Below are 68,773 nucleotides of genomic sequence, written 5' to 3' on the forward strand. Positions count from 1 at the left end.
CTGACTTTCCTGCTAGAAAATGAGCCTCGAACCTTCAGGGAAGCAATGTCTTCCTCAGAAGCACAATATCGGAAAGAGGTTGTCAATAGTGAAATAGAATCCATATTGAGCAACCACACCTGGGAATTGGTTGATCTTCCTCCAAGTAACAAAACTTTGGGTTCTAAATGGATTTTCAAGAAGAAAATGAAAGACGATGGTACTATTGACAAATACAAGGCAAGACTTGTTGTCAAAGGATTTAGACAACGAGAAGGTCTTGACTATTTTGACACATACTCGCCGGTAACAAGAATTACATCCATTCGGATGCTAATAGCGTTAGCCGCCTTGTATGGTCTTCAAATCCATCAAATGGATATAAAAACAGCCTTCTTAAATGGTGATCTAGAGGAAGAAATTTACATGAACCAACCTGAAGGGTTTGTGGTTCCGGGAAAAAGAAAAGAAGGTGTGCCGACTTGTTAAGTCCCTTTATGGACTAAAACAAGCACCCAAGCAATGACATGCGAAATTTGACCAAACAATATTGTCAAATGGCTTTAAGATTAGTGAATGTGATAAATTTGTTTACATTAAGAATGTTCCAAATCATATAGTCATTGTTTGCTTATATGTTGATGATATGCTAATAATGAGCAAAGACATTGCCGACATTCAAGCTACTAAGCATATGCTTTCTAGTAAGTTTGATATGAAAGACTTAGGAGTTACCGATGTAATTCTAGGAATTCAAATCCAGAGGACTCCTCAGGGTCTGGCTTTGTCTCAATCACATTACGTGAAAATGGTATTTGAAAAATTCAAACACTTGGAATTTAGAAGTGCAAGAACTCCAATTGACTTAAACCATTATCTTGTAAAGAATAAAGGTGAAAGCACGTCTCAATTGGATTATGCTCGTGTGTTAGGAAGCTTAATGTATATCATGAACTGTACACGTCCAGATATAGCTTGTGCAATAAGTAAACTTAGTCGATTCACAAGTAATCCCAACAAACATCACTGGGTGGCAATGAAACGAGTTCTGGGATATTTGAAATATACCCAAGACTGCGCTTTCCACTACAATAAATATCATGTGGTTATCGAAGGATATAGTGATGCAAATTGGATAACCGGCTCAACAGAAACAAAGTCCACAAGTGGATATGTTTTTACTTTTGGCGGAGGAGCAGTATCTTGGAAGTCTTCCAAACAGACGTGCATCGCTCGCTCTACAATGGAATCAGAGTTTATAGCTTTGGATAAGGCCGGCGAAGAAGCTGAATGGCTTCGAAATTTCTTAGAAGAAATTCCGTTCTGGCCAAAACCTTTGGCTCCTATATGCATACATTGCGATAGTAAGGCCGCAATAGGACGGGCAGGGAGCGTTATGTATAACGGAAAGTCTCGTCATATACGACGAAGACATAAAACCGTTAGAAAACTACTCTCTAGTGGAATTATCACTATTGATTATGTAAGATCAAAGGATAATGTGGCAGATCCGCTTACAAAAGGCCTAACTAGAGAGGGAGTTGAGAAATCATCTAAGGGAATGGGACTATGGCCGAGGACAAGTCATCATGGCGGTAACTCTACCTAGAATTTTGGATATTCCGTGATCTAGGTTCAAGGAGCTTAAACAAAGTTGTGATTGGCCGGTTCAACATTGTCAAAGTAAAATCTTTGGTCCCTTCTCGTGATGAAGACAATGTTCGGTAACAAGGATAGAACTTTACACGTTCTTTAATGATTACCTAAGTTTGATGTGGTGTTTATCAAATAGTGTCAATCTAAAGGATTACACGTTTAGGAATCACCTATATAAGTGTAAAGTGGAAGCCGCTTCAATGAGAATTTTGTAAGGCCAATTCTCTATGCACTTATAAAACCAGGCGGTGTTCATGGCTGAAACGAACACAACAATGAGAACCAAAAGGCGGTTAAGGGTTGGTTGTGTGACATATGGTTGTCTAGGTATACACTAAAGTTCGACGGTTCAAAGATATAAAATCTACCGATTGACCGAGTATATCCGACATATGCTCACTACGGAAAGTTCAAAGGGAAACCTACTTATCCAGATGCAATTAATCCTTACTTGCAAATCACACAGCTTTGATCTTTGTTCATTCTTATTACAGTCATTCCCATTCATGTGGGGGATTGTTGGACTTTAAGCCATTGGGCTTTAAAGACTAGAAGTGTGAATTGGAATAATAGTGGGAAATAAAATGGAGGAAAATGAAAAATTTGAATCAAGTGAGCTTCGTCATTTATGACAAATGAACTTTGTCCCACATTGGTGTGGGACAACTACACTTGTGTGTATAAATATAGGATCACTTCTTAGAGCTCTTAAAGGAGTCGAAGAGAATGAAGCCTCACGCCGTCGTCGTCTCTCGGCTCGACTTCGGCTTCGGCTTCGTCTTTGGATTTGGATTTGTCGAATGATCGATCGATGAGATTAATTTTTTGGATAAAGTTTATTTAATTAATTATTTAAGAATTAATTAAGTGCCAGTCAGTTCATTAACGGAATTAACTGGAATGTATAATCCAAAACGCTGGACGCTGCCTTTTCCTTCTGTTCACATTATGAACAGACACCTCTTCCTTTCAAATATCTGTTCACATTATGAACAGATATCACACCTCTTCCGACAATTGCCTATAAATTCCGAGGCATGGCTTCCTTTTCACATACTGGAAAAATATAGAACTTCCTTCTGAAAATCCTGCATTCTACTTCGCAGTTTCTCTTATAAATTCGTAAGTGTGATTTTGCTCCGTTCTTTGATTTCGTTGGTATCCTGCAGTTTGTATTGCCACTGTTGCAGGAAGGTTTATTCCTTTTCATCCTGGGAGGATTTAATCCATTACCTTGGCAACTTGTGAGGGGTTTAAAATTCTTTAAGGACGCACAAGAAAATTGTGGACTCGGAATATTTCTTATCGTTTACAGTTTTTCCAATTTCTTCTAATAGTTTTCTGATTTCTGTTTTAACACAGTAGCGATAACAAACTTAAGGAATTGTATCATTCAGAACTGCTAGTGTCATGTAAACCTTTTGTCAAAGAGATGTGATCCTTTTTTTTTTCGGTTTTTCACCCGGTGTTCCGTACTCGCATTGGATATCGATTATATCCGAATTCGTGCGGAATATGGCTCCATTCGGGGAGAAACGCTCCCTACAAAGGATTTTTCCATACCCAGAGCTCGAACCCGAGACCTTTGATTAAGGGAGGAGCAGCCCCATCCGCTGCACCACATCCTTTGATGGTGAAATGTGATCTTTCTTCCAATCATGAAGCGATTGAACTTTTTTTTTTCCTTAAAATTTTCTTTTTCTTTTAGTGATTCTTATTTTCACTAGTAGTCATCTAGTACTTGTACGCTAAGAAACTTAAAAGATTATCTTAATTACAGTTAAATCAATCCCTTCCTTTTAAAAATATCAATGATGCCGAATCTTTTCTTTTTGTGGAATGAACAGTACTCACATATTGTTATAAGTTAGTCACTATAGTGAATTGAGATAATCTATTAAGAAAATAGGAAGGGATTGATTGAACTGCTTGGATATTATTGGGATAAAGATAACTTAAAAACAAAAACAGGAAAAAAAGAAACTAATGTCAAATAGAAACGGGAAAACAATTAGAAAAGCACAAATTAATTCCATTATTTCTTGAAAGAAGAATATCAACAAGAAATGATTTACGATTAATGCGGGTGCTATGTATGATTCATGATTGGATTAGACTTTAGGCTTCTGTTGCCTTATTTGGATGGTGTGCTTCCTATAACTCATGTTTAAATCTGTTGAGAATGAGATTACTTGAAGTTAAATGAGCTAGAGTTGAATCTTAACTAGAGTTAGTGTAGATTAGTCATTAGTTAATTATGATTGGGTTAATTAGTCGGTTAGAAGCAATTATACTGTATATATTGTAGCTACCTTGTTCAATAGAGAGAGAGCTCATATTTTTCATTTCATCATTTCTGCAACACCACTGTCTCCACCGACTATCTCTCTTTCAAAGCTTCATTAGAATAAACCTAGAGCTCAATCCATGGAAATTAATATGGTATCAGTGCTTAGCGATCACTAGCTTGATCTTCGTAACTTGATCCTATGTCATCTCCCTCATCTCCTTCTTCAAGCTCATCAATGGCAACTGCAACGATCGACAACACAGAGCAGGAAAAGTTAAGCCACAATCACCCGCTGTACATGCATGCCACTGTTACTTCAGGTATTGCCCTAATTTCTCTCCAATTAACCATATCGAAAAATTACTCTGTATGGAGCCGTGTAATGAGAATTGCAATCCTAGGAAGAAACAAACTAGGAATTATTGACGGCACATGCAAAAGAGAGAATTACGGTCCTAATTTTGTTGATTTGTGGGAGCGATGCAACGTAGTTGTCCTTTCAAGGATTATGAATTGTGTATCGAAGGAATTATACAGTGGAATTGCATATTCCTCAAGTGCATTGACAGTTTGGCTAGATCTGAAAGTGCGATTTGACAAAATTGATTGTTCTAGGATATTCCAGATCCATAAGGAAATTTCTACTATTAGTTAGGGAACCAATTCTATATCAGCTTATTTTTCAAAATTGCGTCTGTTGTGGGCTGAATTTGACAACTTAGCACCTATTCCAGGATGTGATTGTGCTATGTCTGGGAAGTTTGTTATCTTCCTGGAATGGTTGAAACTTTTGTAGTTTCTTATGGAACTGAATGAATCGTATGAACAAACAAGGAGTTAGTTGCTCATGATGGTTCCAGTTCCTACAATTAACAAAGCCTATTCCATATTGATGGAAAGAGAAAGTCAACGCAGTATGTCAAACAATTTGTGCGCAAGTAAAGGAGAAGAATTGACAGCGTTGATGACAATGAAGGGTAGATCAGGGCAAAGGCCAAAGAGAAACTTCAATTCGTATTGTGACTATTGCAAAATGAAAGGTCACACTCGTGTAGGATGTTATAAACTGATAGGTTATCCTACAGACTTCGCGTTTAAGAAGAAAACTGGAGTCAATGATGCAGCTCACAATGGTACAATTGAAGATCATAAAAGGCATGACATAGGAGCAGGGGATATCAATGAAGCAGATAAGTGTTCCACTGATGATGCTGTTCGATGTCCATATTTCACACCAGAGAAGTATAATCAGATCCTCAAGTTGTTGAGCAAGGACAGTGTGGGTGAGACTTCAGCTAATATGGCAGGTAACATCAAAGCATTTCTGGTAAACTCAAATAAAATGTAATGGATAATTGACTCTAGAGCTATAAATCATATGGTTTCTGATATGACTATGCTGGATAACAAACTTGAAGTAGAAAATTCTGACAGGAGAAAGGTACATTTACCGAATGGAGGAACAACTAACATATCACATATTGGTACTTGTAGAATACTCGACAAGGAATTCTTAGATAATGTGTTATACATACCAGATTTTAAGTACAACTTGTTATCCATATCTAGAGTCATAAAAGCTCTATGTTGCTCAATATGTTTCTTTCCATATTTTTATGTATTCCAGGACCTTTACAGTGAGAATATCAATGGGACTGGCGGAGAAAGAGATGGACTCTACTGGCTTTCACAAACACCTGCTGAGAAGAATGATATTAGATCTAAATTGATGAATGCAGTAAAAGAAAAAATAGACATTGAGCTTTGGCAGAAGAGACTAGGCCATGCCTTAGTCAAAACAATAAAGCAGTTGTTGTGTTATACCCCGTAAGTTTAACAACCTTGATAACGTTATATACATTTGATATGATATTTTGAGTGGAATATTTTTGTAAAAGAGTTTGAAAATTATGATTTTATATAGTTATTAATATTACTACTTTCAATTATACACATAACATGAGAAAGTTTACGAGATTTTCTTTATTGTAAAGAAAGAAATTATTTTATCACTTGAAAAGAAGGTTACCTTTTTACCATTTTAAGAAATAAGCATACGGAAATTTGTACTCTTTTTATGAGATTAGAAAAATTATAAGTTGAGAAAATTTGTGCATTTTTTTTACATGGCTATTTTAATAAAATAATAGTGTAGTATTAATTTTATATGGTTCCACATGACCATGATAGTAAAGTATATTATAGGAAGTTATATAAAGTGTATTAAAAATAAGTAGAATTCTAAGTAAGTTGAGATAATTCTTAATTATACAGATAATTGGTTAATTACCGGGTAACGGGACATTACCTAATTAACTAATAAATTGAATGGATTAAAATTTTTCCCCACCCACGTGGCAGCCACATGCAAATGCATTATGTGACTCATATGCATACACTACGTGACTCATATACCTTAATGGTTAACTTGTCATCATATTGACAGTAGAAGTTAGTGTTTTTATTACTACTGGCTTAGAGTGATTTTGTTTTTGAGAGTTGGGAGTTCCACTCTATTTCTGATTTTGGGGTTCATTCAAAAGTGTTGGTGAAAGAATAAGAAAAGAAAAAGAGAAGGAGAAAGAGAGCTGGCCACTTGCATAGAGGTTAACTTCACTAAACTTGAACGTCAAATCAATTTTCATACCACTTGTCACTACACGATACACTAGCTTGACTATGTTCCAAGGCCAACTTTGTTGATCTTGTTTGCAGTCTAATATACAGAGCTTTGTTTAAGATTCACCTTATAAGCAGCATAGATTGCGATAGAATCCTTCAATCATCATTCATCAAGCTTATAAAATGAATGGAGTAGCACTTTTGGATTATCGAGAGTGAGTTACTAGATTTTAAGCTTCTTTTGAACTTAAAAATAAACTCACCTGAAAATTAAGAACGAAGAACCAAAGTACATTTCGCTGTAAAAATATAGCACTGTTGCTAAAGGGAACACAAAACTGACGAGATTATGAGTTCAAATTCTATCTACTTTCCAAGTTAGACACTTCCTATAGGATTGAACTAGTTAGGATCAGGACATTGGATTGGAATTCAAGCAACTACACTTGAAGGACTTTTAGGACTCAGTTTATTTCTTCAAGGAGTTTATATCCTTTTTGTCCTTTGGCCAAGTTACAAATGGTAGTAGACTTGCTAATAAAGCACAATCACTAGATCAACGTTAAAACTCAACTTTTTAAATTCCACAAATATTCTTTAGTTTGAACAACAATTGTAGCAATCGTTGGGAGGTTTTCTCAACCAAATTAAGGTAAGTTGTACAAGGTGTACTTGAAAACCTATTTGAATTCTAGTTGTTGTTGCCTAAGAACATGTCGGAAGTCACCAGAGAAGTTTTGCAATTACAATCATGTCAGAATGCACTAATAATCGGAATTTTGCCAAGAGAATCGATTCAGATATGTTAAGGCTATCCCTTCTTTTTTTTGGCATGATCCAAGTAATGATACGTAAATGTAATGCTATTCCATAAGTGGTTGTACTCTTAGCAGTTAAGGATATCTACGTTATTCATTCCTATAAAATGATATTCTAGCATGTCTAAGTATGTATCTAGTCCCTATTGAGGGATATGATAGAAATGTTAATGTTTATAATATAGTGATACATGTACATGCATCTTCATTTATTTACCACCGAGCTACGGCCGGTCGGGCAGTTACCACCGGTTGGGCAGTCATGCATATTCATTTACCACCGAGCTACGGCCGGTTGGGCAGTTACATATTTACCATCGTGCTACGGCCGGTTGGGTAGTCATACATATTGATTTACCATCAAGCTACGGCCGGTCGGGCAGACATGCAACTACCACCGGGCTACGGCCGGTTGGGCAGTTATCACCGGTTGGGCAGTTATGTATCGTTATTTACCACCGGTTGGACAGTCATACATTTACCACCGTGCGACGACCAGTCGGACAGTTACCACTGATCAGTTGGGCAGTCATGCATCATAAGACCTGGATAATAGTCTCAAAGAGAAGCATTATATATATGTAAGTATAATAAGTATGAATATACAGTGGCACTTCAGAGATTCAGGTTGATTCTTATATGTCCTTAATTAATGTTGACTTACTGTTATGTTTCAGTTCTGCCTTACATACTCAGTACATTATTCGTACTAACGTCCTTTGGTTAGGGACGCTGCATTCATGCCTGCAGGTATAGACAATCAGTTTGACGAGCCCTCATAGTATACGAGGTTAGCATTCAGTGAAGGATCGGCAAGACTCCACCTCATTCGGAGTGCAGCCGTGTCTATATGTCATCGTGTCAGAGTTTTGCTACAGACTTATGGGTAGGCCGGTACCCTGTCCCACTTTATGTCAAATAATCTTAGAGGCTTTGTAGACACAGATTTATTATGTACAGTATGTCAGAGGCCTTGACGGCCCGTATGTATTCATGTTTTATGAACGATGCTTCATTGATATAACATTTGCCCACTTACAATTGTACATTACGAGTTGTGGCCATGTTGGCGCATGATAGTTACAAAAGGAATGAATGAGTTATAAGAGTGGTTCGCTTGGGCCAGAGCGGCACCGGGTGCCAGCCACGCCTCCCAAGGTTGGGGCGTGACATGTTGTGCTTGCCAAGAAGAGTGTAAAAATGTAGTTGACAAATCCATGATTTGTCATCTAGCAATGCATACTAGGTTACCTTTCAATATCAGTAATAGTAGAACTAATGAATTCTTTAATCTGTTGCATATTGATGTATGAGGGCCCTACCATGTACATAATTTCAATGGAAATAAACTCTTCTTGACAATTGTTGATGACCATTCTAGAATGACTTGGTTATATTTGCTTAAACATAAGAGTGATGTTATTGTGGCACTGAAAATTTTTCTTAGAATGGTTCATACTCAAATTGGTAAGAATGTCAAAATAATAAGGTCTGATAATGGTACAGAATTTTTCAATTCAGACTGTTCTCAATTGTTCCAATCTTTGGGAATTATACATCAAAAGTCTTGTGTTTATACTCCTCAGCAAAATGAAGTAGCTGAGAGAAAACACAGACACATTCTAGAAGTGGGAAGAGCTGTAAGGTTTTAAAAAGGAATTCCTTTGAAGTTTTGGGGTCATTGTGTGTTAGCGCCAGTGTACCTAATCAATAAAATGCCTTCTGTAGCACTGCAAGGAAGGACACCTTATGAGTGTTTCATCATAAAAAGCCTAGCTTGGACAACTTAAGAATACTTGGGTGCCTATGTTTTTCAAAGATGCCAAATGTTGATGATAAGTTTTAAGCCAGAGCTATTGCAGCAGTCATGATGGGATATTCAGAAGTAATCAAAGGATATATTTTGTTTGACTTAACTAATTATTTCTTCTTTGTGAACAGGGACGTAAGCTTTAGGGAAACTATGTTTCCTTTTTAACATCAGAAGGATAATCAGTGTCCTTTATTTTCTCAAAATGGCTTAGCTTCTTCTCATCTTCCTGATTTGGCATCTTATGATGCTGAAATAGAAGACATTCCTTCAGTATACACTGATGTAGAAGTTCCACCAGATGCAGCAAGTGATCCCACACAAGCTATTGAACCTCAGCCAGACGCCACTCATGAGTTTGATCTACAACATGATGTGAGTCCAGATAGTTCAATTCCCTCAATCCTGCTGACTCAGAACCTTTGAGAAGATCAACTAGGGATAAAAAGACTCCTAGTTGGATGACTGATTATGCGACAGCTACTGCCAACTGTGATCATGCATTGCCTTATCCTATCACCATTCAATCAGTTATGTTAACGTGTAGCCTCATTACGAACAGTTCCTAGCTGCCTTTACCTCTATTATGGAACCTAAAAATTTTCAGGAGGCTTGCAAGGATCTGCTTTGGGTAGAAGCAATGAAAGCAGAAATTCAGGCCCTAGAAGATAACAGAACATGGAAGCTGGTCATCTACCACCAGGAAAGATGCCCATTGGATGTAAATGGGTGTTCAAAATCAAGTACAAGGCAGATGGATCAATAGAGAGATATAAGACAAGTCTTGTTGCTAAAGGATACAATCAATAAGAGGGTATTGATTATAATGAAACATTCTCTACGGTTGTGAATATTGTGACTGTGAGATCTGTGCTTTCAGTTGCTGCAACAGAAGGATGTCATGTACATCAGATGGATGTATACAATGCCTTTCTTCAAGGTGATCTACCAGATTAGGTTTACATACAATTGCTAGAGGGTTTTGTATGCCAGGGGGAAAATGCAGTATGTAGGCTTGTCAAATACCTTTATGGATTGAAACAAGCAAGTCGACAATGGAATGTAAAATGAACAGAAGCCTTACAAGCACAAGGATTTGTTAGGTTTTAGTTTTAATGATGAAAAATAATATAACTGCTTTTGGTATAGGAACTCAAGGAAAACATCCAAGATTGAAGAAATTAAAAAGAAAGAATCAATCAACCAACAAGAGATTCGGAAAGGGAATCAATGAGAGATTGATTGAAGTGGAAAAGAAGCATCGAAGATCTTGCAAGATGATCAATCAAACTGCTATTTTCGGAAGAACCAACAATCAAGAAGTAAACCTGCGTTATCAAAATCTATAGAAGGAAAGCTACCAATGTTATCTCATCAAGGAAGAGCAACGACAAGCTGCTATTTTTGGAAGGATCAACAATCAAAGAGTAAACCCGTGTTATCAAGATCTGTAGAAGAAAAGCTATCAATGCCCTCTCATCAAGGAAGAGCAACGGCGAATAACCTTATTCTTTGAAAGAATCAATTTCTTTCCAAGGATCAAATCTCTTGGGTTGTCAAATCTCTTCAGCAAACGGCCTCCTACAAAGTATTTATACACATCATTAAGCCTTAGACAAATATACTTTGATCGAACCAAATATCCTCTCTTTGTTCTACTGCAAACAAATATTGTAGTTCTACTAGATCTACTGTGTAACAAGTTAGAGAAGAATGAGAGAAAAATACTGGTGAGGCATTGTATCAAAAAGAAACGAGTGATATAGGAACTGAGCCATTGGTGTAAACCACACCATTCACTTTGTACTCGAGAAACTCATTCACTAAAAGAGAACTCCCTATCAACCCAAGGGGACTGGACTAGGATTCACATTGAATCCGAACTAGTATAAAAATTCCGGTATTTTTAATTCCTGCACTTTATTTCTGCATCTTAAATTCTACTCTTACTATTATCACGTTATTACATATAGTCGACTAATTAGAAAATAAGTCAACTTGTAGTGATTAAAATATAAAAATAAACAATTTACCTCCCCCCCCCCTTGTACTTTCAATTGGTATCAGAGCGAGGCTCACATTTTTCTTTTGCTTAACAGCTTGTGAGAAAAGATCATGGCAAATCAAGTCATTATTGGAGCACTCTTCCAAGAAGGAACATCGCAAGTGAGGCCACCGTACTTCAATGGACAACATTCTCTAACTAGAAAGTGCGTATGGAAATATACGCAAAGGCATATAATGTTAAAGTCTGGAGAGTTATCAAAAAGGAGAACTGTCCTCTGCCGGCAGTCGCTTAACCACTTGCTGATCCTGAAGATATAGATTCATATACAGATGAGCAAATGGAAGTTGTGCAAGTTAACAATAAGGCAAGGAATCTGCTCTATTATGCTATAAGTGGTGAGGAGTATGGAAAAATCTCTAGTTGCGATACATCCAAAGAGATGTGGGATAAAGTTGAAGTTACGTATGAAGGAACCAGTAAAGTAAAGGAAACACATATCAACATGTTGGTTCATGACTATGAATTCTTTCAGATGAAAGAAGGAGATCTATTGAAGAGATGTTTGCCAGATTCAACAAAATCATTAGTAATCTAAACGCTTTTGACAAACCATACTCAAGTGGTGATCAAGTTACGAAGATTCTTAGAAGTCTACCCACTACTTGGTAGACAAAAGTGGTTACACTTGTTAATACCCAATTTTTCCCTATATATTTTTAATATGCATAAATACCTTCAAACTAACATATATATGCATATATAAGCATGCACAAGGTTTTTGTAATTTTTCTATAATTTAAAAGATTTTAAATTGATTTATTTCCTCCCCCTTTACTCATAAATTACTCAATAATTATCCCTCCAATCATTGTTGTGGTAATTTAGTCATCTGAATTCTATATTTATGCCAAAATATTGTTAAAATATTTTCAGTGCATTTTTATAATTGAATTTTACATTTTTAAAGCTAATTTGCATATAATTGCAATATTAGCCCTGTTAATGTATAATTACATTTATATGCATAAAATTGATATTCTATATTTTTAAAATGTTAAATATCTATTTAAAATTATTTTAGTACACGAAATTATTTTTTAGAAATTATCTATTATTTATTATAAATTATATGGGGAAAAATTGGCTATTTAAAACTTAGCCAAATTGCATTTCAATTCTAGCCTCAATTAAATCCAACACCCAGCCCAATTTCATACCCGACCCAGGCCCTAATTACACCTACCCGACCCAAGGCCCCATCAGATCCTGGCCGTTGATCTAAAAGATCAACAGCCCTCGTTCGTTTTTTCCTTTTTTAATCCTAAACGACCCCTAACCCTAATCATTCTCTACACACCGCTGCCCTAATATCCTCTCTACTCTCAATACACTCTCAACCTAACCCTAGCCCTTCAACCGCCGACCTCCCATCTCCGGCCATCTGCGGTGATCTCTCATCGTCTCTTAAGCCTCCAATGGCCTCTCTCATGCCATGCCTGCCTTCTCTAAGGTCTTCAAGGGCCCAGGGCCATAGCGACTTGCATCTAGGGTTCATCACTTGTCTGTTCTTGGCTACTCCAGTGTGATTTCAAGCAAAATCATGCTATATTTGCTACGATCCTTGGGTTTCTAAGCAGGTTTCTTCATCTTTATGTGGATTTCTCTCGAAACCCTAACTTCTTTTCTATACCTCCTAGATCTGTACAGAATTAGGACGATTTGAGTTTGTTTCTTTAATGTTTTACACTGTCCTTGAAGATTCTTTACAAGAATCGTTGATTTCAAGTGTTTTTCATCTTCTTCTAAAATAGGGTTTCGGAACTTCTTTTTAAAACCTTGTTTAACTGATTCTTTGTGTTTAAACTTCTATTTCTTGCATTATTTTAACTGATTCTATGATTTTACTACATCTTTAACTCGTCTATGTTGAAAGCCCTAAATTTCTAGGTTTCTTCGTTTGATTTTTGTGACTGGCCGGTTCTCGTTCGAGTTTCTGTGACTATCTCGCCTCGAATATGTTTCTACTGAGTTTCTTAGCCTGGCTTACACCAACCCTATGTGTTTGTGTTCATCTTGACTGTTCAAGACTTGCCTCTTTGCTTGCTATGTCTGGTTATTCTTATCTTACTCTATTTATATGCTAAACACTGACTCATGACTTTCTCTTTGATTGATTCCGGATCCCCTGTTTCATGGTTTGATTGGAAGACCTTCCTTTAAACCTTCGATTCCTACCCTTTCTATTCAATTTGATTGATTCGCCTACCTTGTCTGCATTGGTACTTTATTCTTACTGACTATCTCCTTTGTTAGAGTATTTCTGAACTTAGCCCTAATTGTTTACCCTATACTTACTATATTTGAAATCTTTCCTTATTGGTCGTACATTGATTTCTTTCCTTATTTGTTACTTGTTCTTACCGTTTGAACTGATTCCCTTAAATTAAGTGAGTACTTGCATTGATTTGATTCTAATTAGTACATGGTTCCATAATTATTGCTGAACTTTGATTCTTGCCCTATTTTTTGCCTATATTCAAACTATAAATACTATGCTCTTTCACTAACAAAACACGAACACATTGGCTCAAAGAAAAAAAAGAAGCTCTCTCACACTCAAAACTTTTCTGCTCCCTCTTTGGTTACTTGCTATCATTCTGAGTTAGCCGGCTACAAGCCAAGGCTAACTATTGTGCTTTCCTATTCCTCACTTTGTGTTTACCATCTCTCTACTGGTATGTTCTGATTTCAATTCAAGTCTCAAAACCAATATGTTTCTTTTACTAATGCAGTTTATCATATTTCTAGTTTGTTTCTATCTATGGTTTTGTTGTTCAACATGCAATTGACATGTTTACATTACTGCTTCATCTAGCATGCTAGTCTAACCTTCTTAGGACTTTTCAGAACATGTGCTACCCCCTCCCCTAGTAGTCTGTCTCAACATGACTCTACCTTACTTTGAAATCTTGTCTACTTGTTATCCAGTTTTGATGTGCAAGCTGATCTATCACTTTAAAAGGCTGATTCTATGATTGTTTCTGAACTCTTACTGTATTGTTGCCAATAGCTATCCCCTAATCCCTTAAACCCCACAAGAACTGCTATGTTCCTGATACTATGTGCTCTATGTATCCCCAATTCCCATTCTCCTGTATGAAGGACTGTTATTTGAGTATTGCTGAACTTGTTTGACTTACCTGCTGTTTGTTTAATTACACCACTGTTTTTCAAAAGCTGTTTTCCCAACAACTCCCTTGCTTACAAAGTTATTTCAACTAAGTCTCTTTTTTATAACACTATTTTTCCTACTGAAACCCTTTCAAACTATGTCAAGCACTGTCACTCTATTCCTAAGTCCCTAGGCTCTGCCCCCTCCAGTGTGTGTACTGCCTTGTGATCCTTTTGAGAACCCTCTGAACTCTGGCACACTGAGGTTGGCCCTTCCACACTGCACTTACTCAAATTGGTTACAAAGTCTAGGTGTGAGCACTGCCCGGGATCCTTGAGATCCTTAGGGAACTCTGACGCACCTAGACAATGATATTGTCTTTGAAATTGGCATTTGAGGCTATTGGAGGTTTGGGGAAATCACTTGGGCCTGCTTCAGGCTCCCTATAGTGTAACTTCTTCTTTTTCTTTATCTATGTAATTCATTCATCTGGTTTGTAATTATTAATAAACGAATATTGGGGTGATTAGTAAAAGGGGTGGGTAGTTACATATTTTAGGGGTAATATATGGGTAGAAACCATGCCTATAGGATCTCATATTTGCAATGTCTGCCCTACTATGTTAGAAACCATGCCTATAGGATTTCATATAATTGCTATGTTTGCCTCACTATGCTAGACACATGCCCATAGGTTTTATAATCAACTTCACAAATAGATATCATACTTAAGCTTGTAATCAAGTTCAAGTTTCTGTTCCAATGGTTGTTTACATTTATTTCCTCTAGAAATCATGCCTATAAGATTATAAACAACTAGATATCATAGGGAACAACATCAGAAATTCTGCATATAGATCTAAAAATTAGTTTAGTTTAAATAAGTCACTCCAGTTCATGATTAGTTTACTTCGAAACTGGTCTAATTAGTGGTTTGTTTTCCCTGAAATGAATTCTTTCGAGTACTGCTCTAATTTACTATTATAAAGCATGCCTATAGGAACTCAAGAGTCTGTTTTAAAATCTGCCCACTGTTTTACTATATCAAACGTAGTTATCATGCTCTTAGGACACCACTATTAAGCGTGTAGGCAAGCCTATAGGACGTTTTCAAATCCTGCAACTCTGAAACTGTTTCTACTACTTAATGTTGTTCTGATTTAACAGGCTTAAAATCAGTACGCAAACTGATAGGGCCATTACTTCTGAGTTTATAAAACAAACCGCCTATCTTCTATGTCTTGATATTCACTTAGACATCATGTCTTAGGATACCGTTTAACAATACGGCCCTTATTTGTGTTTGAGTCGTGCTGCTTATGTGCGTTGTTTGTGGAGGTAAACTTGAGCCTCTAATTGCTTCTTTCTGCCTTATGTGCAAAGGTCCTATTTGTTCTTGCTTGTCGCCTTAGTATTTTCTCCTTTAAACCTTAGGGGTCTGTCTAGAACTGCCTATAGGTAGGGGTCCTAAATTTCCTCCAGGACCATTAAGAAGGGACGGGTAACAGCACGCAATAGAGATTGCTAACCAATACTCGCTTTAATAACCACTAAAGGGGTGGGAAGGGTAGATATGGGATATGATGACTACGCGCTAATGTTACGTGTAGCCCCTCATTGAGGAGTGTTTACCGGACATTGTGTGGGGTGATCCTGTAGGCTAACAAACCAAGGACCCTCCTTTCCCAAATCCCTTCTGTTTAAAACCTTGTTTTATATGTATACCACTTGTTCAAATCATTGTCTATTGTACAATATCCAACCTGCTCTTATTTGCAATTATGTGTTTAAAAACTATTTGTCTGACTAATTCATGAGTTAAGTTCGGCCGGGACCCACCGTTGTGGACCGCGAGGGGTGCCTAACACCTTCCCCTCAAGGTTATTTCGAGCCCTTACCCTAAATCTCTAGTAATGCAAACCAATCCAAGAGTTAATCGCTCTAGGTTCCCTAACGCACCGTAATCCGTTAGGTGGCGACTCTTCAAATACCCAATTCCAAAAAGGAAACGAGTTGTTCCCCCATGAATGTCGAAACCCGGACTCTCTCCGCGAGGAGGGAAAAAGGGGGCGCGACAACACTTGAATCACAGGATCTGAATAAGCTATCATATGATGAACTTCGAGGAGAACTCATAGCTTTCGAGAAAACTCTTCTCAAGAAAACAAACCAGGAAGAAAAGAAGAAAATAGTTGCATTCAAGGCCACAACTGAAAAAGCAAAAAATGATATCGATGATGACCCTGAAGCTCTTCAAGAAGAGATTACCATGGCTTCAAGGAACATGGATGGCTTAATGAGAAGATACAGGAATGCGAGAAGAGGAAGGATGCCACCCAGGCGATCCAGGCAATATAATGAACAAGACAAAAATGATGGCAAATGCTATGAGTGTGGAAGATTCGGACATGTTCAAGCTGAATGTCCTGATCTAAAAAGAAAAATTTCCAGAGGCTTCAGCAAGAATAAATCATTTGGAAGCTGTAGTGATGAAGATAGTTCAGAACACGAAGAGATAGCAAATCTTTTCTTCGTGACAATTCTGGAAAATGACATGAACAAACTCTCAGGGTGATGGACAAATGAGGACCCTTTAGACGATGAATGCAAAGATGACAATGAGACTGTTTCGTGGCACGAGGTGTAACAAGCGAGGTAAGATCTTATAACTATGAAAGGTGTAATGAATTGCAGGATATTCTTGACCTTAAAGAGTCTCAAAAAATGATGAATGAACTAAGGAGACTCAACAAAGAAGTAAAAGACTAGAAACTCAAACATGAAGTATGTGAAATTGAAAAAGAAGTGCTTCAAGAAGAGTTTGAGGAATTGCAAATGCAACTCATTGGCACGCACAAATCCACCAGTCATAGTTCTGTCAGGTCAAACCAGGCGACTTACAAGTCAACTAAAGAAGGACCAGCCAGAACAGAGTCCACTAGTACTAACACTAATGAAAGATCCAAAAATGGATCAGGAGTTACGTGTCACTACTATAACAAAAGTGGACATAAATATTCCTTTTGTCGATTTCGTAAATCAAATTTTTCAGGATGGATTTGGAAACCCAAAAACAATCATGAGTCGAGTAATACTAACCAACCAGGACCCAAGCAAGCTTGGGTACCTAAAAGGAAGTAATCACTATGTTTTGCAAGAACACCACAGGAGGAGTCGCAAAGGGAAATGGTACATAGATAGTGCGTGTTCCAGTCACATGACAGGTGACAAAAACCTATTTAAAGAAGTTACAAAAATAGATGGAGGAAGTGTTAAGTTTGGTGATGATTCAAAAGGAAAAATAGTCGGTACCGAAACGGTCCCTTTCAATAATAATTGTGATATCACTTAGGTTTATCTTGTTGAAGGACTTAACTACAATCTTCTGAGTATAAGTCAGCTATGCGACTTAGGGTATGAAGTAAAGTTCAAGAAAACAGGTTGTGCTATTGAAGATGAGACAGGTAAAATAATCCTCCCAGGTAAAAGGTATGGAAATGTTTATATTCTTGATGCATTTGAAAATATAGATAGCCATATCAGTTTAAGATCCATATCTGATGATCCATGGTTATGGAATAAGAAACTTGGTCATGCAAGCATGTATTTTGATAGAAAAACTTTCCAAGCATGATATAGTTATTGGTTTGCCTAAACTAAATTTCTCTAGAAATCATATATGTGATGCTTGTCAAATTGGAAAACAAACTAGAAACTCTTTCAAAAATATGGATATTGTATCTACTTCTAAGCCTTTGCAACTGCTTCATATAGACTTATTTGGACCTACTAGAACTGCTAGCATAGGAGGGAAACGATATGCTTTTGTTATTATTGATGATTACTCACATTTTACTTGGGTGATCTTTTTATCTCATAAAGATGAAGCATTGAAAATTTTTGAGATTTTCTGTAAGAAGGTTGAAAGAGAAATGGGTATCTGATTACAACAATCCAAAGTGATCATGGAGGAGAATTTGAAAGCAGAGCATTTGAATATTTATGTAATGATCAAGGATATACTCATAACTTCTGTGCACCAAGATCACCCCAATAGAATGGAGTCGTTGAGTGGAAAAATAGGACACTACAAGATATGGCAAGAACTATGATACTAGAATATTCACTGCCAAATCACTTCTGGGTAGAAAGAGTAAGTACTGCATGTCATATTCTCAACCGATGTCTCATAAGACCCATTTTGAAGAAAACACCTTATGAATTGTGTAAAGGTAAACGACAGAATATTAGTTACTTTCATCCATTTGGAAGCAAGTGTTTCATTCACAATAATGGTAAGGACAATCTTGGAAAATTCGATCCAAGAAGTGACGAAGGTATTTTTCTAGGTTATTCATTAAATAGTAGATCTTTTAGAGACAGTAATAAATGCACACTGTGTGTGGAAGAATCAGTACATGTTATACTTGATGAGAATAACACTTCGGCCGAGAAAGGAATTATTGCATGTGATGAAGATCAAACTCAAGAATTTCAGGAGACAAGCAAATCTTAAGAGTCGACTAATAAATCTGATGGTGTGATAGAGTCAACTAATGAAACCAACAACAGTCAACCAGAATCTCCGAATGAGTCAACTACTCATATAGTTCGTCAAAATGAATGGAGAAATGAACCTGAATATCCTAAAAAATTCATCATAGGAGATCCAAGCGAAGGAATGAATACCAGGGGAACTCTCAAGAAGAAAGCAAACATAGCACTAATTTCTCAGATTGAGCCAAAGAAAATAGAGTAAGCTTTGAAAGACTCAAGCTGGTTGCAAGCAATGCAGGAAGAGCTAGACCAATGCGACAAAAATCAAGTATGGAAACTGATGCCCAAACCTGAAAATGCTCCTGTAATTGGAACAAAATGGGTCTTTAGAAATAAGCTGAATGAGGATGGAAAAGTTGAGAGAAATAAAGCCAGATTAGTTGCTCAAGGATACTCACAACAAGAAGGCATTGACTATGACGAAACCTTTGCCCCAGTAGCTCGACTAGAATCTATACGAATTCTTCTTGCATATGCATCCTTTAAGAGATTCAGGCTATTTCAAATGGATGTTAAAAGTGCTTTTTTGAATGGTTTAATTGAAGAGGAAGCATACGGGAAACAACCTCCTGGGTTTATAGATTCACAGTTTTCCTATCATGTGTATAAACTGACCAAAGCGTTGTACAGACTAAAACAAGCTCCACGGGCACGGTACGAAAGACCCAGCTCATTTCTTATTGATCACAGATTTACAAGAGGTAAAGTAGACACTGCTCTATTTATTAAAACATCATCAGAAGGTAATCTCATTATTCAAATTTACGTTGATGATATTATCTTTGGTAGTGCTAATCCTCTTTTGTGCAAGGAATTTTCAAATCTTATGCAAAGTGAGTTCGAAATGAGTATGATGGGAGAGCCAACGTTCTTTCTTGGAATTCAAATTCAACAATCTGAAGAAGGAACGTTCATATGTCAGACAAAATATACAAAGGAGTTGATTCAAAAATTTGGTATGAGCAATGCTAAAGCTATTGGCACACCAATGAGTCTTTCAACAAGTCTTTACAAAGTTGAACAGGGAATTCCTATTGATGAAACTAAGTATCGTGGAATGATTGGCTCACTTCTTTATCTAACTGCTAGTCGACCGGATATTATGTTTAGTCTCTGTAAATGTACCAGGTTTCAGTCAGCTCGAAAGGAATCACATCCGACTGCAGTAAAAAAGAATTATTCGATATCTCATTGGAACCGTCTCTCACGGATTATGGTATCCATGATCTAACAACTTTAAATTAGAAGGTTTTTCAGATGCTGATCTTGCGGGTGATAACGAAGACAGGAAAAGCACCAGTGGAACATGCCAATTACTTGGAAAGGCACTAATATCTTGGAACAGTAAAAAGCAAGGATCAGTCGCCTTATCCACGACTGAGGCTGAGTATATCGCCATTGGACAATGTTGTGCACAATTACTATGGATTTCTCATCAATTGGGTGACTATGAATTATTCTTTAAACCTATTCCAATTTTCTGTGATATATCTAGTGCTATATGTCTATCTAAAAATCTTGTGCATCATTCTAGGGCAAAGCATATAGATATCAAGCATCATTTTATTAGAGATCATGTTCTTAAGGGAAATATAGAACTATCTTTTGTTGGAACTACTGATCAATTAGAGGATATCTTTACTAAGCCATTACTAGAGAACATATTTTGCTTCTTAAGAGAATTACTTGGTATTGTTTGCATTAATCATTAATATTAGGACCTATTTGTTACTATTTTTTTTTGTATGCCTAATGTTCAGACTTTGTTGTTTTCTGATCATTAACTGCGCCTCCAAATTCCCTCTTTTTTCCTCTATTTTCACATTAGTTACAAAGTTCAAAGAAGGAAACCCAACCATCACGTTTGATCAACTGACACCCTTTCCTTTTCTGTACTCAACCGTCAGAAACCCTTCTTTTAATACCTGAAAATCCTTCTCAGTCTCCATCGTCCCCATCGCCTAGAAATCCTCTCCAAAACTTTCTCTCACCAAAAGCTCTTCCATGGCCAAACACTCAAAAAATCTCTCCACTTCTACCAGGAAGAGTACTCGCTCCAGAACAAAACCCCCATCTCAACCTCCAGAACAAGTAGACTTAGGGTCCGAGCACTTTGAAGGTTTTGCCTCCTCTCAGGCGGACCTCTCAGATCATTCTCATACTTTAGGAGAAAAAGCCCTGGGAAAAAGGACTATGGAAGAACCCCCTGACTCTTTTACTCCAAAGAAGCCGAAAATAGATCTCTCTAGTTCTTTAGAGTCTGACCTAAATTTCTGGGACTCTCCAAATAGGGATTTTTTCATTTCTTTGAAAGACAAGACAATTGCTCATGGGAGGGTAGTCAACCTTGATGACATGGAAGCCATAAATTGTAAGGTAAAAGATCTATTTGTGTCATGACCCATATCAGAGGGCCACGACTGGCACCCGGTGCCTACTCAACCGAGCGCCACGTACCTTATTCCTTTTTTCTCTATAAAACTCGTCACGGACCATGATAGGCCACATCTATATATGTAATTAACAATATTAGAACTTAACTAACATAACTAATTCAAAAAGATTTACATAGATATATAGGGGCCGACAAGGCCGTTGACATGTCATACCTAAAGCTATACACAGGAAACTGTCTGCAAAACCTCTAAGAAAACATGACCATAACATATAAGTCGGGACAAGGTCCCTGACATCCTTATAAACACAACGCAACATATATAGAACGTGACTCGGCTATACTCCAGGAAGATGTGGAGCTCACCAACTAAAAGCTCATATCTGGAGGTAGCCTACAGTGGATGGTCCTCACCTCGCCTATCAACACCTGCGTGGCATGAAACACAATATCCCAGAAAAAGGGGCGTCAGTACGAAGAATGTACCGAGTATGTAAGGCGGCAATGAAACGTAATAATAATAATAAGATATTATCTCGGGGAGAGATAAGAGTCAACTTATAACTTCTGACTTGCCGCTGAGGGCCGTAACATATAGAATAAAATCCATATCGTATATATTTATAAAACTACAATACAATAGTTCTAGTTACCTCATTTTCGTGACGTTAACTGCCCAACTGATCAGTGGTAATTGCCCGACCGGCCGTAGCTCGGTGGTAAATGCATAACTGCCTAACCGATGGTAAATAATAATACATAACTGCCCAACCGGTGGTAACTGCCCAACCGGCCGTAGCTCGGTGGTAGATGTATAACTGCCAAACCGGCCGTAGCTCGGTGGTAAGTATGTAACTGTCCAACCGGCCGTAGCTCGATGGTAAATATGTACAACGTCACCACTAGTTACATATACAAACACAATATCTGAAGAGTCTTTTAGGATAATTAGAATATCTTTCAAAGTGACCTATAGTCATTTACTCCCGACCACCACTAATTATGAATAATAGTAAATACCCGATAAAATAATCGCAAGTTAACCCTAACATAACCATTTAAAAATAAATATGGCAGTATTGTTGCATCATTTGGTTTGCAACATTTGGTGTAGGATTCTATTTGGACATAAATATATTCCTCAATTGAAAACTAACTACCAGATCATTTATTTTGATTACTTGTTAAGGAAAGCACAACGTATTTGGAAATAGATGTTATCCGATCCTTTAACCAAAAATTAAGAAACCAACATTCTTGCATCTATAATAGAAACTAATGGATTAAGAATATCTTAGCAGTTAGCACCAGGCATATATACTCGACTATATATATATATATATATATATATATATATATATATATATTTACGGATCGGGCTGCACGCCGCAGCGGTTATCACTATGAGATATCTATTGAGCGGGAGTGTTGAGTGTGAGTACTGATTGACGAGAGCTGAGTCACGAGTGACTGAGAGGCTTGCCCGAGGGGCTATACTTATGAGTGATACTTTGACCGAGGGGCTTGTTTATGAGATTTCTGTTTTCACTCTTCTTTTATACTGAGCCTTTCATTGAAAAATGTTGAATAAATGCTTTAAAAGATTTTCATTGAGACTGGAGTTTTTACGAGATATTTGGTTATTGAACTACATATTTTGACTTTGATATTTCTGTTGAGATAAAGTATGTATATGATTTTAAATGCTCGTCACTGCACTTAGCCTTTATTTACTTTGGTTACTTACTGAGTTGGCGTACTCACGTTACTCCCTGCACCTTATGTGCAGATCCAGGGGCCAGAGCCTCCGAGTGAGAGCTGTTCGTTGCCTTCAGAGTACTATCCGGAGATTGCAAGGTAGCTGTACGGCGTCCGCAGCTCTGCCTTTCTCCTTCCTATCCTTAGTATTTTATATTTCAGACTTATCTTGTTGAGTTGTATTTAGTGGCTCATGGCTAGTGACACCAGGATCGGGCTGGGTTGATGTACTTACATATTTGTCTTTTTTCATATATTTGATATATATTAAAATGAAAGATTTGAGATTTTACCTGATTAGAAACTGAATATACAAAAGACCTCTATATTGTTCGTGTTATTTCGGCTGGCCTAGTACTGTGATAGGTGCCATTACGACTGGGGTGTTTGGGGTCGTGACATTTAGACACGTTGCAAAAAATAGGCAAAAAGATTGTTGCACCCGTGTTTTCGTACGCGAGAGTACGGCGTAAGTCAATTGATGTAAGCTGAGAAATAAGATTATATTTGGAAGCATAAAAAATAAGTTAATCATATTACCTTGGAGGTTACAAATATTTAAGATCATGAATAATGAGTACCAAGAGGTTGGAAAGCTTAGAAGCTAAACCAATTGAAGAAAATAAGTTCCGTCGAAAGTCGATAAGTTTGGAGTGTTATAACATGTACTTTGGGGTGAGACTAGGATTCTTAACATGATAAAGAGGTTATGCTATGAGTTTTTTTAGTCGTATGATATTCATTTGCTACGTTTTGAAGGCAAGCAAGTTGTGAAATAAAAGTTGGCAAAATTCATCACAATTTACATTCATAATTATGCTGAAAATTAGGTCAAATCTAGATGAAATTTTCTCCCAATTTACTTTGAGTTATGGGGTGATCTACCTACCAAATTGAAGATCTACGAGTCTAGTTTTTAATGAATTAAACCATTTGTCAATATGATATCGGAGTAAAGATATATTCGCATTTTTGCAAGACTACAAGCAACTCTCTATGGGATCCACAATGGCGGTTGAGATATATTGATATATAAGACGCCTCAACCCCGTTTTAACTCATTCTTTTTCAGTATCTTCAGAGCCTAGACACCTAAAACACTCTCTCAAGGTTTTCTCGTGATCCAAGATCCAAACAAAGGGCAAACAACACAAATCAAGTGTCGGGAATCCTGTCGCGCTAGGAAGTTTCTTGTTCTTTTTGTTGTTGCTGATTTTTGGGTGGTCCCAGCTCGTGTGGGAGGTTATTTTAAGTGGTTTAAGTTCTATAAAATATTCTCCCAAGGATTTCATATCAACCCTGGGTTATATCAAGTCTTGCAAATGGATTACACTATATTTCAATATCAAAAGTTAGTTCTAGTGAAGAATAACACCTCTTTGAGGTTGTGTTGTCATTGAGGATAGTTGTGGGTTGTGTTTGGATGAAATTTCAAGTTTTTGCTACTGTCTAAGGTGATTATAACAGCCTACTAATTGTGCTTAAGCTTTCTTGTATGTTGTTTGAGTTGTTAGGATGATAAACTACAATATACTACTTGGATTAGCTTAAGTCACTTCTATGGTGTTGTATTTCCATTGAGGGCTGTTGTAAGCTAATTATAACTTGGATTTTGACTTGAAGTTACTGTGAGAGGTATGTGTATTGTGTTCTTGCATGTGCTTAAGGTTATGTTGATGTTGATTAAGTTAAATGGATGGACTAGACATGAACTAGTGAATAAAGTTGCTAATTGAAGATAGTTGGAGTTGTGGATTATTTTCTTTGTTATAAATATATGGTATAAGGATGGAATTATTGATGAATGACTTCATTATCATGTTAATGCTATTGTTAAGTTAATTTAAGAAGTCTATAATGGGTGATATGGATTATACGAATTCCAATCGGAGCTTACCGCACGTCGTGAAATAGTTGTGACATGTTGTTGTTATATGGTGTCTTGTTATTCTTTAAATTCATTTTTTTTGTTAATTATATGTGTTAAGTTTTAGTTACAAATTACACGTGTCGTTCGTTGATTGGCTCATTTGAAACGTCATTGGCAAGTGTAACTCACGCATTTGGTATGCTGCATTCGGGTGTCTATTTAATTTACTCAACAGTCACTTGAAGTGTCTAAATGATAAAGGGGTCAATTGAGGTGTATGTCTGATCGTTGAGGACAACTTAAAGGGGCGCTTTATGTATTTCGCCTATTGATATTTATATGTTGCTAGATTTCTCTGGTTGTTGTTGTTGGTATATGGTATTGGAGGAGGCCCTTGTTACAGGGGAGATGCTGCCCTAATTTACGTAAATGAGCTATTAGCTTAAGATACAGACTTAGCCTTTGCTCAACACTAATTTTGAATCTCCATATGCTATGATAGATTGAGTTGACTTGTTTGAAGAGTTGCTTGGAAGGTATTAAGGACTCAACGGGGTTAAGGTATGTTTAGGCACTTCCTTCTTTCTTTTGGCATGATCTAGTGTGAAATGGACGTAAACGATATGCTATTTCATAACGAATCTACTCCTAGTAACTAAGGTTGTCCATGTTGTTCTTTCCTTATAAAATTATTCTAAGCATGTATGTATTATGCTTGAATTCTATTAAGGTTCATACTGATGGTATGATGTCCATAACGTTAATAGAAGGTGCAACGACCATACGTCACTCCGAAAGGTTTAGAACGTGATTCCATGAATCCATCATGCATTATATATGTATCTACTTTAATCTACCGAGCCACGCTATAGTCGGCCGGGTACGATACCTATTGTGCAACCACGGATCAGTTGGGTTTTACCGAGCTTCACGTGGCCGGGTACGATTCTACCGAGCCTTATGGTGGTCGGGTACATTTTTATCGAGTCCTCTTCGAGATCGGGTACGATATGATGATGATAATTCCCACAGAGGCATATGTTTTTAAAAGTTTATGTATATATATGTATCGTGCATTTCATGTCAGTAGCCCTCAGAGACACTCAGATGCTACATGATGTATCTCATATATCTTTCTTTACATTACTGTTCTTATTTATGCTTTCCTGCCTTACATACTTGGTACTTTATTCGTAATGACGTCCTTTTTGCCTGGGGACATTGCGTTTGATGCCCGCAGGTGCCGATAGACAGGTTGACAGTCCTTCTAGTAGGTTATCAGCTCAGCGGAAGATGTTGGTGCACTCCACTTGCTCCGGAGTTGCCTATTTGGTCAGTATGATTTGGACATATATTGATTGGTATGGCGGGGCCCTATCCCGACCTTTATGACATTTATGTACTCTTAGAGGCTTGTAGACACATGTCATGTATATGGATACTTGTATGGCATTGGCGGCCAATATTTTGATTGTAGAAATGATCATGTCGGCCTTATAGGCCCGTATGTCACATGTATAAGCTTATATATCATGTTGGGCCGTCCAATGTCTAGTATTCCCTTGTGTTTATTTTGGTTATATAATGACGACCTTTCTGTCCCATTTACCCATAATGGTATGATAAGAAAAATACGCTACATTGTACTCGATTGGGTAAGGAGGGTACCCGTCGCGGCCCATGGGTTTGAGTCGTGAAAATAACCAGAGCCCTGAGGGCAATTTGGGTTAATATCTGTTACAAGAGTTTTTCCGCATTTATGTCTCGATTTAAATAATCTTGTTATAAATAGAATTTTATTTATGGTGAATGTCTATATTTAGAGAGTTTCTAGGGTTTATTACTTGGTGGCTAAGTCACCATCTCCCTATAAATAGAGGGTTTTATTCCATTGTAATTCATCCCAAAATTCAATAAGAATTTCCCCTCTCTCTCTCTCTCTGCAATATTGTTCTTCTTCTTTTATTATTTTATAACACGTTATCAGCACGAGACTCTAACCAATTGAGTAGAAGCTTTGGAATTGATCATAATGATTGTCAATTGTTCTATGAATTTCCTTCATGCTTAAATTCTGGATTTAAGGTAAGTATTTTACTGTATTTTTCTCTTTTATTCTATACTTTGATTTTAAATACAAGCAAATACAACAAAGTTTGATTATAACTCTAATGGAGTTTGTAAGAAATTATAACCACCTGAAGTGGTAAAAATTCTATGCCTCGCGATGATCAAATTCATGTATGATTGTGGGCAAAGAACTGAAAACCCGTCCCATTAAATTTGCTCCATTCTCATTCCCTTAAGAGAATGTGATAGCAGTATGTGATAAGTATGAAAGAAGACAAAATTATTACTATGAATGTATCAATGGATATGGACGTGGCAATAGACGAAATTATAATCGTCATTATTTGTGGTAATGAGAACAATAAGGATTCTCAAAATAATCTTTCACTCTGTGAAAAATATTTGACATGAGATTTTGTAAAGCACATATAGATGATTATGGTCCATTCATGATGTGAATGTGACAACATCTGATTTATGAATACATATTCATTCTTCAAAGAATATGAACGTGCTAGTGGTAGTGAATATACCGCACTCACCTCTAGAAGGAGGTTTGAGATGATATAAGAAAATAATGTCATTATTATGGCATGAATGGTCATTGGTCACGTACTTATTGTATGCCAAAATATTTTGGCAATGTGATTATTAAAGGACAAAAATAATGCAAGAAACATATCTTGCATATAATTTTGACCATGACCATAATGGTATAACTTTCTCCTTGAAAGAGATATTCACCATATGGATGTTAATGAATATGTGGTAGTACCAAATTAATTGAGAGCTCTGGAAGAACCAATTATTACTATTTTGGAGAAACACAATTGATTACCAATAAGGTATTGTGTTATAGTAAGTCTCAAAGAAACTTATTTAGTTTTAAAAGTATACGCGAAAACGGTTGATTATATTGAGACTATAAATGAAGGAAAGAGTTAATATCTTCTATTACTACTACTTGTAGCGGGATAATATGTATTTGAAAAGCTACCCGCTTTATTTTTCAATTTGTACTACACAAATAAAAGAATACCACACTAAAGTGGATGTTTATCGATATAAAAACCCACATCATAATAAACTTGAAGTTTATTGATAATTATTGCACACGTCATGGTGTAAATCTGAAGTTTATCAATATTGATAATTTATTCAGTTGGCATAATTGGTTTAGCCATATCAATTTAAGTATGATGTGCAAAAATAATAGAGAATTCACATGGGTAAATATTAAAGAACGAGAAAGTTCTTTATGAATTCTCTTATGTTGCATGTTCTCATTAATCAATAGACCAATTAAAATTGGGATTGAATCCCATGAATGTTGGAAATATCAAAGGTGAATATGGGCTCATTCACCTGCCATGTACACCACATAAGATGCATCTATGAGATGGTTACATGTGCGATTATTATTAACCCGCAACATGGTGTTTGTGAGGTAACTTGATCAATAATTTGATTTAGAGCATAATTTCCCGACTTTTTATTCAAGACAGTTCATCTTGATAAGTTGGTTTAAATCACAGTTGGTTTAGAAAAATGATTTATTGAGTGCCTCCACTTAATAGCTAAACAATTGCTTATGAGAACAAAATTTTGTATATCAGTTTGATATACGTTATACGAAAGTATATTATTTTCTCCCCTCACATGTGGTTCAGGGTCAGGAACTAAATAATTTTATCTTATTATTATTATTGATGTGCGGTGTATATTTTGATTAACACTATAACGCACAAAGGTGGATTCTCAAAGTTGAAGTAACAAGTTAGTTTTTCTAACATGAGGTGGAGACACGATTAACAGTTGAGAAAACGTTACATGGAATGAATTATCATTTGTACATCTAGATCCTCGAATAAGATAATATGAACTTGAGGTTCATAAAATATAATTCATCTGCAATTTATTGCAAAGCATGCCAGACGCATTTGCTGACCCAAAGAAAGTAACCATATTCTCATTGCAAATGCTCCTATTAGAATAAGTCCTAGAAGGACAAAGTTTATAGTACGCTTAAAGCATATAGACAAATCAGTTTCAAATAAACTTCTTGATAAAGAAGATGAGCAAATGATCAAAATGATCATAATAAAGGAGGCAAGTGATCTAGAAGATCACATAACATAACACTTCATAAAATCTCAAGAGAGATTCAGGTACCTGAAAATATGAATGAAGAGATCTCTATGTTATGTCTTTATGAAAAAATACTGAAACTGATATAAAATGTTTGTCGACGACATCTATGATAGCGCTAAATATATATATGAGGACCTTAAGTCTGAAGAAACAATTCGAATAGAATTGGTTTCATATGAAAGACATGTAGTTTTGAACATGTGGTTCAAACACTTGAAAGTATAAAGTCAATGGTATGTGCAATCAATTTTCGATATCTTATATGTCTAGCATGACATGAAAACTTGATATGCATCTAAAGTCTATTATATGGCTTATATGACTTAACAATTCCTAAAGGATTTAAATTGCTTAAAGCATATAGAATTCACGGTCATGAAGTACTACATCCTCAGTGCAATTTGTGCACAAATGTCTCTTGCTATAACTATATGCATGATAACATGATAGCAAGAGTTTTCACCTCTACGTGAAGATATTGAACTGACGATTCCAACAAGATCATATGAAGACAATTCATCTCTATCAAGAATGATGATTTCAAGGTGCAATATATTCATTCAAGTTAATATGGTTGATTTGTTCATCAAATCTCTACCAAAGATCTTTTGAAGATGGTGCACAAGATTGGAATGCAAATGCTTAAGGATGTGAATTGATGCTCTCATGAGGGGGAGTTAATACGCGTTGTACTCCTTTTCCCTTACAAGGTTTTGTCCCACCGGGTTTTCCTTGCAAGGTTTTTAACGAGACAACCAAAAGGCGTATTGTTGTCAGATATGTGTACTCTTTTTCTTTCTCTAGAATTTTTTTCCCACTGGGTTTTATTTTAGTTAAGATTTTAACGAGGCATATTATCTGTTGAATAGACATTCAAGGGGGAGTGTTATAAATAGAATTTTATTTATGGTGAATGTCTATATTTAGAGAGATTCTAGGGTTTATTACTTGGTGGCTAAGTCACCATCTCCCTATAAATAGAGGGTTCTATTCCATATTAATTCATCCCAAAATTCAATAAGAATTTTCCCCCTCTCTCTCTGCAATATTGTTCTTCTTCTTTTATTATTTTATAACAAATCTAGATTTATTGCCTGCTATCAAATTAAAGGAGCTAGCACATCAACATGATAACAAAATATGCCCGGTTCTTTTTTCCCCTAGAGTTTTACAATTATGGAGCGTGTCATAAGTAAACAAGCAACTGTAATACTCCCTTCGGTCCAAAATAAGTGATTTTTTGGATGTTTTCACACAGATTAAGGAAGCCACCTTTTAGCATTAATTAGCACTGGAATTGATCATATTAACCTTTACTATCTCACATAAACACTCCTAACACATATTCCAACACTATTTACTCTAAGGACAATGTAGGAAAAAAATAATTAATTCATTCTTGAAATCTGAAAAAATCACTTATTTTGGACCACAAGAAAAAGGCCAAAAAATCACTTATTTTGGACCGGAGGGAGTAGTAAATTAGTTTATCACACTAATCAAGGGAAGACTGTTTTCTCATACTAAAGAATTGAAAAATAAGTTGAAGAAGGAACAGTTAAAAGTCTTCCCATTAACAAGTTTCACAACCAAGTGATTTCAACACACAATTACAACTCGAGCAACTCTGATCTTCTTACTGTTATTAAATCCAGGGAGAAAAGACAAAGCAGATTGCTTGTATGGTCCTTTATGTATTTCTATCAAAAATGTTGAATAGTACTTCTAATAAAGTTTTTTTTTTTTTTAAAACTCAGGCACACAAATATGAAGTCTATCTAAAATTTGTTGAAAAGACCAAAGTACCCCCGGACGACCAAGACCTCTTTATTCTCACTTCTAAATAGTAGTAAAAAAATGAAAAATGTTTGAAGAATTAACTCAATTAGACGTTCACTTAATCTCTTAAATAAAAATAGCCGGCGGATGTAAAATATATATAGTTCGTAAATAATATATATATAACTATATATAATCAATGAATAATCTATGTATACTGATTAGATAAAATAAAAGATGAACCTGGTCGACTATTTTTGTAAAAATCCCGGCATTTGTTTTGAAAAACTTATGGAAAAATGTTTTTCAATTAAATACCACTCCTATTAGAAAGAAACTTTTTTATTTTTGCAAAGCTGAAAAGCACCTCTAAAATAGTTAGTTTTTCAGTGTGCTAAAAAATCTGAAAGAAAGAAGTTTCAGAAATAATGTTTGGAAAAAAAAAATCACCTGTTTCTTGAAACAAACGCAATCTAGAGTGGGATCCAATCTCAAACCAGGTAATTAATTCTAGTTGTGTGGCCTAATTAGAGACCAATTGGCCTAATTTTTAGCCAAATGCTGGCTCACAATTTTTCTGGCCAGCTATTTTGGTAACTATAATAACAATTAAATTTAATAATTCTTCGAAAAAATAATATACAAATTAAAATTATCTCAAAAGATACGTGAATCATTTAGGGCCTCACTTCTTTCTTTCTTTTTTTTTTTTTTTGGAGAAAAAGAAAACGTTTGGACTTCATTATAGTTGGTTGGAAAAGTCCACTTAATTTAGTCTTTCTTTTTTTTAATTAATACTACTATTATTTACTCAAATTTATTTCTTTGGCTCCAGCTTTCACTTTCAAGAACAAGCCACGTGGTCATGGTGACTAAACTTTGATAACCATACATAATTCCACCTATTTTTTTCTTCTATTTTTCCTTAAAATGACTGGCAATTGCTTTTAGGAATAAATGGTTCTGTTTGATATTGAACATATAGAGTGTCTTTTGATCAATATTATCGTTAAGAGTTTAAGTTCTATATATTGACCAATATTAACATAATCGGGTCATTCATAATAAAATTATAATAAATATCTATTATAAAGATAAATTTGTAAATTGATATACTCCTGTGATAACTAATTTGCTATTATAGGTTATTAAACTCTGTTGATCGCATCAAATTCTTTTACACTATCGGTGTATATAACTTAAATTATGTTGTTATTTTGCCTCTAAAGACTAAAAAAGCACAAAAGGCAACCCGATGTACGAAGCATTCCCGCGTTCACGCAGGATTCACAGAAAGGTTGCACCCAAAAATGTGTAATATAGGCAGCCTAACCTATATAAGCATCAATAGTTGATTCCACGGCCGGTGAACACTCATTTTTCTCTTTAAGTCATAGAGTTTATTAATCTAATAGATCTAACTCTATGTCGTCATCTATGGAATTATGCAGTATTATTTGTGGATTTTCAGAAGGGACAATGTTACTATCATAGTTTCCACGTCTTCCTTATCATTGAATTAAGTAATTAATTACTAGCTTTTCATTTTCCAGTTCATACTTTCTCCATTTCTTTCTTTTCTTTTCTTAATTACCAGCTCTTTGAAAAGGTCATGTTAAACTTCCATTCTCTCTAAAAGCTCAAAGATTGGTAACTTTGATAGTTTTCTTTTTCCAAATAGCGATGTCTAGATCAGCTTGTACGTCCCTCGACTATTTCAAGGTATACCTGCTAGCTAGCTCATACATGTATCGGCTAAATCTGTCCACCAAAGCTTAAGCTGAAGGGAAGGAATCTCCGGAATTTTCATTCAAATTTAGGGTCGACTATATGAATCTGCACTATTCATATCGCTCCGTTTAAGCTCATCTTAGTCCAATTATGATGAATACTCATTATAATAATAATCTTGGAGCCTTAGAAAGCAAAGATCAATTTTTTGAAGAAATAAGGTATAGTTTTGCTTGTGCATGAAGATAAAAAATTATGGAGTTTTGGGTTGTTGTAGCAGCTGCAGGTGCTGGTTATATAGCACAGTATTTGCAAAGTTCATCAGACAATAAGGACAACTTACTAGAGCAAAAGCAATTTTCTAAAATCTCAACACATGAACAATCAGATAACAAGAATTTGGTGTACCAAATACGTGAAAATCTTTGTCCATTTCGAAGATTAGCTCGAAAAAGAGCTAAAAAAGAAATTGCTGATGAAGGGGTTTTCGGATTCAGACGTCTTAATCTTGATTCGTCAGCAAATTGCGAGTTTGCGGTCCAATGGGAACCAAAAGATTATAATGGAAGAGAGCATACAATTACCAGGAACAAAGTTTCTAGTGGACAATTCAATTCAACAGGTTCTTTCAACTTCAATTATTATACCATTTTACACTGATAATATAAAGAACGTGTATGCTATCAATGTACTTTAACTTAATGAAGGGGAGCCTTGGCGTAACTGGTAAAATTGTTGTCATGTTACCGGGAGGTCACGGATTCGAACCGTGAAAACAACCTCTTGCAGAAATGCAGGGTAAGCCTGCGTGCAATAGACTCTTGTGGTTCGGTCCTTCCCTGGACCCCGCGCATAGCGATAGCTTAGTACACCGGGCTGCCCTTTTTATAACTTATAACGAACTTATACGCTATCAGTGTACTTTAACTTATTGTAGCAGGTAACCTGCCTTATTTTCCAGGTTACTAATCTCACTTTTTATGGATAGTTACTTATAATAATCATATTAGGTGACATGTTAGTATGAAAGTTCTTTTACATTGCCGGTGTATGTGAGTTAAACTCAATTTATCTCGGTTGATCTCACATCTTTCTTGTTTCATTTTCACTTTCTTGAGACATAAGTTTCTACTTAAGGAATCTCTTGAATTTTATGTAAATTTATCCATTTTCACTTCCTTGAGCCGAGGGTCTATCAGAAATAGTCCCTCTGCCTTCACAAGGTAAGGGGTAAGGTCTGCATACACATTACCCTCCCCAGACTCCACCTGTGGAATTAAACTGGGTTTGTTGTTCTTGTATCTATTTTCTATGCATAGTAACTTAGTAATGCTTTATTTATGTTTCTACTTTGACATGAATCAAGCAGGGCTACCAAATGGAATGGATGTATTGTATATGGGAATCATTACTGGTATGATGTCTGCTATTATTGCAAACAGAAGAGAGATAGAAAAGGTAAATGAGAAGTTAAAGTGGACCAAGAATTTAGTTCAAGAATTACAAGAGGAGCTCACTGTGAAAGAGAATGCTAATGATGGCTATGAAAAGCCAAATCTATATAGTCCCTCTATGTCAGCTGTTGAGCCAATGTCATTTTCTTCTGAAGTTCAAGTTAATGAACCAAAAACTAGTGAAAACACAAATCATCAGGTAGCTGAGAATCACGAGTCGATGAGTGAAATCGAGGCAGAGCTTGAAGCTGAGTTGGAAAGGTTGGAAATGAGCTTGAAGGTTGAAAGAATATCTGATTATGTTGAGGTAAGCCTGCATTTTGCTACACTTCTACTGGTATTTTGGAAAATGTCCTTTTTGAGACTTTGACTGAGGCAACCTTAAATGGAACGACATAGACAGTTAGGATTCATATAGTCGACCCCAACTTGCTTGAGATTGAGGCACATTTGTCATAATCCTAGTCACTCTTGTAACTCCACCTTTGTGCAAAAGTATAGTCGGTCCTAATCCCCGAAAAAGGACATTTGCAGAAGGTTAACAGCCAGCATAAATATAACCTAACTTAGACAAATCCTCAAAGAGCGACAAATATAAAGGATTCATATAGCTGACGTCTTCTAGTCTGGAATTGTGGTGTAGTTGATTGATTGATTGAATCATATTCAAGCTCGTAGATGCTGGTTTTCTTAAAAGAAGAGCATAGACTTCATATTTAATGTGGTGTCTATGTTAAAAATTCTTGGAGATCTACTGCTGTTTAACTTGTTATCACAACACTTTCATCTCTTTACTCTTCCTTTTTTGTCTAGTTAGTTCTGATTTATGAGTTTCAATTGTGCAGATAGATCCAGAAGATGAAGTAGATGTGGCCCAAGGAGATTTCAAACCAGATTACCTCAATATGCAGTGTTCTGATTCCTCAGAATCAGAACGGGATACTAGTGAAACTAGGATTTATCATTCTAAACCTGCAAATTATCCTGTTTCCCCGAGGGAACTAAGCTTGCGCCTGCACGAGGTAATAGAATCCAGGCTTGAAGCTCAAATTAAGGATCTTGAAACAGCTCTTCGTCACAGCCAAATCAGAGCTTATTCATTGGAAGCACAACACATTCTATCTCAAATGGACTATGCATCGAGTGAATCGGAGTCTTCTGCATATCCACAAAGTCCATATTGTTATAATGAGGCTAATGAAGATACCATCAGGACCATGCATGGAAGTGAAACTATTTTTGAAATTGATATAAGAAGTCCTCCTCTAGATAGAGCACTGATTGTTAGACAAAACATGGAGGGAAAATGATCTTGTTGATATTATGTCAACATGACATCTGAAGATGGCTTATATCCTGATGTCTTGGAGAAAATGGGCAGGGAGAATGTGAAAAGGACAACAAAAGGAGGTTGTTCTTTACATTTTTTTGAGAACTTGATCAGCATCTGTTTGTATAGGAGAGCCTTGGCGTAACTAGTAAAGTTGCAGCCATGTCACCAGGAGGTCACGGGTTCGAGCTGTGGAAACAGCCTCTTGTAGAAATATAGTGTAAGGCTGCATACAAATAGACCATTATGGTCTGGCCCTTCCCCGGACCTCGTGCATACTAGGGGCTTAGTGCACCGGACTGCCTTTTTTTTTTTTTTTTAATTTTTATTTTATCTATCAGCATCTGTTTGTCTTACCTTATTGTTTATGCTAGATCTGTATCTTCTTATACTCTTGTCACTATAGAGAAAAGATGTACAGTGTACATGTAAAGATTGAGGAAATATGTATAGATCAATAGACATATTGGTTAGAGAGTGTGAATATATTTTGCTTATGATGATGTATAGTTGCTCAAGAAAAGGAAGAATCCCCACCCAACCCTCACAAAGAACAAAAAAAGGAGAATAAAGCTCCAAAACCAACTACAAAGTTTCAAGTTATTTGAATTATTTCTTGCTCCCAAGTTAGCTTTATTATATTACTAGCACAGATCTAAGTTTTAAACTCTATGGGTTCAATTTTAAGATTTTCAGCAGTAAACTCATTAAATCTTTAAAGTTATGGTTCGTATCTACTATTTATTGCAATTTTAGTGATTTTTTACACATAAACTTATACACTGCATAGAAAGTACGGAATGCACCGAATGCAGATGAACCCGCTATCCTAACGCTAAATCCACCCCTGACTACTAGGATAGATGTAGCAGGATCATGTGCTAGGTGACTAGGCATGCCAATAGGAGAGGAGCGACAAAGGTTTATCTGTAGGACCATCACAAAGTAGGAAATGCCAACAAACAAGTCCAAGACAGAGGTGGATGGAGCCTTCGTGATGTGGGTTCGACTGAACCCATTATTTTCAACATAGAACATAGATGTAAACAAGCAAAAAAGATTTCAACAAAATTAGATTCTAAACTCATAATTTCAGAAGCGCAAAGAGTTTAGTGCCAAGAACCATAAATGTTGAACACACTTTGTTTACATCCTAGATTCGCCTTTGGTCCAAGCTGAGAAACTCAATGAGAAAAAACATCAAAAGACCATCACTACATTCTCTGCAAGCAGAAAGGCACATACATATGGAGAAAACTTCATCTCCGGTTAGTCTATTTTTCTGCAGTCAAATGCAGAAAGCGAGAATAGTAGGCTCAGATAAAAGCTAATAAAAATTCGGCACTATCAAGTTACTGCATAAAGGGGCTCCCAAGCAAGATGAGAAAATGAAAAATCAAATGATCGCATGGCAATTTCCACACCACCTTCAATTGAAGTGTTAAGATTTGTTTACAGTGGAAAGAGTTTCTTATGCTTAAAGTAAATCAAGAAAGCAATGTACAAGACCAAACAGAACAATCCAGTAATGATAAGAACCCAGTTAAACCCATCTGGATCGTTAAAAACCGTGGTTTTCAGGTTCATTCCGAATACTCCAGTCACCATAGCAAATATAGCAGCCACAAAAGTTGCAGCTGTTAGAAGCAACTCAAATTGTATTAGCTGATTCTGGACAGTCCCCTGTTACAGAATAAAAACTGGAGTGAGTTTCATGAGCTTTATTAGCATGTGCGTGACACACAGCCACACAGCCCCACACACACACACACACACACACACACACATATATATATATATATATATGCAAAGCTGCATAGAAACAAGTGAGCACTCAAAGATACTATCTGCTTGTTAGTCTTACCAGTTTTATATTGATCAGATCCTCTGTATCGTCAATATATTCTTTAAGCTGCAACACCAGAGACAATGGAAGTGAGAAATACAAACTCCTTGGTTGTAATGCCGAATCAATAATTAGGGGGTCATGCATTAGTCATTGCTCATCAATCCAAATGAACCTCCCCCCCCCCCCCCCCCCCAAGTAAAAAAAAGGAAAGGAAATGAGTTATTGGCTATGTTGCTAAGACTCTCCGAAAATATCATAGGGTGTGTGTTTGATCCTCCAAAAGTAGTGTATTTTTGGAGGACCCAACACGGGTGCGGCAGCACGTAGGTTATTGGGAAAGATCTCGGCCTATGCAATTTGTGACTCTATTGAAGAACTCTCATGTCCAATGTGAGATTTATGAGACTAAGATAAGCGGTTTGACTGAACCCCATGTAGTCCGCAGTATATTTTCCCAGAATTATTCACACATAAAAAGCTAATAACTAGGGGTAGATTAAGTACTTAAACAACTTTAAAGAAAAAATATAAAGAAAGTGAATGAGTCGCCCATGGTTGGAAATAAATGTAGGGGTCAAACAGTAATATAAGGTCATCGGAAACAACATCTCTATCTTCGCAAGGTAGGGGGGTAAGGCAGCGTATACACTATCCTCCACAGACCCCACTTGTGGGATTACACTGGGTTTGTTGTTGTTGTAAATAGTAGTAATATGAGATCTACTTAATTTACCCACTAATATATTAATCAGGTGCTAGATTATTCCCATAATTCTCCCCTTATCCATAAACCAGAACCTGAGGCTATATATAAGGAATAAAATTTAAGATTGTTGAATTTTTTTTGTTGGTCAGAATGGTAATTTAACTCTAAAAGCATCTCTTGAATCTATCAGGAACTATTTAGTTTATTCTAATGTAATTAATGTTGCACTATAAATATAAGATTTTGTGGACAATATTCAAGAAGGAAAGCAAGTAAGTAGCTTAACATAAGAATCTCTTACTGATAACAACTTGTTGAGAGTGTTGTCAATGACAACAAAGTATGCTTCAAGCAACATTTCAAGTTGATCGATATTTTCTTGACCATTAGATGAAGCTGAAAAGCTTCCGTATTTGCTTGAGCTCACATTACTGAATACTCGTTGCAACTTCTGCACCCCCGTAGTTGATGATACAGGTGAGATTGGAGCAGATCTTGCTGCTCCTCTATTTTTGCCAAATATATCTGGTTGATCATATAAATCATTATTAAGAAAATCCTCCTTCCTTTGTTTCTTCTCTGTTAAGTACATCTCAGCCATGTCACCGTCATCATCCATTAGATGTTCTATTTCATCACAGACCTGAACATTTGTTTAAAAAGTTTATAAAGCAGCCTAAGAAGTTACCAAGCGTTGTCAGACTGTGTACTACAATCATACCTTTTGGACTCGCTGAGTCAAGGCAAGCAGCTGACCTTTCAATCTACGGACTCGTTCCAGATTTAGAGTGTTAATAGATGATGCTAGTTCATCAAGCACTGGGTATATTTCCAGTTCTAATTCTTTCACCTGTTAAATTTAGAACAAAATGAAAAATAAGTTTTGATTGAGAACATATATTTAATCATGAGAAATTACTGCAATTCGTTTGAGGTACTGGATACAGAGAAAAGAAAACCATGTAAAAGTGCATTTATATTTTTCGGCCAACACCTCACAGTATGGTAATAATAAAACTGAGTAATAAACAACATGGAGGGGATTTTCTAACATCCAAAAGCAATTGATGCAAAGCATCTTGAACCATTTTTAGTTAACCAACAAAGAACAAATGAAAGCTCTTAACTTAGAATGGATCAAACTGCAATTGAGCTTTAAGATATTCTATAACTCCTCTTTGCAGTTCTTGATGATCCTTATCGCATTATGCATCAATGGCATATATTAGTGCAAGTATATTATTGCCTACTATGGACAGAAATATTGTAGTTTATTACAGAAAAAAAAAGTTTCAATCAGCCACCAAGTGAGTCTGCCGCATACCTGAGCATCAAGAGACAAGCAAGTTAGCTCCAAAGCAAGCTCAAGGGCTCTGAATTCGAAAGGAAGACCATCTGAATTAAAACACCACTAATTGTGAAAATTTTGAAATATATCAAATTTACCATAAATCAAATGACACATCACATTGGAATAAAATGGATATAGAGGATTCATAGAACAGACACGAACAAGTTCGGGATGGTGTATTTGCTGTTGTATCAAACGGCATATGACATTATAGTAAATAAATGAAAAGGAGAGGACATTTCAGAATAATCACCGTAATTACATGCATCACTCAAATAACAAAAACACCATCCATTGCTGAACATGCTCAAGTATCGTATATTTATAATAGAGGGGATAGGCTCAATTGCTTCTAATAGCTATAGATCTGTTTCATTGACAAGTGAAGAGCTATAGATAATAAGTATAGAAGTTTGATCAAATTAAAGTCAAAGATGTAAGCCAAGCTGTCATTCGAGAGCACAGACAAGGAGGAACGAGAAACATTTTAAGGCTAATTTTTCTATTTCTTTCTGCAATAGCAACAATAACAACAACAAACCCAGTGTAATCCCACAAGTGGGGTCTCAGCAGACCTTACCCCTACCTTCAAGAAGGCAGAGAGAAGGCCAAAACTCAAAAGTAGCATTTGTGGAAGATCTTAATAAGTAAAAATCTCCAGAACCTTCTGCCCCTATTCTTGCCTATAAAAGAGAGGCCTAGTGCCTTGATAAAGAAGTTTTTTAGAGGTCTGAAAATTCCAAAATCCCTTCCAGCTTTAATTTCCCTTAAAAGATCCCCTTCCTCAAGTCTGAAACTCAAATTTGAATCTCAACACTCAAGAGGTTCAAATCTGAAATCATATAGCTGTAGAAACCTTCATTTTTAGATAAAAAGTTTCCAGAAAAAAAAAACCAAAAAAAAAACTAGCAAAACTCCAAAAAAAGACCCAAACAATACTGTTCTATTGAAGTACTTAGGTTAATTTCAAGTTATAGTGGTTAATTTGCATCTTTAGCTTGAGGTTTACATGGACAGAAGCAGCTGGATAACATGACTGCGATAACAAACTTGGAGTTCAAGAAAGACTATACTCAATACCTTTAATGTTTATCAGTTTTCTTTTTTCCTATATTTCCTTTTAAATGAGATCTTTATGCCCATGATGCACAGTTAGTGTCATGGAAATATCGCGGTTACACAAGATAAAATTTCCAGAATAAAAAGTCATTTTCCAATAGTGATAAAGCATGCCCAACTTATAGCATTATGCAGGTATTCCATTCTTTTACTTTAATGATTCCCCTAATTTATGCAGACTCACGGACAGCTTCAGATGCTATGAGAAAAAGCTAAAGGAGCCAAGAACTGTTTCCAGGACTTCTTGATCTGTGGGGTGTGCGCGCGCGCGCGCGCGCGCGCGTGTGTGTGTGTGTGTGTGTGTGTGAGANGTATATATATATATATATATATATATATATATATATATATATATATATATTATTCAGAAGTTCTATTATGCTTGTACAAACATATTGATAATCGTTGATCAAATACCAGATACAAATATTAAAAAGAAAAACCAAACAACAAGTGGTTTCACTCCCGACATGGAATGTCACAAGCTTACCCCTTATTCAACTTTTCTCATTGAGGGGGAAGACTAATCGATTTTAATAATTAATCTTGCATTTCTTGTATTAGTGGTACCATATGTCCAATGACTTAGAGTTACATGGATCTGATTCAAACATAAAGACTGCCATTTCCATGATTCCAATGTAGGCGCCTTACAAAAATAGTCTCTCTGTATTCCGCTCTTTACTAATACTATCTAACTCCGGGAAGTACAGCTGTGCGATTTGTTAGTCTTTTTTGCCTTTCCAAGAGTGAGACAGGTTTTTCTATGAGAAGTAGTCTTTCACTTTTCTTTTTAACCATGGAATGCAGAGTCTTAAGTGCTAGTATATCCAAGTAGTTTCTGAAACTGTTAGTTTACTTTTAATACATTAACCATTATCTCACTTTTCAAGTTGGTCTAACGGGTCTTGAAAAGCCACAACTAACAGTTAAACCAGCACGGAGATATAGTAGAGACTTAATGGAGGGGCGGAATAGTTTATTTTTGTCAAAATTATGGTGCAAGACAATTAAAGATTGTCTAAACTCTAAAGCTATGTAGAGACGAAAGGAAGCAGCCTAGCTATAAGCTGCACAGAATAGAATTTACTGGCTTTCAACTCTTCCACAGAAACTAGTATTCACTGGTCTTCATCGCTTTGAGAAAAACTAAGATTTAGTGCAGAAAGACTAAATAGAAATGGGAATTTACCCGGCTGATCTTTATTTGTCTGAAGGCGTTTACACAATTCAGACTCGTATTGCAGTACACAACCATCCAAAGAATTCATCAGTATAACCTCATCAGCTGTGATGACGCATCTGATCTGTTCAAGGTTTACCACAATAGCTTGCTCTCGCCCTAATATCGTGGAAGGATAGATAAACTTAGGGTCCAAAAGACGGAGATCCCGCGCTGGTAAAGCACAATGTCTCATAACAGTAGCCTTATCCAATTCCAGAATCTTTGAATTCCCATGCTCATCAATCTTTATCCAAGAGCGACTCCCGTGACCTTGGCCTCTCCTCTTAAGACCAGGAAGACCTGGCCCGTGAAAATTGTTATTTGCCTGTACATCTGTATTAAATCTAGCAGAAGTAGATTCTTGAAAATCTGTAAAAACAAATTGACCATTTTCTTCTGCCATTTGCTTTCACGTTCTGTGAGTTAGTAACAAATCTCAGAAACAAAGATTTCAGCATTGAACAAAGCCACTAGTACTCTTAAGCCAACTGTAGCACTGTTGCTTTTAGCCGAGCGTTAGTGTAAGCAACAGCAGTAGCTCTTCTTATTATAGTTCCCGTAACCTTTTTATTTTTCATATCTGCCTGCTCCTGCAACACAAATTGTGAACAGAACGGATAAAGAAATAATTGCAACTTATCAAAGAACAAAACAAATAGATGTAATTTTCACTAATAGCTTCATCTAGACACCAAACAACATAAGTACATAAGAGCCTCAGAACAAAATTCATAAGCACGTTAATCCTGAATCACACTTCCCAAATGGTTACTAAAAAATGAGACAAACACGTGGTCATTGGTCCAATCCTAAACGCCCCTTTGATTTCGTCCCTTTTTTTTTTTTTTTTTTTGCAAAATAATTTTCATATTCTCATCAAAATAAGTTCCTTATGTCTAAGCATAGGCCAAAATCAGGGACATGCAAATCCTATTTCTACAGCATTCGTCCGTTGCATTTGCATTCATGGAGATTAAGAATTAGGAATTAACTAAAGGAGTCTGATATCATGGTTTCATAATCTGCAAAATAAGAAATGGAGGATATCTAAAGAGGAGATTTTAACTTGAACTTCGTACAAGCTTATCCAAGCATTTATGTATGTTCCTACGCCAAATCCCAATTCCACAATGAGAAAGTGTATTGCAAGCATAATAAGAAATCCACTCTGAAATGCAAGTCCACTTCTGGCAACCCCAAACTAAGAGTAGCATGGAAACTCAAATTCCAACATCAAAAAAGGTCATTACACACTCGAAAAAAGGAAGAGTTAGAAGATATCCAAATAGGAGGTTATAACTTGCCTAAATATAAATTATTCAAGCACTTAAGCTCCTGATCCAACCCCAATTCCACGATAAAAAGGTACTACAAGCATCAAACAAATGCACGTTTGCATGTATATGAAATGTAGAACTATATATCGAAATCGAGCATTTTTTGGATTCTTTATTTTATTTTTTATTTTCTATTTTTACAACTTAGAAAGAACGACATTGCTGCTATGGTTGATCTGATACTGAATAAACGAGTATCTCCTTTAGATGGAATAAGGTTCTCTTTCAGAAGTAGTTTTGTCCCATCGGCTAGAGCTTGAAAATTTCCTAAAGGGCCAGCAATTAAGGTATTTTATGCCACATTTCCTTATGCCTAGTATACAAATTGACTTTTCTTGTTTGTGAGTAGGTTTAGTTAGTATAGTTATTACGATTGAGTTATACTAAAATTAGATCTCACTCTTAATCATCCATAGAGAGTTTCAAGCTTTTGATCCATCTAATGAAAAATATTGGCATATTTTTTTTCCTCCTTCTTCCTATAAAGAATAAAAAGCTATTGATACATGTTATGGGCTTATGGCATTGGAATCTAGCAATAGTAACATAGTCACACTACTCCCCACTCAGTTTTCACGTAACCAAAGATCAAAAACAGCATGGAAACTCAATTCAATAAATTTCCGCAAACTCAACACTATTCCACAAGAAATCAATAACCGTGTTAAAATCCATAAACCAGTCAAGAAACTTTTTTTCAATCTCAAAGACTCAAACTATCTGGTACATATTCATAGTGAATCCTGGCCGCTACCAGCTCAACTAAATGCCTATTCAACAAATAAATAGCAGCTTTTTTTATAAATATGTATGGTCTTAGATCATCAATAATGATTTTTCTTTAGACTTCGGATACTTGATCGACCCACTTACTTCTATTATGTCAATATTAATCACTACTGTTGGAAATATGGTTCTTATTTATAGTGAAAATTATATGGAAAGAGAAAAATACACTAAAACAGCTATAAAAGAGCAAAAAGTTTGAATCTTGACACTAAAAATTAACAGTACAATGCCCTTAGCCCTACTCACCCAATATTGGACCCCCAAAGATTACAAACTCCTCAACTATAGAGAACCGAGAACTATGAAAATTCAAGCTCAAATAGCCGGCCAGACTCCATGTTTACTTTTCTAGCCGCTATACATATATTATACATTAATTATACACAATTATACATATTATACATAAATTAGACATATGTTATACATCCGCCGGCTTAATTTTAGTTTACGAGATTAGGTGGGCGGGTTGGGTTAATTCTTCAGAGAAGAATACACTAAAATATCTGTGGAGGGAAAAAGCACAAAGTCTGAATCTTTTTCTCAGTTTTTTGATTGGTAACCACAAATTCTGAATCTTGACACTCAAAATTCACAGTATACTGAACCACAAAAGATAACAAAATCTTCAACTATAAAGCACTAATCACTACGAAAATTAAAACCCATCAGCATCTCAAATCATGGAGATGAATTAATAAAACTCAAAACACAAAAGTGGCAACAAAGAGAAAGCTCATACCTTTTTCAAGAAAATGTTTTTTTGGGCTTAAAGGGTCTGCAAACATTCTTGAAGTCAAAGGGAGAAAAGAATACAAAAGGGTGAAATGAATACAAGAAGTGAAAAACAAGTAAATGAGAGCACGTTTTACACACTGAAGATTTGCGGCGAATAATAAAGTAGTAATAACTGGGGAATGGGGAGCGAAGGCCGAAGGGTCCTAGGAATCTGGATGAGAATCAAACGAGGATCTAAGATCAAGTGGACAACGTAGCTACAATCTAAACCGTTTGTTTTTACAAACTGTGAGGAAATGAATACTAGAAAGGAAGGGAAAATAGGATGGAGAGAAAATGAAGGAAAAGAAAGTGAAAATACCTTTTCTAAAATTAGCAAATGACATTGTATAGCCACACTCAAAATAATAATCGAAAATATGAATATCTTTTGTATCTTTATATATTTTTTTGTATGTAATATACAAAAAATATATAAATTTGCTAATCGATGTAAATAGTTTCGGCCGCCGGTTAAAAGTGATATTCGTCCTTTTAAAAGAAGAATTAATCCAAATAGCCGTCCACCTAATCTCTTAAACTAAAAATAGCAGGCAAATATATTATAAATGTGTATAATCAATATATAATCTATATATACTAACTAGAAAAAGTAAGCATTAAATTCGGCTAGCTATTTCTATAACAAAATAATCCCTTTTAAAATCCCTTGTTTGGTTAAGACTCAATAGGGATAAGACAATATGGAAGGAAAATTATTTAGGGGTGAAATAGTCATTTGGTTCACTTGATAGTTATGTCAGGATTATAATATTATATAGCGAATGTTGTTTATGCAGTGATTAATAATAATAAATTATTATACATAAATTACTTATTTTAAAAGATCTTTAAATAGTTTAATTTCACTATTATTAATACACATAATTTTAGCTGAAGCAGGAGATCCAACAAGCATTAGGGTACAGTCAAGGAGTGTTGCCTTTCAAGTACCTGGGCATACCCCTAGATACTAAGAAGCTATCAGTACTGCAGTGGCAACCCCTTATTGCCAAAATTGTGAGCAGGATTTCTTCATGAACAGCAAAGAAATTTTCCTATGCAGGTAGAATACAGTTAGTCCAAACAGTCATCTTTGGCATCCAAGCCTATTGGGCTCAAATCTTTATTATACCGGCTAAAGTCATCAAAGCAATCGAAGCACATTGTAGAAGCTACATATGGTCTGGGGTGAATACAATAATCAAAAAGTCTTTGGTGTCATGGGATAAGATGTGCTCTCCAAAAGCTGTTGGAGGATTGAACTTGATTAACTTGGCTATGTGGAACAAAGTTGCTATTACTAAAACCTGCTGGGAACTGGCCAACAAGAAGGACAAGTTATGGATCAAATAGATCCAAAGCTACTATATCAAAGAGCGGGTTTTTAAGGATATGGGAGTACAAAAGAAAGCCTGTTGGATGGTTCGAAAGGTCTTTGAGGCAAGGGACAGACTACACCTTATAAACAACCTGTAACAAGGCTCAATCACAAAAGCAAGTATACCTACAGCAACTAGGTGTATTACCAAAAGTTCCATGGAAAGGATTCATGTGTCAAAACCAAGCAACACCAAAAGCCATCTTCACTATGTGGCTTCAGGTGCAGCGGAGAATACTAACAGCCGATAGACTGAAGACCTGGGGAATATAATTTTTATAATTATTTTTTATTTTATACTGTCTTAAAATTCTTAAAATTAGTAAAATTCAACGATCCGTGGGACTTACGCCCCATGTCTCAGGGCTTACGCCTCACCTCGTCAAAGGTAAAACGCCTCGCCTCACGCCCCTGCCTTTTAAAATATTGGTTCCAGCAGCAGCAAGCTCGTCAGCGATAGCTTTAGCTTCACGTAGAAATTGAGCCATTGGTTTGTCACCAAGAGTCATGTTTTGCAAGGTGATGTGCAATTGGACTATTCTAGCGCTGTTGCTTATACCAAATGCATTTGAGAAAGCTTCCCAAGCTTCAAAGGCAGTATCTAAACCAGTCACATAAGGAAAAATTTCCTCGGTTAAAGATAATAAGATCCAACTCAGTAAGAGTTGGTCTTCTTGTAACCACTTTAGATAATTAAAATTTGGGACTGATTTGTTGTGGCATTGATGATAGTAGAGGGAGGCGTTGGTGTACCATTGATATGATTGAAAAGATTATAGCATTTGATGATAGGAACAAACTGAGTTTTCCAAGTCAGATAGTTTGTTGGTTTGAGTTTTATTGAAAAAGAGAGTTGAGCATGAGGTAAAGTAGCAAAAAGACTTGGAGTAGTTAAGGTTATTGCAGTAGAGGTGGTGGAATCTGAAAGTTGAGAAGTTGATGCCATGGTAGGCTCTGGTACCATGTTATGAGATATGATGTTGAGAGAATTCGATGATTTTCTATTGAGTACATTGTTGACTATATATACAACAGTTTACAACATACTATAGAAGACTAGGGAGATAAGGTAACTAATAGAACAATCATATATCCTAAAATATAGCTAACATAACATGCTATCCTAACTAATAGAGATTGTCATCCTAACTTATAGAGATTAAACTTTATCTCTAACATGCAGTCATCGATCTTGCTCGCTATCTGTCCCACTTGGCCTTGATCACTACAGGCCTCGATCTCAACAGGCATCTCGAATCCCGAACTCGGTACCCAATCTTCGTGCCTCGGTGCCCAACCGATTTTAGCCGTATACAATAAGAATAGTATTAAATAAAAAATATTATCAAACAAAGAACTAATAATACTAAAGCTAATATATGAATCATGTTCCTAATACTTCCCTCCAAACGATCCCTTACTGCTATACCCTATCAAACTGATTTTCAAAATTTAAATTTTTTGTTGTTTAGCCGCACGAAATTAAAAACTATGAATCACGGAACTCGATGTGAGTAATAAGAAGATTTCTCTATTACCTAAGATTACGTCCGCCGGTTATAAATATTAACGATCATTCTCTACGTTACGCATTTTGGATTGGGAGGTGTTTGTTCTCTCTCAATTGCCTTTTCTTGTATAGGCATAAGTCAGCAACAAGGATTGTAGTGAAGGGATAAATATATTTTTATCTTAATCGGGGATCTTGAGTTCGAGCTTTGAATACAGGGGTGGAGCTAGAAGCCCAAATACGGGTTCGCCAAACACAATCTCAGAAGGTCTATTTAGTATTAAAAATTCATTCAATATGTATAAATATTGAATTTATAATCCAGTTTTTAGTACTTGAAGTCGTCGTTCTAAAATCCAGAACCCATAAAGTTAAAATCCTAGCTCGCCTCTGTTTAGGTATGAAGTCATCCTTATTAAGGAACTAATTAACCAACCCCACGTTCAATCCCCCTTTTTATTGTTAGCAAGAAGTCGTTTCAGTTGTACATTATAGGGAATTCAAACAACTGCCTCAAACATTGTATCCAGAAGTACCGTCTCGCAATGTAGGACTTTTCGGTCAAAAATTTAAATTTATTCAGGTCCCAATAAAAATACTAGACATAACTGGATGGAAAAACAAAAGATTTTTTGAACTGGGTCAATAACCTAATAATTTGTTGATTGAAGTATACCAAAATTACAAAGCCGACAAGGCTAAAGCCTCTGGTCTAGTTTAGGAATCAAACGATTCTAAGCTTCTCTCAAACACTTTGAAAACAACCACATAAACATGTACCATTATTTGCAAACTAACTTAAAATGATAATTTCAGCTTGTAACAGGCATTCACTGTTGTGTCAAATATTATACAAACTTTTTAGAGTAAAAGATATATTATGTAGCTTAAAATAAACAAGTTTATCCCTTATACGTTAATTTTATGTTTTCTTATAAAGAAAAAGGGTCATGTTTTGTCTCTATATTATGCAAAATTGAGCAACTTTGCCCTCCGTTAAATTTTAACATAATACTAAGTTGGTTGTTAGGAAACAATCTCGTTTTTTTTTCACTGGCACTTAATGAATCTCCGGCTTAAGAGCAATTTTAAACTACAATAAAAATTGAGGGGTATATATACACCTTTTTCTCACGAAAAACCTAAATTTCAGTAATTGTAAGGATAAATACGAAACAATTGAGCAAGAGTATCAATGGACCAAAAGTAAAATGGATGACAAAATGAAGCAATATTCAATAGTACAAAGGGTAAATTTGAGCCATTTTCCTTTCTTTTACTTGGTTTTAACATAGCTAGTTTGCATATATACTGCAAATTGGACAAAGCAAGGGTCCCTAGCTCAATGGTAGAGCACTTGACCTCCTCAAGTCAGATTTGAATTTAATTGAGCTCTTTCATTGATAAGTTGACTCCATGGCCCAATGGATAAGGCGCTGGTCTACGAAACCAGAGATTCTGGGTTCGATCCCCAGTGGAGTCGTTTCCTACATCTTTTTTGCCTGACTGTTCTCTTTTCTAGCTCTTTTATCCAGATTATTCTTCCATTAATTAATTCCTCATTCACGTATATTAGCAATGAATTTCATGTCCTATAATTTATTTTTTGTTTACCTCGAAAAATGTAAGTAACAATTAAAGATGATTTGTGGTTTTAAAGATACGTGATATATTCTAATACTAGTGATTATATGAGTAATGTTGAGGTCAAGTAAGAAGAAATAAAGAACCAAATTGATGCTGTTGGAACTGTAGGGGACCTCGATATCGATTATCCAGGAACCTCGAGATCAGCTAAGAGTAATAAAGTATGAACAATAAAGTAAAGGCAATAAAGCTGAAAAGTAATTGCTGAGCACGTTAAACAAGAGAAGAATAAGAATGTTCTATTGCAGTAAATGATATGATGCCCTCACAATAATTATTCGGGTCTCCTTTATGCAGGAGGAGAAAACCCTAACATAGTACCTTGCTAATAAAGGTAAAGAATTCTATTGGTACAGGTGTATAACAGCCTAGTACGGATCCGTACCATTTCGTACAGCCCTTATCCTATAATCAATGCCCAGATCCACGTGTCCTTGAGAAATTCTCGCTCTTTCTTGATTAACTTCGAGACAATGCCGCCCTCGATGCAGCCCGTGCCAGGTATTCGATCAGCTTCCCCGAGGTAGGTGCCCCTTAGTCGGATACGATACCCACTTCGAGTTGCCCGGACTCGGGCCTATAGCCCGATTAAGCCTTCAAAATCATACTCCTCGATTTTGATCGTATACAGATAGTCCCCGCGTTTCTTAGAATAAGATGATAAGAAACGATTTGAACCTCGATTTTCCCGGGACCCTTGCGATGATGTCATGCTCATGACACAAGCATTTGAAGTGATCGATGCGTCCCATCGGTTCATCTCCCAAAAACATTGAACATCCCGCCGGTCCATTTTGCTAAAAGCATTAAATGCGCCGCCAGTTCATTTCCCCAAAAAGCATTGAATGCATGTCAGGATCGGTCGACCACTTGTGCCGCCGAACCGTCACCGACTTTCTATAAATAGGGGGCTACTTGGCTGAACAAAACTACTCACATTCCTTCTTCATCATCTTCTGGCCCTTTCCTCTCTCTATCTCTTCTTCTAATCACCCACTTTTATGGTTCAAATCTGTGACAGCAAGGTCACATGGCAGCAACCTTACCAGTTACGCCAAGGATCCTTCTCTTTTTAAAGCTTTATCCCACCGGGTGGGATTATACTGGGTCGTTGTTGTTGTTGTTGCTGGCATTGCTGGCTCGAAACAACGAGAGAAGGGCACCGAATTCTTCCCGTATAAGAAGATATGTGGACTTTACACTGCTACTCATCTCTCTTAACTTCAACCTGGTGTGACGCTTCATTCCTTTTGCTTTCCATGGAATGAGGTGGAACTATCATCTACTAGCTTTTGCATCCCACGCCGGTACAATGTCTCAAGAAGTGGCTTCACAATAGTTGTGCTGACAAGACCCATACTCGCCAAGTTCTTCACCAGGCCACAATCTTCTCTAAGGATCGAGATGGAGTCCCCGAGGAAGAGGTTCTCGAAGATGTCGCTCTTGAGGGTATACCCCCGAAAGTAGATGAGGTCGTTGGCTGTTGTTTTTGCTTCTTTGTTTCTGTGTAAGGGCCCCTCGTGGGCTTTGTAAACATCTTTGTTAATATAAGAGTTTCTCCATTTTATCTTCGATTCGTGTTGAGTTACATTCTGCCTTCGTTTGTGAAAAATCCGAGTGTATAATTCCAACGATTAGTCCAAATATTGGATCCGGAACATAATAAACCCTTAGGTTTTAATCGACTAATATAACTCCTTTTAAGGTTTTTTGTTAATCCTCAAACTCGGGTTAGATTGATTTGATGCGAGCTCGAGACGCTGGGACTCCTGAGTCCGAGTTGGGTGAGAGCAAGGTCTCGAATTTGAAATAGGGTTAGCTCTTTTGGGCTCCGTAGATAGTCCTCGAGTGAGAATTTTCTCGAACTCGGGTAGCCCTTGGGCTTAGTAGTCGAGTGAGTATTTTCTCGAACTAGAAATAAAGACAGCTCTTAGGCTTTATAAATAGTCCCCGAGCGAGAGTTTGCTTGAACTCGGGTAGCCCTTGGGCTTAATAGTCGAGCGAGTGTCCACTCGAACTCAACTTGTAGACAGTCCTTAATGATTTCTGACAAACTAAATCCCGATGCCTAGGTCCTGATGTGAAAAATATGACATAAGCGGTTGAAGTGACTGAAGGGTTGCTTTTTGTATGATTCCCAAAACCATTAATTGTGGGCGGCTAATGGTCGGGCTTTTGGCTTCCTCACCATGTTTAAACGATCTTTATAAATAGACAAATCCCATAACCTTTCAAACTTTATTCCCTCAGTGCTTCCAAAGTCTCACTTAGCCTTTTTCAATTTCCTTGAACTCTCCCTTTTCTTTACTAACAACATTTTTTTATCTTCTTGGATCTACCGCATAGTGATGGCTAAAACTTCCAAATCTGTTCCTCAAAAGGAAAAAGCTCCTTCATCTTCCCGATCAACCAAGAATAAACCGGTCGTGCCGCCTCGTATCGAGGAATGCATCCCCCCGTCGTGTGAGATAACATCCGATTTCAAAATCAAAAAACCTCTGTCGACACCAGGCCGATGCGAGCCCATGTCCCAATATGTTTGTTTGGTGACCAAGGCCGAGCTCAAGCAAGTAAAGGACGATTGCCAATGGGACAATAAGGAAGTAGTGATTCCCTCCTCTGAGGAAGATATCACCACATATAAAGCGGAGTACTTGAGTTTATACACTTACCCGTTTACACTGGGCCATGCAATTCCGACCTAGGGTCCCATAGACCCGGTTATCCTCGACTTTTGCCGACGGTATCGAGTGACACTTCGCTAGATCTACCCCTCCTTCTGCCGAATTATTTACTTAATCAGGTTCTTTTCGAGCCAAATCGAGGGGATGTCCTTCACCCTCGATCATTTGATTAGACTGTACAGTCCCCGACTTTATCGGGGGGGGGGGGGGGGGTCTTGATATAATTGCAACCCCGATCATTAAAATCTATGTTTGTTAGTATCGACAAGGATAAAGACCGTGGGTGGATGAGCCGGTTTGTCCGAGTCAAGACCTCTGATCTCATTCCTGCTGATTGGATGCCGTTCCCCAAGGAGTGGAACATGAAGCATGAGTATACTTTGCTTCCTTCTCTTTTCTCGACTTTATATCTTCCTTTGATCTAAACTCTTTACGATGGTGTAGCCGCTGCTTGGTTTCCTGGTGGGGTCCCGGACCTCGAGGGCTGGGTCCGAGAGCTGGCTTCCGCCTCCCCTTACTCGGAGCGTTGCTGGTGAGACTTGGCCAAGGGTCGATGGGAGGCAATAAACCATGGTGAGTTCTTCATTTTTTTTCTAGTGTTTCTGTTACAGTGCACTGATCTCGGTGTTTCGCAGGTCTTGGGGACGCCATTGAATTGAGGCCGGCCTCGGCTAGTGAAGTGGAGGCTCTGAAACCTCTAAAAGAAAGAAAAACAAGAAGGGAGACATCTGAAAATCCCCCGAAGCCAAAGAAGAGCGTGGCTCGAAGGCCCAAGGCCGAAACGGCGGCCTTATCTCCGGAAACGGATCAACGCCTTCAGGAACAGGAGGAAGAAGAAGATGATGATTGCTTGTTGGTAAATCGTAAAAGAAAGAATGCTGATACTTCAAAGCCCACCGAACCAGCGGCGGCTGATGAAGCCCACTCCAGAGCTGAAGAAATCTCCGAAGGGAGTTCAAAAAAGGTCCCCGAACCATCGTCTAGAAAGAAGGCGCCTCGTTTATGAAATCATTATGAGGGCGAGGCCGAACATCCTGACCCCGAGCCTCTTCAGATAAAAGAAAATGCCCCCAGCAGATCGCTCGGGGTGATCAACATGGATGATTCTCCCCCTGGCCCCGAGTTCTCCGAGGGGCTGATCTGGGAAGCTGCGAACATGAGATCCTCTGGAATGGGAGTAAACCATGAGGGGCACGAAATCTTTCAAGAATGTCTTGCAGGGCTTGATGATGGTCCCGATCCCGATGTTTTTCTCATTTTTAATGAAGTACGTAGACTCTTTGAATAAGCGAGTTTTCTGCCTATTGCGCCTTTGTTCTAGCTGTTCCAGATCTAACTCTCCTTCTATTTCATGAAGGCTATGGTGCTCCAAAAGAGGGCGTTTTCCAAGTCCCGAGACGATCTTGCTCGGTGCGAGGCCGAGCTTAAGAAAACTTTAGAGGAGAGGGATGCCGTAAAAGCCTTATATATAAGAAAGTGTTGGAGATTCATAATCTTCGAGCTGAGTTTACGCAGGTGTGCCAAGATCGAGCTGAGTATATAGAGAAGGTAAGATAATTCCCGAGAGTTTGTTACGCACTTGTCTTGTTTTAGTGGCTGACATCGTTAATTTTGCAGTTCAGTCAGAAAACCGATGTGGAGGCGCAGCTTCGGGAGGAGCTTAAGATAAAAGAAGCAGATGCCCTAGGGTTGAGGCGATGTATGGACGATCTCACTTCTGAGAAGGAAACTCTAAAAGAGCAGCTAGCTTCGCTTGAACGCCAGCTTCGAGGCGCGAAGGAGGAGAGCCTAGCTCGGGTCCTTGAAATTGAGGAGCTCAAAACCAGATCTGCTGCTGAGTTGGCCAAGGCCAAATCTGATGTTGCGGCCGTTATGTCCTCTTATTGAGCTGATGCAGAAGCTGCTAATGCCGAGCAAGGGAGATTTCTTCTATGGCGGAGGCTAAGTTAACAAGTGCCTTGGACCATTCTAGGCGACAATCCTGGAGGATGACTCTCGAAGAGATACACGCTCGTGGCTTTGATCTTTCAGCCGATATTAAAGCGGAGAAGGTTTTGGAAGAAGAGGCGGCCGCTCTACTTTCCGATGAGCATGATTCAGCCAGTGCCTCCGAGGGTGAAAGAGACGGGGATGAAGCCGCCGAGAATGAGACAACCCGAGATGCGAATCCTGAAGACGCGGCTGCTAAGGATGTGAGCCTGAAGTAGTTTTAGGTTACTCTATTTTGTAGACCTCCCATGTGTAAATATTCCCTGCAATCATCTTTTGGAAATACAAGGGGAACTTTTGTCGTGTCTTTGGTTTGAGCTGGATTTAACATTGTCTTTATTTATGGAAGACTTCGTTTGAATGACCAATTCGAGGATTGATTTTTAGGGCTTGGGGTGTCATAAAACCTTAGATTTTTATCGATAGATATAATAATCTTTGAGCTAAGTTTTAAATCGATCCGAAGTAAGCTCGGGATATTGTGAATCCTTGAGTTTGGATCGAAGCGAGAGCGGAGCCTCAAGCTATAAGTTTTTGGTTCTCAAGCATTTCGAAGTTGGCCCTTGGGCTCTTATATATCGGCCCTTAGGATCTTTTAAGATTGACCCTTAGGCTTTTTAAGTTGGCCCTTAGGCTCTTTAAGTTGGGCCGATTCGGGCTCTTAATATGGCTATATAATTTTTTCCTCATTTTGGCTTAAAAGACTTAGTGAAAATTCAATTATGCCTTCGCAAGTGTTTTTTGTACCCGTAGGTTTTTCGAAGGTCTAACGTATCGGAACCTTATTAGTGATTTGTTTGTGTAAACATAACTGAACACCTGTTGAGGTGTTTCCAAGGGTCGATGTTATCGAAGCCCTTGGAATTTTCGAGGGCTAAATTTATCGAAGCCCTTTGAATTTAGAGGGCTGAATTTATCGAAGCCCTTTGAATTTAGCTTTTGCCGAGGGTAGCCCTGATTTAACCAGTTTTTACAAAGTGTTTGAAGGCCTTTTAATTTATAGCGAAAGTCAGACGTCTCCGAGCCGCTTTATTTGGCCTAGCCTTTATATGACCGTAGTATTTTATTTGGCCGTAGCCTTTGGGTATGTCATTTGGACTTGTTACCCGATAACTTTTCGAACTTGTTCGAGAAGTTAAACCCCAAGAATATCGGCCTTGGCCTTTGTTTCTAAGGGGTGCCTCTTTGAGGTCTTTATAAATTCCAATTATTTATGGTAGTCCCCGAGTATTTGGGGTGCTTCTATGTCTTGGATTTTAAACAGTTTCCGATGGGATTGTAAGTGTAGAGCTTGTATAAGACACAAAGTGTTTTTGATATAACCTGAATGTTCCTATCGAGGCCCATTTAGGCGTGAAATATTTTTTCCAAAAATGTAACCTCCGAGGGTGATGCCCCCCAGTATTCGTGGTTAATTGAAAAGAAGCCTAGAATATTTGTTGGTCGTTCCTCGGGTAGCATAAAGGTGTTGCCTAGTTAAAAACCTTGCCGGTAAAACCCATTTGGGACAAAATCCGAGCTAAGGGACAAAGAGTGCAACATATGCTCTATAACCTACAGTCTTCATGCAGTAAGGGGTGTTCTCGAGAGCACGAGCCTTTGGGAGCCTTCGGGAGGTTTCATTGTGCCGAGCCTGTAAGTTCCTTTACCAACGATTTCGAGGTCTTCCTGTCCGCGACCATGATACTTCGAGGACCTTGGCCTGGTCGGGGATTATTTCGGTGCCCTGATTTGACGCCGAGAAGCTCAGTCACCCCAACTCCGAGGGAACGCCTTTATGGAATGAGCTTCGTGTCGTATTGCCCCGAAATGTTGACTATTTCCTGCAGATGAATTAAATTGGTCCCCTGCGCACAGGGACTTAACCAGTCATCATCAATGTAAGTTTTAATTATTTTACCCGTTTATCCTTCGAGCGAAATCCCTGTCATATTGAAGCAATGCGTTCTATATCATTAACAAGAAACTAAATGAGTTTTTTCCAGAGAGCGGGGACTAGTCCCATTCCCAGGTGTACCTTTATTTTTCAGCGGTTGGCTTGGTAGCATCGGGTTTTCCAGGAACAACGGGGGTTCGAGGGTCTTCGCCTTCGGTTACCTGATTTTTTGTTTTCGTCGACATCGGAATCGTGACCACTACTTAGCCTCCTGCTTGCCTTTGGAATTCGATGTCTTCGAGGTCAAGGGTCTCGGTGCCGGTACCACTTCCTCGATTGCGAACATCTCTCTTGCAGCGTGCTGTTCTCCGTGGACTGTTTTCACTCCTTCCTCTGTCGGGAACTTTACCATCTAATGGAGAGTCGAAGGCACTACCCTCATATTGTGTATCCGCGGCCTCCCGAGGAGTGCGTTATATCTCATGTCACCTTCGATGACATGGAACCTCGTGTCTTGTATGGTCCCGGCTACGTTTACAGGCAAGATAATTTCTCCCCTCGTGGTTTCACTTGCCATGTTGAAGCCATTCAGCACCCGAGACGCAGGTATAACCTGATCTTGTAGGCCGAGTTATTTCACGACCCTCGATCTGAATATGTTCGCCGAGCTACCTAGATCCACTAAAACACGTTTAACATGAATTTTATTTAAAAGGATAGAGATTACCAGGGCGTCGTTGTGAGGCTGGGATACGTCTTCTGCTTCTTTGTCGCAGAATGATAGAGCGTCCTATGGCGTATAGCTTCGACTCCGTTGTTCCTTTGTGATGAATATTTTAGTATGCTTGAATGTAGGTCCATGTGGGACGTCTGCTCCACTGATGATCATGTGAATGGCGTGCTGATGTTCTTCGGGTTCATTCTTCCTGTTTGCATCTCTTTCTCGGAAATCGTTTTTGGCCCGGTCACTGAGAAATTCACAATGGTGCCCCTTGTTGAATATTCGAGCTACCTCCTCTCTAAGTTGTCTGCAATCCTCGGTCTTGTGCCCGTGAGTACCATGGTACCTACACATTACGTTGGGGTTTCTCTTGGAAGGTTCTCTCTGTATGGGCTTGGGCTATCTAGTAGCTTTAATCTTGCCAATGGCTGAGACGATACTTGAGGCGTTGACACTGGAGTTGTATTCTGATAATTTGGGAGCCTCCACTGGTCCCGAGCCTGTCAGACCCGATTTTGTTCATGAATCCCCGGGAGCTTTAGCCTCGATCTACTCTTCGATCATTCCGAAATGCATTACGCCTTGAAATATTTCTTCTGTCTTCGATGTACAGTTGATATCTTTCGTTGTTAGATCTTGATCCCCGGTCTGTGTCCCTCGGGGGCTTGGCTGCAAACCTGTTTGGGTGAACTGAGCCCGAGGGGGCTCCCAACTGGTCATCCTCGACCCTGATTTTTGACTGATAACGATTGTGCACATCCGACCATGTCACAGCTGGGTACTCGATCAAGTTTTGTATTAGCTGTCGAGATGATATCGAGCTACTTTCATTCAAACCTTGCATGAAGGCCTGAACTGCCCAGTCATCGGAGACCGGGGGTAATTCCATCCTTTCTATTTGAAACCGGGACACAAACTCCCTTAGAATTTCGTCGTCCCTTTGTTTTATCTTGAATACGTCCGAATTTTCTCGTGGCCACCTTTATGGCCCCGACGTGTGCTTTCACGAAGGCATCCGCCAGCATAGCAAACGAATCAATGGAGTTAGGAGCTATGTTGTGATACTAGATCATAGCTCCTTTTGATAGTGTTTCCCCAAAAGTTTTTGACAATACAGACTCGATTTTGTCATCATTCAACTCATTTCCTTTAATTGCACAAGTGTAAGAAGTAATGTGTTTGTTAGGGTCAGTTGTCCCGTTGTAATTTGGTATGTCTGGCATGCGGAACTTCTTGGGAATGGGCATCGGAGCCGCACTTGGGGGGAAAGGTTTTTGTCTGAATTTTTTGGCGTCTAAACCCTTCAAAACTGGAGGTGCTCCCGGTATCTGGTCTACTCGGGAGTTGTAAGTTTCCACCTTCTTGTTGTTGTCTTCTATCTTCTTTTCTCCTGACTCGATTCTCTTAGTCAGTTCCTCGAGCATTTTCATAATTGTGGGGTCAGTCCCCGAGCCACTTTTTTCAGGCCTTTCTAGCACTGGTCCATGCTGCATGTTTACTGGCTCGGCGGTGTTATGAGTTCTGTTCTGGCTCTGAAGTTGAGCGATGGCAACTTGCTGAGCTTGCAGCATCTCGAATATCACATGGAGGTTGACTCCTCCTTCTTCCAGTCCTCGTGCTTCAGGCCTCCGGCTCGGGTTTCACTATGTGCGTTCCTTGCGGAGTCTGTGCCTGCGTCTGTGTTTAGTGCATTGTGGGAGCTAATGTCAACTGGCTCCATCTTTGGCACTCCTTCAGGGTTTACGGGTGGTACACCGAGCCCTATGTCGCTGTTTTCTCCAAGTCCTTCACTGTCGTGAGCGGGTGCGTTTTGAGTGCTAGACATGATTAAGCCTGAAATCAAAGAATCTTGGACAAGAAAAAGTGTGAAGAATAACGTGTGTTATATCACTATTATCTTTAGCCCCACGGTGGGCGCCAATCTGTTTACCTCGAAATGAAAGTAACAATTAAAGATGATTTGTGGTTTTAAAGATACGTGATATATTCTAATACTAGTGATTATATGAGTAATATTGAGGTCAAGTAAGAAGAAATAAAGAACCAAATTGATGTTGCTAGAATTGTAGGGGTCCTCGAGCTCGATTATCCAGGGACCTCGAGATCAGCTAAGAGTAATAAAGTATGAACAATAAAGTAAAGGCAATAAAGCTGAAAAGTAATTGCTGAGCACGTTAAACAAGAGAAGAATAAGAATGTTCTATTACAGTGAATGATCTGATGCCCTCACAATAATGATTGGGGTCTCCTTTATGTAGGAGGAGAAAACCCTAACATAGTACCTTGCTAATAAAGGTAAAGAATTCTATTGGCACAGGTGTATAACGGCCTAGTACGGATTCGTACCATTTCGTACAGCCTTATCCTATAATCAATGCCCAGATCCACGTTTCCTTGAGAAATTCCCGCTCTTTCTTGATTGACTTCGAGACAATGCCGCCCTCGATGCAGCCCGTGCCAGGTATTCGATCAGCTTCCCCGAGGTAGGTGCCCCTTAGTAGGATATGATACCCACTTCGAGTCACCCGAAATCAGGCCTATAGCCCGATTAAGCCTTCAAAATCATACTCCTCTATTTTGATCGTATATAGATAGTCCCCGTGTTTCTTAGAATAAGATGATAAGAAACAATTTGAACCTCGATTTTCTCGGGACCCTTGCGATGATGTCATGCTCGTGATGCAAGCATTTGAAGTGATTGACGCGTCCCATCGGTTCATCTCCCAAAAACATTGAATGTCCCGGCGGTCCATTTCGCTAAAAGCATTAAATGCACCGCCGGTCCATTTCCCCAAACCGTCATCGACTTTCTATAAATAGGGGGTTACTTGGCTGAACAAAACTACTCACATTCCTTCTTCATCATCTTCTGGCCCAGTCCTCTCTCTATCTCTTCTTCTAATAACCCACTTTTATAGTTCAAATCTGTGACAGCAAGGTCACATGACAGCAACCTTACCAGCTACGCCAAGGCTCCTTCTCTTATTAAAGCTTTATCCCACTAGGTGGGATTATACTGGGTCGTTATTGTTGTTGTTACTGGCATTGCTGGCTCGAAACAACGAGAGAAGGGCACCGAATTCTTCCCGTATCAGAAGATATGTAGACTTTACACTGCTGCTTATCTCTCTTAACTTCAACCTGGTGTGGCGCTTCATTCCTTTTGCTTTCCATGGAATGAGGTGGCACTATCCTCTACTAACTTTTGCATCCCACACCGGTACAATGTCTCAAGAAGTGGCTTCACAATATTGTGGCTTCACCAGGCCACAATCTTCTCTAAGGATCGAGATGGAGTCCCCAAGGAAGAGGTTCTCGAAGATGTCGCTCTTGAGGATATACCCCTGAAAGTAGATTAGGTCCTTGGCTGTTGTTTTTGCTTCTTTGTTTCTGTGTGAGGTCCCCTCGTTGGATTTGTAAACATCTTTGTTAATATAAGAGTTTCTCCTTTTTATCTTCGATTCGTGTTGAATTACATTCTGCCTTCATTTGTGAAAAATTCCAGTGTATAATTCCAACGATTAGTCCGAATACTGGATCGGAAACATAATAAACCCTTAGGTTTTAATAGACTAATATAACGCCTTTTAAGGTTTTTTGTTAATCCTCGGACTCAGGTTAGATTGATTTGATGTGAGCACGAGACGCTGGGACTCCTGAGTCCGAGTTGGGTGAGAGCAAGGCCTCGAATTTGAAATAGGGTTAGCTCTTTTAGGCTCCATAGATAGTTCTCGAGTGAGAATTTTCTCGAACTCGGGTAGCCCTTGGTCTTAGTAGTCGAGTGAGTGTCGCACCTCCTTTTCTCGCTACTACACCCCGTGAAGGGTATAATAAAAGGAGTTTTTCCAATTAAAGGACAATCGAAACGGGATTCATTTTATTAAGAGATTCAGAGTCGCCACTTGGGAGATTTATGGTGTCCCAAGTCACCGGTTTGAATCCCGAATCGAGGAAAGGGTTTGACTCTGTTTAACAGTCGCGAACCAGAAATCCGGGTAAGGAATTCTGTTAACCCGAGAGAAGGGATTAGGCACTCCCGAGTTCCGTGGTTCTAGCACGGTCGCTCAACTGCTATATTTGGCTAAAGTCTGATTTTAATACATGTTATCCTATTGCAATTTTTAGAATTATTTAACCGCTTTTAATTAGTTTTTATGAAAGTGAACGCCGTTTAAGAGCGTGTTTTTGGATCACGTCACATGAAATGCACCCGGATCCTTGACACCTCTTATTCAACGTTTTGGGATTTGGATTTGGATCGCATGAAATGCACACCCGTAGATAAGAAGGTAAAATTATTCAAAGAACGCGCCTAAAGCAACTAACGTGTTATTAACTTTGCGGGAGGCCATGGAAATTCGCTAAATGGCACGCCCCGAATTCTAAATATTTTTATATAATCGTTTAATGAGGGCCCCGCAATTTATATGTTTTGTGCGGCGAGGCCCGTATCATTTTATTTAAAAGGGCAAGTCCTAAAGTAACTATGATTTTCTATTTTTTATTTGTCTCTAATAATAAAAGGAAAAGTCCTAGCCAATTAATATTTAAAAAATTCGGGCTTCATGTTCAAGTCCGGGTTCAAACAAAAGGTCAAGCCTTTTAGTTTGGACCCGCTACCTAACTCGAAAGCCAAAAATTACCAATTGGCTTTATTCATAACACCCCTTAGCTATTAAAAGGGAATTGAACCAAATGGGCGAGCCGGCTAAAAGAACTAACGTTGAGAGTAGGAAAAATGGGAAATTGGGCCTGTCATGAAGCCCAGCAGCTCAGGCCCTTATTGAATTAGCAGAAAACGGGCCTGGCATCAATTTTTGGCCACGTCGAAATACTTCTTCAGGGCCCAAACAATCCAGGCCTTGAAAATGTCAACTAAAGTTAGAATTTAATTTTATTGTACATGAACATGGTATCAAACATCAGGCTTCAAACTCATGTATCAACTAGAATCTAAACATTCGTTAAGCTACAAATCAATACAAACAATTATAGGAAATGATGATTACACCAGGGTGATTATCAATTAGATGGAATCAAAAAATTGGAACGGATTTAACATGTTGAAGTACACGTTTGTGATTTTAATAGCCATATCACTTGACCTCAAATGCATGATGTACAACATTATTCCAAACGTTCCCTAGACCTGAAGTTGACGAATGCGAATACACATGCTACCTCTGAATCAGTTTCGAGTTCCACAATGATTTTTCAAGGTTTTAAAGTTAAAACAACTCCTAGAATTTAAACTATGCTAGGCTAATATATTTGGAGGAATAGTCACAAATCTAACGACCTACATAGTCCAGTACAGTCCAATTCAATTACAAATATGAAACGAGGCTACAATTACACAAACAACTACATCTGCCAAACTGTTAACACATATGGAACCAAATGAATATAGAGAGGCAAATATCATGCATAATTTTTCATTCCCTTTCCAATTTGAGCTACACTACAACTGGTTCAAGGTATGTACCTGGAATTTGAATCAAATAAGAAGAAGGAAGGAAGTCAGCAGCAGTCAACAATACTCAGCTCAAAGCCAACAGGAAACAGCTCGTAATCAGATTTAGGTCCAACACACAATGTCAAAGAGCCCAGGAGAATGTAACAGAGGTTCAGCATCACAAATGACCCCAAAATAACTCGATTGAAACCAAAAACCCATTCAAAATCAGTCCTAGCAGATCTCTGAAACTTCAGCCACCAGAAACAAACCAAAAAGCTTTGAAATAACTCCTAAACGACTTGAAATTGAATCTAGGACCAAACTAGACTTGCAATTAATCTAAAATCTCAATGTAACAGTAGATTTTTTGGATTTTCTGTTGTTTTTTTTTTTTTTGGTTTTTTGGAGGAAAATAAGATCTAAGAGAAGTTTTTGAATTTGAAAGTCAAAATTTGAGCTGATGAATGCTTGTGAGAGTGGGGGGGGGGGGGGAATTTTCAGAGCCTCTAAACTTTTAGAGATTTTTAGGGATTTTTCAGATTTTCAGATCTTTTGGAATTTTTCTGATCTCCAAAACTTGGAAAAGAAGGAAGGTAGGCTGCCTTTTATAGGCAAACTTCAGGGGGAAGCTTCTAGATCTCACTCACACTTTTTTCCCCTCTTTTATTTCAGATTTTATTCAATAATCCCTAATGTTCTGACTTGCTGCTCAAGTTATGGCCACTAAACTATCGAAATGTACACTACGGCCCTCTTCTAGAAGAGTCTAGGGTATTCTATTTTAACCTACAGCATTTTGTGTCACTCTAAGTACCTAAATTGCCCTTGAACTCATGCTGAAATTACTATCCTTAATACAGCTATATCCAAACAATTATTTAACTAGGGTTACTAAACTAAGACTAAGGGTTATTTTCAACTAGACACCAAACTATGAAATTGTGAAAGATAATTACCAATTAAACTGTCTTAAACTAATTAACCCTAGCTAGCACAATCATAAGGGATTGGAATTCAAACGGGACTTCAAACAGGATCGATTAATGAATCAAAGACAGATAGAAACAAATTCGAAACAAAAATTAAACTAGAATCTAAAATAACGACGCAAGATTAAACAAGAATGAACAGAATTATACTACAAAACGATTATTAGAACATATACGGAATCCAAAACTAAGAATCAAAACAGAAATAAACGAAAAAACTTACTGAGTTAATATTTATATGCATTCAAACAACAACTAACTAATTAACAACAACTACCAAAGCAAGATCAAATCACAGGAAGCAAAAGGAAGAGAGCAGAAGAAGAAAGAAATACAACAAGAGAAGAATAGGGGAAACTCACTGTTAGACTCAAACCCTAGATGTGAAATTGAAGGACTTCGGTTAGGATTCTTGTGCAGTAAACATGAGAATGGAGCTTAGAGCGGCCTGGGGGTTGTGGAGTGTANGATTGGGTGTGATTCGAGCCAGTGGTAAGGTTTGGGGTTTGGAAAGAGGAGGTCAGTGGGGAATCCGTGGTAGTTAAATTTAGGTTCATCGGACTATACGCCGGCCGGCGGAGGTGTACGTTTCCGGCCGGCGGCGTGGTGGTGGTAGGCGGCGGTGAGATGAAGGGTTCTCTGATGTTGATGAGAGAAGCGGAGGGGTAGGGGTCTGAGGGGGTGGGGTTGGGTTCAGACACTTATATAGTTAATGATGGGGGCTTCCCATCCGTTGGATTAATCAACCTCGATGGTTGAGATTGATTTGGGCAATACGACGTCGTTTTGGCGTCTCAGAGCCGGACTGGGCTAAGGCGTTTTGGGCCTGGGTTGTGCGGATTAAAAGGGGTATCTATTGGGCCTGGTTGAATTAAATCTGAACAACCCAAACTTCTATCTTTCAATTTAATTATTCATTTTAATTAATTCCTAAAAATCCAAATTAATTCCTAATATTCAAGTAAAAATCTAAATTAACTCCTAATACTCAACTAATCCTAGACTAATTAACACCAAATAAATTCAAAAGAAACACTACTAAAAATCAAAAATCAAAATTAAAAATGTGAATTGAACTAGTTTTATTATTTTCTTTACTACTAATTAATCCTAAAATGCAAAGTTAAACCCTAAGTGCAAATGTCAAGTATTTTTGTATTTTTTCATTACTCAAATGAAATAAACATGCGCAGACAATATGCAAACAACTAACGATAAATGCCACAAAAATCCACAAAATTGCAAACAATGGAAAAATTATTTTGTTTTGAATTTGTGGGAGTAATTCATATAGGGCAAAAATCACGTGCTCACAGCTGCCCCTCTTTGCTCGGAAACACGAAGAGTTTTCGTGCAAAGATAAGTGAGTGGATACGAGCGATTTTTGCCCATTTGAATACTCCGTGGGAAGCATTTTTGAAAGATTTGACTGCACCCTGCTTCCGAGGCTGCCTACATATCCTTGGCTAAACAAGAATTAGGTCAGTGTAGTTCGGGAAGGTCTAGTAGCTGGGACTACCATGAAGCTGTGGTTTCACTGTTGCTGCTGCTGCTGTTACTGCTTATTGGACCCCCTTATTACACCATGTCAAAAATAAAAGAAACTAGACTAAGCTGTGATCTATGAATTACAAAGGATCTTATCTATATCTTCAAACTTGCTCTTGTGGTTCTTGTTGCTTTGTTAACTTGTATTATTCCGGTGGAATTATTTTGTTGCTGCCTTGAATTGTATTCTGGAGTGTTCTCCCTTTCCCCAAGTGATGCTTTGACCACTAAAACTTGAAATGTAATCCTCTATTCTCCAGGCGGGCTCCTGACTGCTGAAACTTGAAATGTGTGTCTCTGTTCTCATGGTGGATTCCTGATTGCTGAAACTTGAAATGTATGCCTCTGTTCTCCAGGCGGGCTCCTGACCGCTGAAACTTGAAATGTATGTCTCTGTTCTCCAGGCGGGCTCCTGACTGTTGAAACTTGAAATGTATGCCTCTGTTCTCCAGGCGGGCTCCTGACTGCTGAAACTTGAAACGTATGCCTCTGTTCTCCAGGCGAGCTCCTGACTTCAACAAAATAAACAACAAAGGAAATTTTCTGCCCCAGTTTAGTAACTGGTTACAACATGTTATCAAACATTAAAAATTAAAAGTTAAAATTTGAATTGTACTTCCCTTGTTCTCTAGGTGGGCGCCTGATTGCTGAAGCTTGAAAAGTATTCCCTTGTTCTCCAGGTGGGCTCCTGATTGCTGAACTTGAAAAGTATTCCCTTGTTCTCCAGGGGGGCACCTGACTGCTGAAAGTTGAAAAGCATTCCCTTGTTCTCCAGGTGGGCTCCTGATTGCAACAAAATAAACAAACAAAGAAAATTTTCTGCCCCAGTTTGGTGACTGGGTACAAATGTGAGTATTAAACTGAATTATTCTATCAAGAATGTGAAAGCCAAATCCTACTATCCAGAAAGTCCTGTTAACTCCTAACAATTACGAGCCTAAGCTATATCTTCTAAAGGTATTACTCCCACTACATTTGTTGTGTTAGAAGGTCTTAAACTACTTCCCATTATCCAGGCGGGTCCTGACAACTACTAATTAAAAAACAGTGTTAACCTAAGCTATATCTACTGAAGGTACGACTTCCACTGTATTTTGTTACCTAAGGAGATCTTAAAACTGTGTCCCATTATTCAGGAGGATCCTGACAACTCCTAATTGGATCCTATCTTAAACAGGCAACTTTGAAACCAACTTATGTTCCTTGGCATACATTTATGCTAAATTATGCTACTCATGATTGTTTTGAGATTTAAACTAAGTCCCATTTTCCAGGAGGGTCCTGAGAGTTTCTAGTCATACCTGTTTGGGTGCTACCTTCCCTTAAGGAGGGTTTCTCCGAAATGAACGAAATTTCTGCCCCTGTTTCAATCAAAGAAAAATCTTGTCAATTTTAAAAATGGTGGCTAGTTGCTGGCATTCTTGCTAGGTACATCCCTGCTGCTGGGCTTCACTCCGTCCCGCTTTCCTGGCCTTGCCTTGAATCCCCTTGAATTCCTGACCGAATTTCAACCCCTTGACTCTGATGACCCAAGTGTTCTATCCCATATTGTTGTTTTTGTGTTTCCGACCCCTCTTTTGAAACGTCGTTTCTTCCCCACGATTATCCGATTAATCCACCGATGAAACTTCCAGTGGTCCTTTATGCCTTACTTTGCTTTTGACATCTTTGATATATTCTGGCCCTGTCTGTACAACTAGGAAGCTGGTAGTTAGCTTTGACATTCCCTCCTTTGTTTCGAACAGAACTAACACTGAAACATCCTAGAGATAGACCTCAAAAGAATGAAATGCAATGACCTCAAGGGTTAAACATAAAGAGAATCCGAGAACGGATGATTTTTGATGAAGAAAGGAAAGAATGAAACTTATCTGAGTGGAACAGCTGGTACCATTGAGCATGCCATGCATTTTGGATTAATCAACCCAGTCTGTCTACCAATCAACTTTCGATCGCCACATTTGCTGTTCCGGACTTTCACAACCTATTTTTTATCCAAACCCAAACCTTGCTCGTCTTGCAATATCCTGAGCATCTTTTGACCACGGACATGTCTCTTTTACCTGAAAACTCACCTTCTCCTTACGGTGCCCGTGAGGGTTTTCACCAATAATACTGTCTCATTTTGATTTCTCTCAACTCACTTCGCCTTACGGTGCCCGTGAGGGTTTTCACCGATAAGACTCTCTCATTTTGATTTCTCTCAACTCACTTCGCCTTACGGTGCCCGTGAGGGTTTTCACCGATAAGACTCTCTCATTTTTTATTTTTCCCTTGCACCGGAGTGTTGCCCCTGATGTGAATCACTTCGACTTGCTCGTATTGGCACTTCCTGAAGATTGATCGAAAGGTCTTTCTTTGGACCTTAATGCAGGCTTTTGGATAGGGTTAGGAAGAAAGGGTATAAAAGGCTCTAAAACAATTCAATTTGGGTTCGCAACTACAACTTTCGGAATCAACTTCCTTGCACAACCATAACTGCTGCCCCAGTTCCTTTCGTGGGGACTTTTGGGATTTTGTTTTGATGTGACTGAACCCCAAGGAGAGGCTGCCTACGTACCCTTTCGGGATCAAGTCAAACGTAGTTCAGGTCATAGGAATTACTTTGCTGTTGCAATCTTTCCTTTTCTTCCACCTTCTTTTCTTTCTTTTCATTTTTTCTTTCCTTTATTTTTCTTTTCAATTTTTCTTTTCATTTCTTTTTTTCTTTTCTTCATATTTCTTTTCTTCTTTTCTTTTTCTCTTTTTCGTTGGACTGTGTTTTCTTATTTCTTCACGATTTGCTTTGCTCGAGCTTCCGAGTTGCTATTGATTCCGAAAGAGGGGTACGAAAGAAAGTAAATGAGGCTCAAAAGGGGTAACAACGGATAAAGTGTTTGGATAGCAGAACAAAATGCCTTCGTCATTTCAATCTCAAAAACATGCCAAATACAATAAAGTACAATTAAACCAAGAAATCATACATAGTATCGCTTGACTGCGTAAGAGTTGATAGCCATTTCTACACATTTGCCTTCCACATCTGTCAAATACAATATGCCATCGGACAACACTCTGGTGACAACAAATGGCCCCTGCCAGTTTGGGGCGAACTTTCCTTTTGCCTCAGCCCAATGAGGTAGGATACGTCTCAACACCAACTGTCTCTACTTCAAACTTCCGCGGACGCACTTCCTTGTTATATGCTCTTGCCATTCTCTGTTGGTACAACTGACCGTGACACACTGCTGCCAATCTCTTCTCATCAATCAAACTTAGTTGTTCCAAGCGAGCTTTAACCCATTCAACATCATCGATTTCCGCCTCGGCGATGATCCGAAGGGACGGGATTTCAACCTCTGCGGGTATTACTGCTTCAGTTCCATACACCAGTGAATATGGAGTCGCCCCTACTAAAGTGCGGACAGTAGTGCGATAGCCTAAAAGGGCAAAAGGTAACTTCTCATGCCATTGCCTCGACCCCTCTACCATTTTCCGCAGTATTTTCTTGATGTTCTTGTTAGCTGCTTCGACTGCTCCATTCGCCTTAGGACGATAGGGTGTGGAATTGCGGTGCGTGATCTTAAACTCCTGGCATGTCTCGGCCATCAAATGACTGTTGAGATTGGCACCATTGTCTGTGATGATTACCTTCGGGATCCCAAACCGATAGATGATATTCGAATGCACGAAATCAACCACTGCTTTCTTGGTCACAGATTTGAAGGTTTTTGCCTCCACCCATTTAGTGAAATAATCAATAGCTACCAGAATGAACCTGTGCCCATTTAACGCCGTTGGCTCGATCGGTCCAATGACATCCATTCCCCAAGCAACGAACGGCCATGGTGCTGACATTGTATGCAATTCAGATGGTGGAGAATGAATCAAATCTCCATGTACCTGACATTGATGACACTTGCGCACGAAACTGATGCAATCCCGTTCCATAATAAGCCAATAATAACCTGGTCGGAGAACCTTCTTTGCCAATACATATCCACTCATATGAGGCCCGCAAACTCCCACATGTACCTCAGCCATGATAACTCTAGCTTGTTTAGCATCCATGCGTCTCAACAATCCAAGATCTGGAGTTCTTTTGTACAACACTCCTCTACTGAAGAAAAATCCGCTTGCCAAGCGTCGAATTGCTCTCTTTTGATCCCCCGTAGCTTGTGCTGGGTATACTCACATCCGGAGATATTCTTTGATATCATGGAACCACGGCTCACCATCAAGCTCTTCTTCCACCATATTACAATAGGCATGCTGATCTCGGACCTGAATATGTAACGGGTCCACATAAGCCTTATCTGGATGATGCAACATGGACGCCAAAGTGGCCAAAGCGTCGGCAACCTCATTGTGAATCCTGGGAATATGCCTGA

General features: G+C 38.0%; 2 protein-coding genes and 1 non-coding gene across 3 annotated transcripts; 2 read left to right on the forward strand and 1 right to left on the reverse strand.

Annotated features, from left to right (window-relative positions):
- Positions 1-32,474: 32,474 nt before the first annotated feature.
- On the forward strand, positions 32,475-35,953 carry LOC109239733. The gene is made up of 3 exons (XM_019406315.1): positions 32,475-33,288; positions 34,036-34,427; positions 34,966-35,953. The coding sequence occupies exons 1-3, from the start codon at positions 32,922-32,924 to the stop codon at positions 35,428-35,430; spliced, it is 1,224 nt and encodes a 407-aa protein (XP_019261860.1). The 5' UTR covers positions 32,475-32,921; the 3' UTR covers positions 35,431-35,953.
- An 878-nt stretch (positions 35,954-36,831) lies between these two features.
- LOC109239735 (magnesium transporter MRS2-5) lies at positions 36,832-44,853 on the reverse strand. The gene is made up of 7 exons (XM_019406316.1): positions 44,566-44,853; positions 41,668-42,290; positions 39,330-39,400; positions 38,727-38,855; positions 38,307-38,648; positions 37,315-37,362; positions 36,832-37,133 (listed from the first exon to the last, which is right to left on the reverse strand). The coding sequence occupies exons 2-7, from the start codon at positions 42,101-42,103 to the stop codon at positions 36,903-36,905; spliced, it is 1,257 nt and encodes a 418-aa protein (XP_019261861.1). The 5' UTR covers positions 42,104-42,290; positions 44,566-44,853; the 3' UTR covers positions 36,832-36,902.
- A 4,048-nt stretch (positions 44,854-48,901) lies between these two features.
- TRNAR-ACG lies at positions 48,902-48,974 on the forward strand. The gene has a single exon. It is a non-coding gene; the product is annotated as a tRNA-Arg (tRNA).
- Positions 48,975-68,773: the final 19,799 nt, after the last annotated feature.

Source organism: Nicotiana attenuata, unplaced genomic scaffold (assembly GCF_001879085.1).
Source record: "Nicotiana attenuata strain UT unplaced genomic scaffold, NIATTr2, whole genome shotgun sequence".
Taxonomy (NCBI): Eukaryota; Viridiplantae; Streptophyta; class Magnoliopsida; order Solanales; family Solanaceae; genus Nicotiana; species Nicotiana attenuata.

Excerpts from the sequence above, each read along its gene's own strand:
- LOC109239735 (XM_019406316.1), bottom strand. The coding sequence starts at position 42,103 with ATGGCAGAAGAAAATGGTCAATTTGTTTTTACAGATTTTCAAGAATCT. Across the intron at positions 37,363-38,306 it reads CTCTCAACAAGTTGTTATCA|CTTAAAGAATATATTGACGA; the intron begins GTAAGAGATTCT and ends CTGGTGTTGCAG. Across the intron at positions 37,134-37,314 it reads ATCTGATCAATATAAAACTG|GGGACTGTCCAGAATCAGCT; the intron begins GTAAGACTAACA and ends ATTCTGTAACAG.
- LOC109239733 (XM_019406315.1), top strand. The coding sequence starts at position 32,922 with ATGGAGTTTTGGGTTGTTGTAGCAGCTGCAGGTGCTGGTTATATAGCA. Across the intron at positions 33,289-34,035 it reads TGGACAATTCAATTCAACAG|GGCTACCAAATGGAATGGAT; the intron begins GTTCTTTCAACT and ends TGAATCAAGCAG. Across the intron at positions 34,428-34,965 it reads GAATATCTGATTATGTTGAG|ATAGATCCAGAAGATGAAGT; the intron begins GTAAGCCTGCAT and ends TCAATTGTGCAG.